The following is a 69,669-nucleotide window of genomic DNA, read 5'->3' on the forward strand; positions in this document are numbered from 1 at the left end:
CACCTAAGTTACCAAACAGAAACAAAGTCACTAAAACATAAATGTAACAATTATAAATCTTGGACAAAATATAAAAAAAAAAAAAAAAAAACCTGTGTGAAGGCGCTGGAGAGCAACCCAAAGTAGGGAGAAATGGAAGGCAAGCTCACTGGGGGGGACCCACGTTTAGTCAGCTCTTCCCCGAGGGCATCCCGTAGTTTACTGCAGGGCCCTGCGAGTAGAGCTCCAGCAGAAAGCAGCAGTTTACCCGCCTGATGAGACAGAAGTCAGAGCTTTGGAAACGATCCTGAAGCACCAGCAATCAAGGGCAGGTGGGGAACCCAGAAAGGGAAAAGCCACAGAAGAAAGAGATCCAAGTTTTTCGTATAAATTTCCCTGTAATCGTTGACTGATTCCTAAATTGTGTATGCACGGGACAGGACTCCAAGAAACCCAGCAAAACCTCCTGGGGAGTGATGGAAATGTCAGGTATCTCCATGGTGGCAGTGGTTTCATAGGTGTCTGCATCTATCAAAATTCATCAGATTGTACATCTGAAATATGTGTAGTTTACTGTACAGAAATTACACCACAATACTGGAATTTGACACAACATTGTAAAATGATTATAAATCAATAACCACAATAAAGTTGCTTTAAAAAAAAAAACAGCAAAAAAGAGGCTAAGGAACTGAGCTGAGATTTTAGCTTCCTAGGACTCAAGAGTTTAAGGTTGGCATTTAAGCCTAACCAAAAGAGAGGAGTTTGACAAATAGCTAGGGCTTTCCACTGACATTCCTGAAGAGCTACATCTTAGAAGGTAGACCGTATCTGAGCACCAGGGAAAAAACTGAATAGACCTTCCCTAATGAAGGCTAAAACTAAACCCCCGGGGATCAAGATAACCTGCAAGTAAGTTAAGCATTGCCACAACAAAATGCAATACTCTTTAGAGGAAGATAACTTAACCCAGATTTTCTAAGTATAAGCCATTCATAGGACAAATACTGCATGATTCCATTTAAATGAAGTATCTGAAATAGTCAAACTCATAGAAGCAGAAAGCTGAAAGCTGGTCACCAGGGACTGGGAGAAGGAAGAAATGGAGAGCTGTTATTCAACAGATAGAAAGTTTGTTGTGCAAGACAAGCCAGTCCTAGATATCTGCTGTACAATATCATGCCTATAATTAACAACACTATGTTACACACTTCAAATTCTGTTAAGAGGGTAGACTTCGTGTTAAATGTTCCTACCACAATAAAAACAAACAAAAAAATCATTACCATCAACAATGACAAAGTTAAGGCAAGAAGGTCATATTGAGAAGCACGGACTACCAAAAATAAATGAATCCAGGACTCTGGAAAAACTTTACTAGATGCAACATAAATAAGCCACAGAGATATAATATACAACATAAGGAATACGGTCAATAGTACTGTAATAACTTTGAATGGGGACAGGTGGCTGCTAGACTTACTGTGGTGATCATTCCATCATATATGCAAATGCCAAGCCACTATGTAGTACACCTGAATTAACATAATATTGCACACCAACTGTATTTCAATTAAAAAAATACCATGGTCACAATCCATTACTATCATTACATATTTTGATGCTCAAATTGTCCCTGACTTGACTAACGGGAATTCCTTCAAATTGCCATTTTTGACATAGTTCCCTCATTTCTGAGTGCCTCTTGGCTTTCCCTCAGAAGACATCCCAGGCTCACTTGTGCTCACTGCTACTGGGATGTTCCTTCTCCCAGGTCCTTTCAGCAGACAGAGCAAGAGAACACATATGCACACACACACACACATTTATTTCTATCTCTGGCTATATACACTGAAAACTATACGCTCACACCAATACCTTGAATTCCAGTCCAACATCACAGGGTTCATTTGGGTCATGTTCGTAACCCCTTTCTCTGACAGGGAGAAACGTGGCTCCATTCATCCTTAGTATGTTTAGTTATTTGCATCACTGCCACCAACCCCTCTCTTACGCAGAATTCCCTTTCAGGTTTTGACTTCTCACATCAGACCAGCCCACTGCATGAACACTCTCCTCTCCCTGTGTGGGCTCCCACACCCACTGCCAGGCAGGCCTTCTATGTGGACACCCTCCTTTCCCCTGCTAAGTCACTGAGACCCCAACTGGGCCTCCCCATCACCACTATGTGATCGTCTTCCCCACCCTGCTCAGGACCTGACACCTCCAGACAGCCCTTGCCCCTCTCCATTGGGGATATCCTCCTCACCGTGCTTGCGCTTGGAGTCCCCAGGATGGGACACTCCTACTTGTGAGTGCACTTCCTATGCCAGCTTGCTCCTCCCTCCCCCAGGGACACCCTCCTCACCTGCAGCAACAGCTCTGCTCTGCAATACCCTCTCCACAGTGTTCGGCTCTTGCACTGTGCCTTGAGCCACCTTCCACCATGGACGCCCTCCTCATCCTGACAGACAGAGAGATGAAGGCAGTTCACCTTGGTCAGGCTGAAGCTGGTCCATGTCCAGTTTGCCTTTAGCCCTAGAGCAGTGCCTGGGTGAACCAGTGAACCTTAAACCCCTATGTGTGTCTCCTCATTAAGTGTGGGCTGCCAATCTCTGCTTAGCTCTTGAGCCCCTTAGCAGCTTTCTGTGTCATTTTCTTGGAATCTCATGAGCTCAGTTTAGGTGTCAACAAATGTCGAGACGGGATTATAAACGGAATTTCAGGCTCACTTCTTCGTATTCCCCTCTCTTCTGGGGTCTCGACCCTCAAGCCCCGGCTACCTAGGTGACCCGACTCCCACTTTGGTCTCCCTAGACCAGGCCACCTGCTGCTGATTCTGTGCTGCTGCTTATATGCAGTCTGGACAGCTCCGTGTGAGTGAGCGAAATTAGAAAACCTCCTCACACCATATACAAAAATAAACTCAAAGTGGTTTAAAGACCTAAATATAAGACATGACACCATAAAACGCCAAGAAAAGAACATAGGCAAAATATTCTCAAACATAAATCATAGCAATACTTTCTTAGATCAGTTTCCCAAGGCAAATGAAATAAAAGCAAAAATAAACAAATGGGACATAATCAAACCTAAAAGCTTTTGCTTGGCAAAGGAAATAAAGGAGACGGTATATATCTTCCTTTTATCAAGCCTCTAATATAAAATACAGGTTTCAAACTAGGGTTACAAAACTTAGAACATATTTTAAGTGTTTATACATAACAAATGTGACCTTCATAAAAATAGAAAGCATACAGTTCCTTACGTTTTATTTACTAGCTACCTGTAAGAGTATTAATTCACAGTGCACTATCAGAACTGGTGTCCATGAAAGGGCTACAAGTTTAAAGCTGTATGGAAACTCCAGGATCAGATGGGTTTACAGGTGAATCCTACCAAACATTTAGAAAAGAGTTATACTTCTCAAACTATTCCAAAAAATTCCTGGAGAAGGAATGCTTCTGAACTCATTCTATGAGGCCAGCATCACCCTGATACCAAAATCAGACAGAGATATTACCAAAAAAGGAAAATTACAGGCCAGTACAACTAATGAACATAGATGCAGAAATCCTCAAAACAAACAATCCAACAATACAGAAAAATGATCATACACCATGACTAAGTGGAATTTACTCCAGGGATGCAAGGCTTTTCCAATATCTGTGAGTCAATCAGTGTGATACAGCACATTAACAAACTGAAGAATGAAAACCATATGATCATTTCAATAGATCAGTAAAAGCTTTTGATAAAATTTAATATCTATTTATGATTTAAAGAAAAACTCTCCAGAAAGTGGGCATAGAGGAAACATACCTCAACATAATAAAGGCCATATATGACAAGCCCACAACTAACATCATATTCAGTGGTGAAAAGCTGAAAGCATTTCCTCTAAGATCAAGAATAAGACAAGGATGCCCACTCTGGGTACTTTTATTCAACATAGTATGCAAAGTCCTAGCCACAGCAATCAGACAAGAAAAATAAATCAAAGGAACCCAAATTGGAAACAAAGAAGTAAAACTGTCACTGTTTGCAGATTACATGATACTACACATAGAAAATCCTAAAGACATCACGACAAAACTACTAGATTTAACAATGAATTCTGTAAAGTTGCAAGATAAAAAATAAATATGCAGAAATCTTTTACAGTTCTATACACTAACAACAAACTATCAGAAAAGAAAATTAAGGAAACAATCCCATTTATATTTATATCAAAAAGAATAAAATACCTAGGAATAAACCTACCTAAGGAGGTAAAACACCTATGCTTCAAAAACTATAAGACATTGATGAAAGAAATTGAAGGCAACACAACAGATGGAAAGATATACCATGTTCATGGATTTGAAAAATTATTATTGTTAAAATGAACATACTACCCAAAGCAATCTACAGATTCAATGCAATCCCTATCAAAATACCAAGGGCACTTTTCATAGAGCTAGAACAAATAACTTTAAAATTTGTACGGAAATACAAAAGAGCCCAAATAGCCAAAACAATCTTGAGAAGAACAGAGCTGGAGGAATCATGCTCCCCGACCTCACACTACACTACAAAGCTATAGTAATCAAAACAATATGGTACCGGCACAAAAACAGACACATAGATCAATGGAACAGAACAGAGAGCCCAGAAAGAAACCTACACACTTACGGTCAATTAATCTATGACAAAGGAGGCAAGAATATACAATGGAGAAAAGATAGAATAAGCAGTACTGGGAAAACTGGACAGCCATATGTAAAAAAATGAAATCAGAACATTCTCTAACACCATGTACAAAAGTAAACTCAAAATGGATTAAAGACATAAATGTAAGACTGGAAATAATAAAACTTTTAGGAAAAAAATACGTGGAACACTCTTTGACATAAATTGTAAAAAAAATTTTTTTGGATCTGTCTCCTAAAGTAAAGGAAATAAAAGCAAAAATTAACAAATGGGACATAATTACACTTTAGAGCTTTTTCACAGCAAAGGAAAGCATTGGCAAAATGAAAGGACAACCTACTGAATGGGAGAAAATATTTGCAAATGATATGACTGATAAGGGGTTAATATTCAACACATATAAACAACTCATACGACCATATATATATGTATGTGTGTGTGTGTATATATATATATATATAAAACCAAAAAACCCAGTTAAATAATGGACAGAAGATTAGAATAGACATTTTTCAAAGAAGACATACAGACAGCTAACAGGTACATGAAAAAAAAAATACTCAGCATCACTAATAATCAGGGAAATGAAAATGAAAGCCACAGTGAGATATCACCTCACACCCATCAGAAAAGCTATCTTCAAAAAAAAAAAAATGTTAGGAGGATGTTGAGGAAAAGTGAACCCTCATACAGTGTTGGTGGGGATGTAAATTGGTGCAGTCACTGTGGGAAAACAGTCTGGAGGTTTCTCAAAAAACTAAAATTAGAAATACCATAACCCAGCAATTCCACTCCTGAGTATAGATCCCCCCAAATGAAAACACTAACTCAAAAAGATGCGTGCACACTAATGTTCACAGCATTATTTAAAAGTGTCGAGATGTGGAAGTAACCTAAATGTCCACCAACAGATGAATTGATAAAGATGTGGTACACACACACGCACGCGCACACACACACACACAATGGAATACTACTCAGCCATAAAAAGGAATGAAATTTTATCATTTGCAACAACATGGATGGACTTGGAGGGTATTATGCTAAGTAAAATATGTCAGAGAGAGAAAGACAAATACTGTATAATATATTCATATGTAGAATCTAAAAAATAAGACTAAAACAAACCAGTGAATGTAATAACAAAGAAACAGACTTACAGATACAGATTCAGTTGTTACCAGTGGGGCGAGGGAAGGGGGGAGGAGCAAGATAGGAATAGGGATCGAGAGACACAAACTACTCTGTATAAAATAAGTAAGCTCCGAGGATGTACTGTACAGCGCAGGGAACATAGCCGATGTTTTATAGCAACTATAAATGCAGTATAACCTTTAAAAATTGCGAACCACCGTGTTCTACACCTGACAGATGTAATGCTGTACATCAACTATACCTCAGTTTTAAAAACGCTGCTACGAACATTGGTGCACAAGTTTTTCTGTGACCACGTACTTACATTTTTCTTGCGAACACGCCCGGGGTGGCACTGACGGGCTACACGGTAATTCTGTGTTTAACTTGGGGGGCGGCTGCGCCGTTGCACAGCCCTCCCGATGTAGGAAGGTTTCAGGCGAACAGTCTTGAATGTTGTCATTTTCTAAACTTTCTGAAATGGATGTATAACTGGGTTTAAATTACATAGTTTACGTTTTGCTTTGCAAATGTACCATAAAATAAGCGGGGAACGCCTCACATGTGAAAATACGAACGATCTTGATGAGGAGAAGACGTAACACTACGTCTGCAGACCGCGTTTCTGTTCGGCCTGCGGCCTCCCGCCCGGCCGGCAGGTGGAGGCGGCGCGGGGGGGACCCGCGGCGCCACCCCGCCCCTCCTCGTCCTGCGCAATGCGGGGCCCGCGCCGCCCAGACACCCCCCCCCGCCAGGCGGGGGCTGCAGGGAAGGGACTTGGGGGGCATCCGGAAGGCGGAAAGTAACGGGAGTCTGCTGTGCTCCAGGGGGGCGACGGCCGGACGCCGCCGGCGCGAGCGTGCCCGGCCCCCCGGGCGCCCCGTCCGCTGCCCGCCTCGCGGCTGCGCTGCGCCCCAGGCCGCCGACCGCCGTGCGAGCCCCCGCGCGCCCGGGCGCGGACGCGCCGGCTTCTCCCGAACCAGCCCCGAGCGACAGGCGCGCACACGGGGCGGAGGCCCCATTTCACGTGCAGCCCATTCACAGTACACCGACGGCGGGCAAGGGTGCTGCGTCTGGGGACGGGCTTCCCCACCGACGAGACGTCTGCTTCGGAGCCAAACGGGAGGCCAGGCTTGCTTTCCTGAATTTATCACGAGCATTTTAAAAATGTCATTAAAGACTCGCTGCAAATGGCAGAACAGGCATCAGATACCCCATGGCTTAACGAACTGTTCCATAACGCTGGCATTTGGGTTATTTTTGTTTATGTATGTTTTGGCTGTTAGGAATAATCCTGAAAAGAGTGACGTGTTCACTACTTCCTTTAGACGGATTCCAAAGAGACATTTCTGATTCAAACGGTGAAAGTGCAGTGAAGATTGTTGACGCACATCGCTAGCCCGGCTTCCAGAAGCGCAGCAGTGCGCACGCCGCACGTGGCGACCAGGAACCCGCCCGGCCGCTCACGCCCGCCCCCAGCGGCTGGGCTGCGGAGTGACGCGCGCTGCTGGGTGCGTGGCCGCTCAGGGTCACTTTTCACTGGCGCGCGCATCAGCCTGCCGCGCTCCCTCCCGCCGCCGCCCCCTTCCCGCGCTTCCTTCCTGACTTCCCTCCCCTCCCCTCCCCTCCCCTCCCCTCCCTTATCCTCCTCTTTCCCTCCTTCCTTTCCTCTATTCTTCCGTCCTTTATAGAATTCACATACTTTGCCTATAAATCTGTCAAATGTTATGTTTTTATAAATCCCCGAACTTCCTGTTGCATTTAATTTTGTTTATATTTTATTATATAGCAATATTTTTATGTAGCAGAAATCGATTCCTTTAGAGTTCCTAACATTGTGTTGAATAGTTTATTTGCCATTCAGAAATCAGATAAGTATCAACTTCTATCTGCTATTATTTATGGCTCGATTTTAAATTATGGCTTGGTTTTATGCTTTGACTTACCTGAACTTTTTTCGGGGGTATATTTTTAAAGGAGTAGATCTAACTTAATTCCCCCCTCCCCCCCCCCCCCAGACAACTAGTTGCTTGAGCACCCTATGGGCAAATGCTAGTTTCATGTAATTATATTTTTTAGATTCTAAATGTGGCTCTTTTAAATAAAGACATGGTTGTTGAAAAATCTTCAAACACTTCAGAAATACATAATGTGGGAAGAGAAAGAATCCTACTGCCTAGGCATAAGCACTGCTGATAAATCAGTGAATTTTTTAAATTAGCCTTTTAAGTTGAAGTTTACAAATAATATGCATAGATTTTAAGTATATAGTTTGATGAGTTTTGACAACTATATACACTCCCATAATCTCCATCCAGTCAAGATATAAAACATTTCTACACCCGCAAAGTTCCCTCTCGCCCCTTTCCAGTCCATCCCCATTTCCCCGAAGCTTTGACTCTTCTTCAACTTCATATAAATGCAATCATAAGTATAAACTTATTTATATCTGGCTTCTTTCACTCAACATAGTTCTTTTGAGATTCAACCATGCTGTTGCATCAACAGTTCCTATATATTGCTGAATAGTATTCCATTGTGTGGATAAACAGCAACTTATCCATTCATTTATTGATGGACATTTGGGTTCTTTCCAGTTTGGGACTGTGTCACATAAATCCAAGAACATTCTAGTACAAGCCCGTTTGTGGCCCTAGTAACTTCTCAGTGGAATAGGGTAGGTGTAACTTTAATTTGATAAGAAACTGACATATAGTTTTCCAAAGTGGTTGTGCCATTTACCCATCCACCAGTAGTGTGGGGCAGCTGCTCTACATCCTTACCAACACTTGGTATTATCTTTGTGTGTGTGTCATATAATTTTAATATTTTTTAAAAAGCACAATCACAAAAGTTACAAGTACAGTACAAAGAATAATTTGTTTTTGGGGGGGCGGGTAATTAGGTTTATTTTTTATTTAATGGAGGTACTGGGGATAGAACCCATGACCTCGTGCATGCTAAGCATGTGCTCTGCCACTGAGCTATACCCTCCTCCACCAAAGAGTATTTCTCTTTCAGCATTTTAGAAAAAGTGGCCAACCTGGTCCCCCAGATTCTTTAGTGTGTATTTAATACAAGCAGGGACATCTTCCTCCATGACCATCATGAGTAGTAAGGTAACACTGCTGCATCACAGCCCTCTAATTCTCAGGCGCTGTTCGAGGTTCAACAGTTGTCCCAGTAATGTACTTTCTAGTAAAAGGATCCAGTTCAACAAGAATCTGTTGCATTTAATTGTCCAATTTCTTTAGTCTTCATCAACCTGGAACTGTTCTCAGGTTTTTTTTTTTTTCACTTTTTAAGTTGATTTATAATCATTTTACAATGTTATGTCAAATTCCAGTGTAGAGCAAAATTTTTCAGTTATACATGAACATATATATACTCATTGTCACATTTTTTTTCTCTGTGAGCTACCATAAGATCTTGTGTATATCTCCCTGTGCTATACAGTATAATCTTGTTTATCTATTCTACAATTTTGAAATCCCATCTATCCCTTCCCACCCTCCGCCCCCTTGGCAACCACAAGTTTGTATTCTATGTCTATGAGTCTATTTCTGTTTTGTATTTATGCTTTGTTTTATTGTTTTTTATTTAATTTTTTAACATTTTTTGATTTATAATCATTTTACAATGTTGTGTCAAATTCCAGTGTTCAGCACAATTTTTCAGTCATTCATGGACATATACACACTCACTGTCACATTTTTTTCTGAGTTATCATAACATTTTCTGTATATTTCCCTGTGCTATACAGTATAATCTTGTTTATCTATTCTACAGTTTTGAAATCCCAGTCTATCCCTTCCCACCCTCCACCCCCCTGGCAACCACAAGTCTGTATTCTCTGTCTATGAGTCTATTTCTGTCCTGTATTTATGCTTTGTTTTTGTTTGTTTGTTTTTGTTTTTCTTTTTTAGATTCCACATATCAGCGATCTCATTTGGTATTTTTCTTTCTCTTTCTGGCTTACTTCACTTAGAATGACATTCTCCAGGAGCATCCATGTTGCTGCAAATGGCATTATGTTGTCAGTTTTTATGGTTGAATAGTATTCCATTGTATAAATATACCACATCTTCTTTATCTAGTCATCTGTTGATGGACATTTAGGCTGTCTCCGTGTCTTGGCTACTGTAAATAGTGCTGCTATGAACATTGGGGTGCAGGTGTCATCCTGAAGTAGGGTTCCTTCTGGATATATGCCCAGGAGCGGGATTCCTCAGTCATATGGTAAGTCTATTCCTAGCCTTTTGAGAAATCTCCACACTGTTCTCCACAGTGGCTGCACCAAACTGCATTCCCACCAGCAGTGTAGGAGGGTTCCCCTTTCTCCACAGCCTCTCCAGCATTTGTCATTTGTGGATTTTTGAATGATGGCCATTCTGACTGGTGTGAGGTGATACCTCGTTGTAGTTTTGATTTGCATTTCTCTGATAATTAGTGATATTGAGCATTTTTTCATGTGCCTTTTGATCATTTGTATGTCTTCCTTGGAGAATTGCTTGTTTAGGTCTTTTGCCCATTTTTGGATTGGGTTGTTTGGTTGTTTCTTATTAAGTCGTATGAGCTGCTTATATATTCTGGAGATCACAGGTTTTCTTTTTTAAAGTTTTGAAGTTTCCATGCCAATTATATTGTTGAATGATCTTTCTTCATAATTACATTCAGGTTATACATCTTTGGCAAGATTACCATAAAAGGCACACGACTTTAATTTATCCCCTAACTGATAATGTTCATTTTGATCATTTGAACAGTTTGCAAGTCTTCCTCACTATGAAGTTATTATTTTCCCTTGTAATTTATGCATTTGTGGGGAAGACTCGGATATTAAGTAACTATTCCACGGCTTCCCAAACTTTCGCTTTGCTCACATTCACTTATATCTGTGTGAACTTGTGGTTTCCCGTGTTCTTCAGTGGGTAATAATCTATCATTATTTTGATGCTCAAATTGTACCAGACTTGGCCCTGCAAGCTGGCTTCTGCGCCCTTTTGACATCTCCCTACCATTCTTGAAACAGTTTTCTGCTTTCTGGAATAAGAACGTTGAGGATCACCTTGAACCTTTCCTGCCTAGCCCTGGAATCAGCCATTTCTCCAAAAAGCCTTAGTTTCTTTTAATGGAGAATGGTGTTTAGAAACCAAGATTTAGGCACTTAGTGTGCTCACTGCCATTAGCACGTCACTGTTCCCACTGCCTTTCTCAGGAGAGAAACAGGGAATATGTGATGGGTAGAAACACACACACCGAACACATACACTTATGTCTTTGCTCACTTCCATGGCTCTCTGCGTGTGCTGGAAACCGTGAGTCCACACCAGTTCTTCCAATTCCAGTCCAACTCACAGGGCTCACTTCGGTCTCCTCCCTCTACGAAACCGCAGCTCCTCTCTCCGACGTGTGCTACCCTCATCCTGTGTACTTACTGGGTCGGTACGCTGAATGGAGCCAATGTCTCGTGTCCCCGATGTGACCACCCCCCCGCTCGCTGTGCTTACTCTCTGGGACTCCTCTCCCGATCACTCCTCCACCGAACACCCTGCTCTCCTCGCTCAGGCTCTACACTCCTGCTTTGGGCCTCCCATCCAAGTGGATGACCTCCTCAGTCCCCTTAGGCTCTGACTCTCCACGCTGGACCACACTGACACGGACCCTCTTCTCACTCCGCTCAGGCCCGAACTCCCGTGTTGAGTTGTCTCCCATATGGACCCTCTGCTCTCCTGTTCAAGCTCTGACATCTACCACTGGGTTTCCTTCTGTGTCAGCACCCGCCTCACCTTGCTTATGCTCTGGTATAACATGTGGGCCTGTCCCTGAACGTGGCTGCCTCCCTGCCCAGCTGGGGCACCGTTCTCACCCTTCGTGGCTGTCCCTCCACACAGAACTCCACGCAGCACCAGCCTGGCTTTGCTCCACGTGCTGGCCTCCGGCTGAAGCATCTGGAAAAGGAATGGAAGCGGGGAAGAAGGGGAAAGAGGCAGAGGTGTGGAACTACTGTCATTCCTTTAGATTTTAGTAATTCTAAAGGGCATCCTAGAGAATTGTTTTCAATTTGAATATCTCTGCTGTCTAATGAGCTTCTTTTATGTGCTAGTTGCCATTTGCATGCCCTCTTTTGTCCAGCGTCTGTTTGAGGTTTTTGCCCATTTATACGCTGCTTTTTCTTTGCCTTACTGCTTTGTAGGGATTGTTCAGTCTGGATCCAAGTCCTTTTTCAATGTATGTATTGAAAATGCATTCATCCACTCTCTGGCATTTCTTTTTATTTTCTTAATGATGTTGATGATCAGAAATGTTTACTTTTTATTAAATCTAATTTATTAGTTTTAAACCTTATGGCTACTATCTTTTGTGTCCCATCTGAAATATTTGCCCAGCTCAAATTCATGGAGATATTCCTGTATGTTTTCTTTTAAGAAAAATTTAGAGGCTTAGACTTTGTTTAGATCTCTGATCCATCTCAGTTTTGTGAATGCTGTGAGACAGAGGCCACGGTTACCTTCTCCATATCCAGTTATCCAGTTGTGCCAGCACATTTTGGTTGAAAAAGATCTTCATTTCCTGATGAATGACCTCATATATTTTGTCAAAGATCAGTTCTCATATATGCGTGAACTTTTTTCTGCACTCTATTCCATTCCATTAATCTGCAGTGCACTAGTAAACCAGCACGCCCGTCTCCTTGATTGCTGTCGCAGAATAATTAGGTGGTGTAAGTCCTCCACTCTTGTTCTTTTTCAAGATTGTGTTTGCTATGTCCTTTGGATTTCCATATAAATTTTATAATCAGCTTGCTGATTAGCTATAAAAATGTTGCTTGGGATTTTGATTAGGATTATGTTGAATCTATAGGTGAAACTGGGGAAAACCGCACCTTAATAATATCAAATTTTCTATTTCATGAACACTATATATCACCATTCATTTAGGGCTTTGTTAAATTTCCTCATAATGATTTACAGTTTGCAGAATAAATGTCTTGCAAATCTTTTATCAAATTTACTCCCAAATACTTTGTTTTTAAGTTGCATTTTTAAAGTTCATTTTTTCAATTGTTTTTTTGTAGCATATACAAATACGGTTGATTTTTGTATATTAACCTTGTATCATGCAATGTTCCTAAATTTACTTTTCAGGTTTAGGATTTTTCATAGATTTAAAGAATTTTCAATGTAAATAATCATATTGTCTGTAGTAAAGACAGTTTTACTTCAGCCTTTTCAACCTGTATACCCATTTCATTCTCGTGCTTTATAACATTGGCTAGGACTTCCAATTAAACGTCAAACAGAAGTGGGAACAGTGACAATCCTTGCCTTTTCCTGATTTTTGGGCCATATTTCTCCACATTGCACCACAGCCACCCAGTGCCAGCTGCGGGATCTCCTTTATTGGGCTGAAGAAGCTCCTGCCCCGCCAGGCCACGGTGCTCGAGTTGCGAACGAACGCCTGCTCTTGCTGAGCGACTTTCCTGAATCTACTGAGAGGAGGACGTGGGTCTCCACCTGCACCTTCCCGCTGCGGCAGATTTCCTGACTGACTGTCTCACGTTCACCCGCCCTGGCTGCCCTGGAACAGACCTCACTTGCTAAATTCTGTTTAGGGACATGTGCCCATGTTCGTGAATGGTACTGGTCTGCGATTTTCCTTTTTTGTAGCATCCTTATAAAGTTTTACATCCAGCTGATGCTTAGTTCATAAATGCATTAGGAAATATTCTCTTATCCTCTATTTACCGAAAGAATTGTGTAAATTAATACCCTTTCTTCAGTACGTGTGGCAGATTTCACCCGTGAGGCCGCCTGTGCTTGGCGTTCACTTTGCAGAGACGTTCGTCATTGGATAGGTTTGCTGCCCGCTTGTCTGACTGCTACGGGGCTGCTTGGACTTTCTGTTCTTGTTGCCTGTGTTTTGGTAGATCGTGCTTTTCCAGGAATTTGTCCATTCATCGAAATACTCACATTTGGCACAAAGTTATTCATAGTATCACCTCATTCTTGATACTAGGGTGTGTGTGTGTGTGTGGGTGTGTGTGCGTGTGTGTGCGTGCGTGCATTTTCTTTTTCTTATTCAGTCTCGCTAGGGCTTTTTACCCCCTACGTTTCTTTTGGCTGCATACATACACTGTTATAGGAGCATGTTCTGTTGTGTTGGTTTCCGCCCTTATTTTTATTATTTTCCTTCTTCTGCCTCCTTCGGATTTTTTAAAAGTTCTTTTTCTAACTCCTTGTATTGGGAACTTATCATTGATTTACAACCATTCTTTTCTCATGTAAGTATTTAGATCCATAAATTTATTTCTAAGTATTGCTTTAACTGCACCCACACATTTTGATAGGTTGCATTTCCTTTATAGTCAGCTCAGTTTACTTTATAATTTCCATTGTAATTACTGCTTTGATTACTGGATTATTCTTGAAGCTTTTTTCCTTAATCTCTAAATCCTTTGAAGTTACAGTTCTGTTAGTATGTGCTAAGTTACTTCTGTGGCGGTCAGCAGCAATACACTGCATGACTGTAAGCCTCTGGAATGTGTTGAAACTTGCTTTATGGGTTGTTATGTTTTATTTGATAAATGTTACTTGTACTTGAAGAGAATGTGTACTCTGTATACCTGGGTGTAGTAGTCTATAAACACTGATCAGGTAGGTAAGACAGGCTGAACAGTGTTGCTCGGATAGTCCGCATTTTAGTTTTTGATTGTTCTGTAAGTTACCAGGAAAGCTGTGCTGGGTTCTCCAGATACGACTGTGGATCTGTCTGTCCTTTTATTTGGTCAACTGCTTTATGCGTTTTCAAGCTGTATTCTTAGGTGCATTATTATTGCTTTCTGCTGAGGTAACTTATCAATATGGAATTTCTTTGTTTCAAGTAATAGCTTCTTGGCTTAAAGTTTACTTTCTCTGATTACTTGATTATATCTGATTATATTAATGTAATCATATGTGCTTTCTTTGGTTAGTTGTTTAAATGACATATTTAATTCATCCTGTCACATGATGTTCGTGTTACTTGTGTTTTCATACTTTGGTGTATTTTGCAATGTCTTGTGTAAGCAGCATATAACTGGGTCTTTTTTTTTAAATCTTCTACCATCCGTGTTTTTAATTGGGTGCTTTGTCCCCTTACACTTACACTCACTCTAATTATGAAATAATTAAGTTGGAGTTAAGTCTACTATCTTGCTATTTGTTTTCTATTTTCCCCATCTGTTCTTTTCTTCCTCCCTTCGTGCCTTCTTTTTAAAAAAAAATTCTTTTATTATTATTTTTTTAATGGAGGTACTAGGGATTGAACCTAGGACCTCCTGCATGCTAAGCACATGCTCCCCTGCTGAGCTGTACCCTCCCAGTCCATGCCTTCTTTTCATTAATCAAGTATTTTAATATTCCACTTTATCATTTTTGTTTTCGTTTTACTGTCAGGTTTTCAGCATCTAATCCTAGAATTCACAAAGTGTATTATTAACTTATTACAGTGAACCTGTCATTGTCACAAATAAAGCAGGAGTCTTATAACAATTTATCTCCGTTTAGCTCCACACACATATTTTTCACTGATTTTATGTATTTTGTTCCCTATGTCATAAACCCCACAAATATTTATTATTATTGTCAGCAGTCAGTAGTCTTGTATTTACTCAGCGTGATCATGCAGAATCATTTGCCTTTAACCTGAACAAACTCCTTTAGGACTTTTTTTTAATCCTGTAAGCCTGCTGGGATACAATTTTGCAGCTCTTTTTTATCTGAGAACCTTTTTTTTTTAACTCTCATATTTGAGCTGGTTTTTGTTGTTTTGTTTTGTTTGGTGTGGAATTCAAGGCTGACAGGATTTTTTGTTTGTTTTACCTTTTAGCAATTTAAAGATGCCATTTCATTGTCTTTCAGGTTCAATAGATTTTTGTTAAGATATCAACTATTATTTTTATGATAGTTTCCCCAGGAGATACTGGTTTTGGTTTTTCTGGCTACTTTAAAGATTTTCTTTACATCTCAAGTTTTCAGAAGTTTGACGATGGAGTCCTTCAGTGCGGTTTTCCTGTTTGGTGTTTGTGAAGCTTGCTGAATGTGTGAGCTTTATCGTGCACTAGGTTATGGGAATCCTCGGCCATCACTCTTCAAGTACTGCCATGTCCTGTCTCTCTCCGCTCCTCTTGGGGCTTAGGTCACGTGGATGTTAAACCTTTTGCCTGTGCCCCAAATCTCCCTCATATTTACTCTTTTTCAAGTACTTTTTTCCTTCTGTGTTCAGTCTAAGTATTTTCTGTGACTATCTTTGAGCCTAGACTCATGCTGAAACCATTCAACTAGTTCCTACTTTCAGATTTCAATCTGCATTCCTAAACGCCTATCTGATTCTTATTCATAGATTTAAGTTCACTACTGAAGTACTCTTTTATCCATGAAGTTCTTCTTTTCCTCCAATTTCTTTAACATACTAAGTGTAGTTAAAGGTTTTGTGCGATAACTAATACATGGGTCAACTCTGGGACTGCTTCTTTTACTACTCAATGATGACCTGGTTGCTTTTTCTCTGCGTGCGCAGCGGCTGGTTGCATGTGTGTGTCCGCTGGTTAGGACCGTGGCTCACAGACTGAAGGGACCCTGGGTTGCACTGTCTTCCTCTGTGTTTGAACCTTCTTCTGGCAGCAAGTGTCTGTTTACGTTTAGTCCTTAATCATATCGGTAACACTGCTAGTTCATGGTTCTCCAGCTAGGATGTGGCCTCTCTGGATCCCCATTAATGCCTAGGGGTTTGTGAGGGCTCACACTTTCTGCGTAGGCTGGGCCTAACCCCGCACGTCTCACCATAGTGTGAGACCTCTGGAATCTCTGTTCAGCCACCAGCCTCCCAGAAACTGTTCTCTGCTAGGTCTCTGGGAGTCTGCCGCTCACGCACGTCTCAGCAGCGGGCCAAGTGCCCAGGAGGGATTTTTACACACTTTTGCAGGGGTTCTTCTCTGCAGCCCCCTCCTCTACGGCGCCTGCCCTCTACATCCAGCTGGATCAGCAGGCCCGAACTCCGGTCCCCATTTCCTCTGCCCAGAGCCCCTGGTGTTCCTCGCTTGGGCCTTGCCTCTCTGCTGGGACCAGCATGAAGCTGGCCTCACGTGCTTCCCTCTTCTGCCTTGGCTGCTGTCCAGCGCCTGTAATCACTGGTTTACACAGTTAAGCTAGCTTTTCTTGTGCACAGCACGGAGGGGAGCCCAATGTCAGGTGCTCCATCATAACCAGAGCTGGAAATCAAGAGGGTCATTTTTTAAAAGGAATGAATTCAAGGAACCATGTTTCTCTTATCTCTAGCTGCAGTGCATGGCTAAGCAAAAGATCCTCTTTCCAGGGGGGAGGGTGTAGCTCAAGTGGCAGAGCACATGCTTAGCATGCACGAGGTCCTGGGTTCAACCCCCAGCACCTCCTCTAGTAGTAAATAAATAAGGAAACCTAATTACCTCCCCCCACCAAAAAATGAATGAGTGAATGAATAAAAAAAAATTCTTTTTAAAAAGACTCAATTGGAAAAAAAAAAATTAAAAAAAAAGATCCTCTTTCCAGATGCTCCCACTGAAATTCCAAACCGAAAGTCCTATATTTTTATAGAGTTCTGTCCTTTATTTTCATGCCTCCTGTAAACAGTTAATAGCTTAATAAAGTATATTAATTCTAATCTTTGCTGAATTTCCTGTTCATATAATTAGAGTGAAACTAAAACACGTGTGTGTTGATTTTCATATTTACAGAGCATTACAGACAAAGAGTTAGATCTTTTAGGTCAGAGTCAGAACACAGAGGTACAAGTGCTCAGCCTTCCTTCAGGTAAAACAGATGAGCTTCACTATCTCATCTTTTCTTTTTTAAAAAATTTAAAGATTTCCCCAGTTTTATTGAGATATAACTGACATATAACATTGTGTTGGTTTAAGGTGCAGAACATGATGATTTATGTGTATCCTGCAAAATGATTACAATACTCTTAGTTAACATCCATCACCACAAACAGTTACATTTGTCTTGTGATGAGAACTTTTAAGACCTACTCTCTTAGCAACTTTCTAATACACAATACAGTGTTACCAATTTTAGTCACCATGCTGTGCATTATGTCCCCACCCCCCACCTCTGGCAACATCAATCTGTTCTCTGTACCTATGAGTTCAGTTTTTTTAAGATTCCACCTGTATGTCAGAATCATACAGGATTCGTCTTTCTCTGACTTATTTCACTTAGGATAATGCCCTCAAGGTCAGTTCACGTTGTTATAAATTGCAGAATTTCCTTTTTTTTAGTATCTCACATTTTCTTTATTCATCATCCATCAATGCACACTTGGATTGTTTCCATACCTTAGCTTTGGGAAACAATGCTGCAATGAACATGCAGATATCATTTCGATAGTGATTTTTCACCTGCAGGTATATACCCAGGAGTGGAATTGCTGGATCACACAGTAACTCTATTTTTAATCTTTTGTGGAAGCTCCATACTGTTTTCCACAGTGGCTGCACCAATGTATATCCCCACCAGCAGTGCACGAAGGGTCCAGCTTCTCCAAATCCTTGCCAATACTTGTTAACTCTTGTCTTTTCAGTAACAGACATTCTAACAGGTGTGAGATGACAGCTCACTGGGTTTCGCTGTGCGTTTCCCAGGTGACTGGGGATGTTGAGTGCCTTTTCATGTACCTGTTGGCCCATCTGCATGTCTTCTTTAGAAAAAAATGTCCATTCAGTTCTTCTACTCATTCTTTTAATCAGATTCTTTTTGTTGCTGTTATTATTGAGTCACATGAATTGTTGGTTATAAATTTTGAATTTTAACCCCTTGTCAGATACGTGATTTGCAGATCTCTCACATTCTGTAGGTTGCTTTTTCCATTTTGTTGACAGTTTCCTTTGTTGTGCAGCTTTTTAATTTGACGTAGTCTCATTTGTTTATTTTTTATTTTGTTGCCTTTGCTTTTGGTGTCAAATCCAAAAAAAAAAAATCACTCCCGAGACCAATGTCAAGGAGTTTACCCCCTGTATTTTCTTACAGAAATTTTATGGCTTCAGGTCTTTGAGTGTTGCCATCTCATTCTTTCCTGCTTTTTGATGAATGTAAAACCCAAAGGAATAAATATTGTGGACCTTCACGAAAGCTGGCACAGACACGAGATTAGGGAGCTCTGTAACCCCATCTCCCTACAAACTGTCCTTTAAGATGATCCAATCCCAGAGTAGGAGCCTAAAGTAAAAGACGATTCCTGAGTGGGAGTCTAAAATGAAAACTTTATAGTTGAAAAGCTTCTGTGTGATGGTCACAGAAATAAGACTTTATTTTTGTTTCCCTCATGTTGGAGAGAATAGAGAAGTGCCTTACCAATCCCTGCTTCCCAAGCACCCTACTGCCGTTTACGCGACACTGAAGATGAAAGTCATGTGTTTCAAACGGACTTTAAAAATAGAGTGTCCACTGTGCTCAAAGCATTTACTTACACACATACATATACATAATCTCAGCTTGGAAATGCTCTGCAGATGTTCCTGTAGGAAAGCTGTTTAGAAATGTCCCTTGGACAACTGAAATGTCAGTCTGGAGCTTGGGAGGGAGGTTCACTTCTTGATGAGAAATCAAGTATTTATTTTATACCTACTGTGAGATGTACTTGCATGTCATTTATACAGACTCCCTTACAATGATCTTTTCTTCATTATGTACTTGAACCTAACACAGTCGTCCCTTGGTGTCCATGGGGGACTGGTTCAGGACCAGCCACAGATACCAACTCTGCAGATACTTAAGTCCCATGGTCGGCCCTCTGTCACTTCCATCTCAGTCAGCATGCCTTTGAGATTTCAGCCCTGGAAGTGGCAACACTGGCTGGAACTCAGTCACGTGACCCAACCTAACTGCAAGGGCAGCTGGGAAGCACAGTCAACCTTTGTGCCCAGGGAAGAAGAGGAAATGGATTTTGTTGAATAATTAGCAATCTGAAACAGCTTTCATTAAATCACCTGACAAAGAGTTAAATTCTACTAAAACACTTGATCTCGAAGAGCACTGTGATGTCAACACCAGACTCTGCACCTCAGGAGGGAAGTTACTGCATCTGTAACAATGAGACCACGCCTCAGTCGCTGTAGAAATAGAACTGGAAAACAGCTGAATTTCTGGAACACTACTTAGAGTCCTTGCAAGGTTATCACTCACTTTTTCCAGCTGAAAAGCAATTTAAACGAAGTGACCTGCAAGGAAAGGGGCAAGAGAAAGGACAGTGTCCCAAGACTGTTCTGTTTTCTACCAGCAGGTCCTCGACGACCTTCCTTTCTGCTCCCAGGAATACGGGCCTCTTTGATGTGTTTGCGTTTTCGGCATTTCTTACACCATCAGCGTTTTTTCTTCAAAATCGTCGGTCCGCAGAGTGACTGCATCCCTCTGTGAACCCTACTGGGCCTGTGACCACTGCCCACTTCCCTCTCACACCCTTGGCTTAGTTCTGCACTCGAGCCTGAACATGTGCTCCAGCAGGAGGCGGAAACCACCAGCAGTGACGCCTCACTCCTCAGGATCTGACATCACTTGATGTCCAGAGATCTCTGCATTTATTCGTGAAATACAAGGCGCAGATTACTCCTATCTTTAGCATAGCCCTTAGGACTAAATTCCCTGTAGTTTAAAACCAATTATCTCTGCTGGGGATCCTCCTTCTTCTCAAAGTCTTAAAGTTATTACCAGCTCTGCTTTGTTAAGTGTGGCATTGACACCAACAATAACACATTGCTTCTTCTGGCCCAGGGTCTGGAGAGGGAGGCAACGAGAGGAAGTTAAAGCTTTCAGATATTAGCTCTGTTTCAGGTGGGTTCTGGAGAAGTGACGCGGTCTTGTCTTAGTCTGTTTGGGTTGCTATGGCGAAGTACCACAGATCAGGTGGTTTATAATGAAAGAGATGTTTACTTCTCAGAGCTCTGGGGGCTGGGAGTCCGAGGCTGGGCGCTCACACGGTCGGGTGAGGGACGGCTTCCGGGCTGCATGCCTCTCCCTGTGTCCTCGCAGGCCCTGGGCCGAAAGGCTAGGGAGCTCTGCGGGGCCCCTTCAGCAAGGGCACAGATACCAGTCACGAGGGCTCACCTCACTTGGTCACCTCTGGAGGAGGGGCCCCACCTCCCAAGACCGACACTGTCGGGATTAGGGTTTCAACACGTGAACTGTCGAGGGGAGGCACACAAACACTCAGACCATGCAGATCTTCCAGGTAAGCAGCAGAGAGCGGGGAGGAGCCCGGACCGGGCTAGTTAGGAGTGCTAGGCACCCTTCACAGAGCTGTTTAGTCAGAGCACTCCCGTGGATCTTGCTTTTGGTCATTTAGCACCAGAATACTCTGCGTGGGCAGAATCCTGAAACAGATGGGGGGCAGGGTCGCACACCCCACTGTAGGAGCTGGAGGGGGCCGGTGATCTTTTCCCCTGACAGCTGGGGCATCTGCAAATGTTTCTGCCAAGGGCGCTGAACCTTGAGGAGGTGACACAAAAATGAAGGCTCCTGAAAGATCATTCGCAGCAACGGAGGGGCGCAGAGCCCACAGCCTAGGGATTACTTCCAAGGCATGGGACCCTCTGAAGACTACCTGGAGTACCATCTTGGCTGCTCCATGTCGCCCAGTGTCCCACTTCCTGCTCTTTTCCTGTACCTTGTCCTTTGGGTCTTTGATAGCCTTATAAGAAATTGCCTACTGGATGGACCGAGAGATAGTCATTCTCAAGTAAGCAAGAGAGAGAAAGAAAAATACCATATGATATCACTCATATGTGGAATCTAAAAAAAAGAATAAAAGAGGACACTAATGAACTCATCTGCAAAACAGAAACAGACTCACAGCCGCAGTAAAAAATCTTACGGTTACCAGGGGAAAGGGGGTGGGAAGGGATAAATTTGGGAGTTTGAGATTTGCAAATGTTAGCCACTATATGCAAAAATAGGTAAAAAACAAATTTCTTCTGTATAGCACAGGGAACTATATTCAATACCTTGTAATAATCTTTAATGAAAAAGAATATGGAAGTGAGTATGTGTATGTATATGCATGGCTGGGACATTGTGCTGTGCACCAGAAATTGACACGTTGTAACTGACTGTACTTCAATCTAAAAAAAAAAAGACAGAAAGAAAAGAAATTGCCTACTGCTTGTATCAGTCAGGGTAAGTTTCTTCTGTCTGCAACTAAGAATTCCTACTAGCACAAACACACCCACATCTGCTACACCTATATTTTCCATTAAAATAACTTTTTCTTATTGCAAAGATTATTTATTAACTGAAAAACTTAGAAAACATAGACAAAAACAAAAAACCCTGCCACCTCATCGCCCATAGAGAACATTTGTAAAAATAAATAAATAGATGATAGATAGACAGACGTCTTCTGGTGCGTGCTCGCCCAGACTTCCCTCCCGAGGACGCGAGTACACCCTTTGCTTCTTCCTTTAGCTGTTGCAAGTGCTACCACCCTGTGATCAACACGCTTGCTACTCACCTGCTGTCCCGCCTCTTCTGCAGCACTGCTTCTCCACATGCGCACGAACAGACCTGCTGAGTTGGTCCAGCCTAGTAAAAAGTATTTGTCACCCTTACTCAAGTTGCCTTTGAGTAAATAGATGTAGGAATGATACAATCCTCCTACAGAAGGCATGCAAAATGATTTCAGAGGACAGTGTTCCTCTGCTGCGTAAGGGTCCTCACATGGCTCTCACTTGCTTACGTTCAATGGATGTGTAATTTTATATACACGTTGCTAGGATTCAGAATTTTCAGAGGGAGTTTAAGGTACAGCTGTACTTTCCCGAGGACCTAATATTTCCACTAGAAATAATTTAAAAATTACCAATTTCTCAGAATGTATTAAACTGATCTCCAATTCAAGAATTGCAGAATATATATTTCACAATAATTACTTATAGATACAAATAATAACGGCCATTGCAAAGTAGGCCGTCAAGAGGACAATTTTACTATGTACGCTGAAACTTATAAACACTCTTTGCAGGTAGTAAATGTGTTAAAAGTTCTTAGAAAGTAAGATCTCTGCTTCTTGTACCTGAATAGGCAGCACTCTTCTCTCCTTAGAGGCGAACTTCAGCACCAGGTGGATGAAAATGAATTCGTAGATTCTAAATTAACTGCGTTCGTTTTTCTACTTAGGTTGTCCTCAGTTGTCTTGTTTTATGGCCCCTCATCCCATTATTTGCCTTTAAGGAATTTTTTTTAACTTTTTAGCTATATTTTAACACTAAAATTAAGAGCTTATAGCTATGGTTTTCTTCCTTGTGAATGGTAAACCAACTTTCCTCCTATTGCTACCCCCAAATTACCTTTAATAAACATATTTAATAAACAGACTCACAAAGTTCCGAGTGAGTTCCAAGCAAGTCTGTGGGTGGCAGGTTTTTTTCTTTTCAAAATAAACTATCTTTAAGCTGCTTTTATTATTTTTACTATTAATTTTTAAAATCACATATAATGGCTATTTTCATTTGACAGTACTTTTTCTCCATGACCAATCCACTGATAAAGTAACTGTTCAATAATTTGAAAAATGAAATCATCCAATGCCTTATCAAGCAAGAGAATTAAGAATAGTTAACTTTTAAATACTGGACCTCAACATGCCTTTGTTATTCAAATCAAAACGCAGTAGTAGTCTTCATGCTTGCTACAATGAATTTCAAAAAAAGAATAATCTACATTTCTAAAAGCTATTTATATAGAAAGACAAAAGAGAACATAATTAAGCTGGAGTCTTTCCATATCATTGTCTTTTGGGGTCCAGGCAGCAGAACCATGATGTAGGTGAAAAAGTACTATGGCCAGGTTCCAGGACATGTGATTTAAGCTGAAGAATAAAAAGCTGGACCATGAATACATTAACTCGACTCATAAGAAGGATGCTAACCAGAGGGTCTCCATCTCTGAGACCAAACATGGGCAAACGAGCTGTAATGGAAGCAGTGTAGTGGGGGTTATTCATAAAACAGTACTTTCCAAAATGTGTCAAGAAGCTAAGGACATCCATTGCATCTACCTCTTAGAGAACAGGGCAGGCTGCTCATTGGAATGCTTCTTGAAGGAAAACATTCTAGAAGGAAGGAAGGTATCTTTCTTTACTTGAAGGCCATCTTTCTCCCTAGGGGCTCAACCCTTTGAATTATATCTCATTCATTCTTCTCACTGTGAATCAAATCCTGTTCCAGAGGTTACAGACGCTGTATCTTCCATGACCTAACTCCACTGTAGAATCACTCAGGAGTTAGGAACTCATCCTTTTCCCACTCCACCCCAAAATTCAGCCAAGATTCCTTGATACGGGGCTTCTTTTCTTACTGTATCTCCAATATTCAGAGCCATTCAAGGGCATTTATTCATTATAACATACAATGAAGTGCAATTTAAAAAAAACACCTCTGTAATCAGGGAATGTAAGGGCAGTATTGTTGTTGTTCTGATGTCTAGCTAAACAGCCTGGGGCAAATGGCTCAGCTTTGGCTGAGCTATATTCCTATTTCCTTTTGATAATAAAAAAAAATCAAAATCACTAAAATGTTCTGAGAAATAAACTACAGACAAATCTACTTGGGAAAGTGAGAGAAAAATCTCTTCTTTCAAAGTCTGTTGGAAAGATGGGAAGTTTTCAATTGGCTATATACACTTTTTGGATATTTCAACTTCTGCAATGACTGGCATCTAGCGAAGCCTTCTTTCAAATTTTTAATACCAATATAAAAGCTGTTACCTGAAAACTGTTACATTTAATATTTCAACTAGTAATCAAGTCACAACTTTTTCAATTTCAATTTGTTCCTGTACATGCCTTTTAATAGGGATTTGGGCTTCCAAGTCACCCTCTCCAGTCTCTGTGCAACAGAGTGAGCCATCTGCCTCCGTTTAGCAGAGCTGGATGGGGAACATCTCCGCACCTGACTGGGTGGCTTTTAAGAGATTACTTCTCTGCAAAGGCACTGTCCCATATCACATTGCTAGCGGTGTGGACTCAGCTGTGGTTAAAATTCTAAATTGAAGATGAGCATTTATCACCAAAGAAAACATAAACAAACTTCAGGACTCCTGTGTTACACAAATTCTATACATCATGTTGGCTTAATGTGTTTGTGACGAAGAGCTCTGTTTTGAAACAACCTGAAATACCATATCCAGAAATAACAACTGACTCTGGCGAAGAGAGGTAATTTGGGGTCCCTGTGTGCTTTACAACGAAGCCAATACAATTTAAAAAAGAATGAATATCAACTACACAAATTGACTTCAATAAGATTAACAAAATCGAGGAAGACTGAAATGCCAGCTAAGTCAACCAGTCAAATAAATTACTCTCTGCTATTTATACAGATGAAATAAAACAATGACTTTACATTTCTACTTGTTTCCCAGCTACTCAAAGAGTAAACATGATCACTTATCAAATTCCACTTAATATTTTATCTGCAATAAGAATTTACTGAGTAAAATGTTTAGTTGCAGGATTTCACGTTTGCACCCCATCAGGTTACAATATTAAAGTTATTACAGTTTCTTCCCCAGTGTAAACATTCAATATGTGCCTTTTATTTACATTCTGTCACTTTTTATTTCCTAACTCTGTATGTTCAAGAATGAAATTGTACTGGTGTTATGTAACAATATTTCACATCTGCAACACACATATTGGTTTCTCTCTCCCCTGAACCTATGTCCTTGAAAAATAAACACAATGTATCCAAAAGAACTGCCTTGGAGTGTATGAGGAAGAGTATAGACGTGTAGAAATAAAGATCGAAAAACCGTTGTGTGGAGGTCTATCTGTCCCGTTGACAACAATCCCCATGATTTATTACCAAACATAGGCAGCCAACTAAGTACACAACTTAGGTCCTAGCACTGGCCATGAGAAATTGGTAACCAAGTGGGAATTAAGGCTTTAAGGTCTCTTACAACTAACGTGATTCAAGAAAACCCAAAGCAAGCAAACCGTAAAACTTGTACAAAGTGCTCCAAATTGAACCAAATGACTCGGGTGGACGATTAAAATAAACTGTGCGTTTATAAAGCCCACAAATGACGACTGGTCCAGAAAATGAGGAATTACCAGCATCTGCCCTTTCCGTCTTTTAATGTTCAAAATATCCAACTACGATTTTTAGTCCATGGTCCTCACTCATTAATTGACTAAACAAGATCCTGGGTGCCTCTCGGTGATCACTCCTTCCAAGCTGACCTTATACGACAGCAAACTGAAACGCCCCTCCACGGAGAGGGTCGAGCCCGGGAGGTAAGTCGTCCAAAGGTGGACGCGTCTGGCTGTCTGTTCACTTAAGCATCCGAGGGGCTACGCTGGCCAAGGCTGGACCACGCCGAGGCGGGAGGCGCAGCCCGGGGTGGGAACCCCGCAGGAGCCGCGCGGGCAGCAGGCGCGCCCCACCGCGGGACCCAGAAAATGACCAGCCCCTCCCCCGCCGCACCCTCGACCCCTCCCCCTCTTTCCAGGCCCTTCGTCCGCTGGCTGGGCAGCGCGCGGCCCCCAGGCCCAGGGCCGCCTGCCTCTGCCCACCACGCAGGGCTGCGGCGCGGGCAGCCGAGCGACCCCGCGAGGACCCGACCCCGACCCTCCGGCCGCGCCCTCCCCTTCGCAGAACGCACCTGCGGCCCCGCCCCCGGCCAAACGCTGAGGCGGCGGCAGGCTGGCGCGGCCGACGGCTCGGCCCTCCAGGCGCAGTCCCCCCTTCCCCCGCCATCCCGCCCACCCCCTCGCTCAGCCTCGAGCCGCCGCCGCGCTCCTCAGCCGCCCCGAAATCTAAAGGGGTCCGTCTCCGGCACCACAACCAAATGGCTGAGCCTCCCTGGCCGGCTGCGCAGCCCGCCCATTGGTCCCTTCCCCCGCCGCCTCCGCCGCCATTGGCTGGTGCCCGGAGACCCTCGGCGGTGATTGGCCAAAGCTGCTGCCACTCGTCCGCGGGCCGCCGGTCCCGCCTCCACGGCGATCATGTTAGTGTGCGCCGCGGGTGCTGGGGGCTCGAGCACCGAGCGGAGCTGGTTGAGCCTTCAAAGTCCTAAAACGCGCGGCCGTGGGTTCGGGGTTTATTGACTGAATTCCGCCGGCGCGGGAGCCTCTGCAGAGAGAGAGAGAGAGAGCGCGAGAGATGGAAATGGACAAACGGATTCATTTAGAGCTGCGGAACAGGACGCCCTCTGATGTGAGCATTTGCCAAAAATATCTCCGTCGGTCCATTCTCCTACTTTGTGTGTGTGCGCGCTGGGGGAGGCACTTTTTCTTGGGGGGAGCCTGGAGACGTGGGTTTGGGGGTCGGGCTGCAAATGAATTGCAGGGTTGGGGGCTGCAATGCCATCCGAGCGTGTTCCGGCTGCCGCCGCCGCTGCCCTTGGTGTGACTACCTGTGCGTGTGCTCCCGCGTGTGCGAGTGTGCGTGCGAGTGTGCACCCATCGGGGGCCGGCGGGCGCACGCGCTGGGTCGGAGAGAATGAGGCGAAATAGCCCTCTGAGCTCGCTGCTCCCGTGACTCCGTCTGGGGGAAAGATTAACGAGGGAGGAGGAGAAGAGGGGCTGCCTCCTGGATTTAACAACAAAAAAAGGGGGGTTTATATTTTATAAATGAATCCCCCTTCCGCCCCCCTCCCGCGCCTTCCCCCTCCCTTTCTCCCTGTCCCTCTCTCGCTCGCTCGCTCGCTCGCTCGCACACACACACAATAAGTTTTGGGCTTCGCGAGTCCGGTTTAGTTTCTGATAAATGTGGGCCGAGGCCCCTGGGGAGAGCGCGTGGGGAGGGGGCTGCAGCGGAGTTGGGAATGGCTCGAGTTTAAAGTGCGTCTTCATTTCTTTGCAGTGATGAGGCGAGAGACGGGGGAGCCATATTTGTAACTTTGTAGTGTTCGTGAACGCGCCCTTTCTCTCCCTCCCTCCCTTTCTCTGCCTCCCTTCCTCTCCTCCTCTTTCTCCCTCACTCTTTCCACCCCACCTTCGGGCCAGATGCTGATGTTCCTTCCTTTCCTTCTGAACAGAGGATAAATTGGAAGGAGGGGGGAGGGATTTTCGAACGTGCAAAGGCACAGATAATCCCCGCGCCTCCCCACCTAGCGCGATCGCTGCTGCAAGTTACCCAAAGGCTGCGTCCCGGTCCCCCCTCGCCCCTTCTCCTTCCAGCCTCCCTAAGACGCCAGCCTTGAGCCCTGGCGCCTCCCGACGCCGACCCCCGGCCCGTCTTTCTCTAGGGTGGGCTCCTTGGCAGCCGTTCGGCGCCCGGTTATTAGATCGGCCCGGGAAACTTTGTCCGGACGCGAGCTGCCCGGAGCTGGTGCCCGTGGTGGGTATCGGCTGGGTCCAGATTTATGCGGGCATAGCACTCACGCAGCTCCGGGATGGGAGTCTGCCTCCTCGTCGCCGTTATCGATTGGGCAGCGGCGGGAGTACGGCCGGAGGAAACTTACACGGATGGGAACTGCGAGTCTCCGGCGAAAGCCCACCCCCAAGGAGGGGAAAGGTGAGGGGGGGGGCTACTCGAACGCCCGTTTTTCTTTCTGTCTCCCTCTTGCTTTCAAACAGTGTTTTATGTGAGTTGGCGACTCAGCGGAGGAGCCCCCAGGTCTTGGGCGGAGATGCTGGCCGGTTCCCCTCGTGGCGCCTCCCGGGACCTGCGGAGCGCGGGCGGGAGGACCACCCCCCTCCGCCCAGTTGCGGTGGTCAGGGTTCCAGAGTTGGGAGTTTGGGTAGCACTGTGCGCCGACCTGTCGCCCCGCCAGCCCGTTAAAACCCGAATCCCCGGCGGAGGCAGGCCTTGCTTCCTCTTTTCTCTAGTTCCTCTCCCAAACCTGAGTGAGACTTTTGAAAACAAGATCCTTTTTGTGCCCCCCGCCCCCACCATAACGCAGCTGTGGACTGTAGACGTGCAGTGCCTTATGGCGCGCAGGGCGGGGAGGGGGTGCGCGCCGGAGGACGCAGGAGTTTCCGCGAACAATTTGCCGGCTGTTGGCCTTTCTCCGGCCGATTCCGTCCCAGCTTGGACCCCAGGCCGGAGGACCCGGGGGCTGGGTGTGGTGATGGGGGAGGGGGCCGGGGCCGCGGGCTTCCCGCGTACTTTCCGGAAGCCCCCTGTGCGGAGGGGGAAGGGCGCCAAGTAGGGGCCGGGGTCGCCGCAGGAGGGTGAGGAGGCGCGGTTCGCCGGGCCTGCCCTGGCCCCGCTGCTAGCCAACTGGGAGCGAGATCGAAAGCGGGTCGAACCGGCTCTTTAAACTTCCCGAGTGTGTGCTGGGGGAGGGGAGCGCGCCGCGCGAACTGGGAGCGATTTCTCACGCTTCGCCCCCTCGCCGCCGAGGCTCCCGGCCCACACGCCTGCCCCCTGCCTCGCGGCGGGGTGGGGCGCGGTGGGGGCGGCGGGGGCACTTTCTGCCCGTTTGGGGAGGGGGGAGAAAGCTAGCTAATGAGGGACAAAAGAGGTAGGGGAGGACGAACTGGGTTTTTTTTAAACGTTCTTAAGACAAATAGCTCCCGGAGAGCGCCCCCTGCGCCCCTCCCCGCCGCGCTTCCCCCGGGGCCCGCACACCCACCTTCGGAGCCTCTCCCAGCTCTGATCCGGGGGCTGGTGGCCACGCCGCGACGCCGAAATAGGACGAGCAGCCATGTTTCCCGGCCTCGCGCGCCCGCCCCTCCCCCACGCGGCCGGCGCGAGCGCGGGGCTCGGGTGCGGGCGCGGGCTCCCTGCGGCGCGGGGCGCGGGGCGGGCGGCGGGCCTCGTGCGCGCGGGCGGGCGCGGGCGCGCCGGGCTGGCCCCGGGCGGACCTGTCGGCTTCCGAGCGGGTCTGGAGCTCGAGGTGTTTTATTTATTATTGTTTTTCAACGGTCGGGCCCGTCCGAGGCCGAGCCCGAAGGACGCCGAGGCGTTATTGGGGGTAGGGGCGGCCCCCAGGGCCCTGCTGGCCTGTGGCACGACTGCCAGGCTCCGGGCTGCCATTTTGTCACCGCGGCTGTTGTCGCTGTGTGGGGGGGGGGGCGCAGACTCGCGCTATCGCCCTGACGGCGCCGGACGTGGAGGCAGCAGGGGGAGCCCTCTCCGGGGACCCCCCCATTGTCCCCTGGGCTCCGATGGGGTCCGCTCCCGGTGCCCGCGGCCTGAGGCGCCACCCCGGGCTGCGCGGCGACGTTGCACCGGGAGGGCGCCGTGCTCCCTGCGGGTGCCCCCCCCCCCCGTCGCGCTCCCTGCCTCCGCGCCCCTCTCCCCGCCAGGATTTCGCCCTTGCTCCTGCGGGCTCTTTAGACTTGGCGAAAGGTGGCCCTGAGGACGAGCGGATGGCCCGAGTGTTTGCTCTTTCGGCGGAATTGATAGGAGGGTCGGGGGGGAGAGGTTAAGTTTGAGGTTTCTTTAGGGGAGGGGGTCGCGCACACGACCGAAGCCCAGGACAGCAGCCGCTCGCCCGGAGGGCCGAGCCGATGCGCCGGGGAAACGCCCTCCGGGGCCGGGCGCTCCGGGAAGGTAGGTCGCGCTCGGGTTTCAGCTGGGTTTGCGGCGCCCTGCAGGCTGCTGGGGGGCCCCTCGCCCTTCCTCTGCCTCTCCCTCTTTTATTTTTGCCCAGGGAAAGGCAGCTACTGTAGTAAATGTAACCCTAAACCGAAAGGAGTAGAGAGTGAGGTTTGTTTTTAAAAAAGTAAATGTTGTCTTTTTCTAATCGCCTTTGTGCCTGTTAACTGCAGAGCCAGGCGAGGCATCGTGTCGCCAGCATCTCTGGGACTTTTTAAAAGCTGACATGGGTGCTGGTTAAGCAGCTCACTGGTTAAACTCTGGTGGACGTCTGCGTGCAGTCCGGCTTCCATGGCAGTGCCCGTCCAAAGCTGCCAGGAAGCCGGGTTTCACTTTGACCTTTGGAATACATCGCATGGTGTTTTCCAGACTGACTTACTGCCTAATTGGGTTCAAGAAGCCTGATGTTGACTCCAGTTTATGCAGGCCTGCCAGGGGTCCAGAGGCAGAAAATTGAGCATGAGTTCTACATAGTAATAGTCAGTTATGTTTTGTTACTGGATTGCTGCTGTGGGTGGTAGTTTGAGCCTGGGGGCTTCGCAGTGCAGCTGGGTGGTGAAGCCACACAGGCCTCAGTTTGAATTTCTCCTGCCACAAAAGAGGGAAGATCAGTTAACATGCCCTTGTGACCTCAGGCAGGTTAGGTTAACCTGCCTCCTTGATCCTTATTTCCTCACTTGTAAAACTGGAGTAATAATCCCATTTAATGGGTCAGTAGCAAAACTGGCCTGATCTGGCCCTCGGGTGCTCAGTCTGTGATAGTGTTACTTTCTGAGAGACACTGGGGCGCCATGAGGCGCAGCGTGGAGCTTCTTGGGCTCAGAGCAGCAGCAGCCGCCGCTGCTTGCACAGCACCCACGCTGTGCCTGGCGCAGTTCTAGGAGGACGACACCCAGCAGCTGGTTCAGTCCCCTCCGCAGCCCTGGGAGGCAGGCTGTTACTGTCCTTACGGTACGCACAAGGAGATCGAGGCTTGAAGCTGTCACTGCAGCCAGTCTGCTGCTCCCCTGAAGCACCCTTATTGGTAAGATACTGTGGGGAAGAGCTTTCTCTTCTTCAGCCTTGAGATGGTGCCACCTTGTGAGAGGGTGAGAAGGCAGGATAGCCTCCTAGTTGAAGACCGTGAGGTGGGTGGTCAGGATCAGACCTGGATTGTCATTTTAAGGAGGAAGGCATACACACACTTCCTGATCTTGGGTTAGCACCTCACATCTGGTTAGGATGAAGCAAATCTGGCCTTCAGGGTTTTGGGGGACACATTGAGTGAGAAGCCAAGCAGGGGCCGCTCAGGCAGCGTGCCTGGGATGGTGCCCAGAATGCGTCTTCCGCCTTTGTTAGTCTTCACCCACAGACAAAAAATGGGCTTGTCCTTGATTCTAGGACCTAGTTGACCAATAGCACTTAAAGGACCATCTCACTTCATGCTCCCAGCAACTCTGTAAGGGTAGGCCAAGCAGGTGACATCGTCTCTGCTGTGAGGGTGAGTCATCCAGGTTGGATGAGGAGGTCGAACAGCTGACAGGCAGCAGAGTGGGGTTCTCCTCCCACGTAGAACCGGAGCTCCTCTAGCTACTAGACAGTAGGGACTTCGAAAATTGTGTAGTCTGTTGTGTCCTGAACATGGCCCGTCACCAGGGTCACCTGGGGAGCACTTCCAGGGCAGATTGCTGGCTCCACCCCAGTCACTGGTTTAGCACAGGCATTGCCACATTTTGTGAGCTGCCTGTTTCTGTATCATGAGCTAAGAATAATTTGCACATGTACACACTGCAATCAATTTGGTGATGTGGAACACTTTGAATCTCCATTACGTGAGCTGTTATCCCCTCTTCCCCCCTCCAAGAATTCCACGTCTCCTTAGGCCTTTATTACCAAAAAAGTTGTGCTCGTTATATATTTTGAATTTTATCAATAAAAGAATTGTGGAAATTTGGTTTCTTTCATGATAAAAGTGTCTGTGTAATGTTGTCTGTTTTGCCCCTGTCTGGCCCTTTACAGAAAAAGTCTGATAATTGCAGGCTTAATAGATTATGGGAAGGGACCCTGGGATCTGTTTTTCTGTTTGTTTTTGGTTTATTAAGCATGTGGCAGGCCGTTCTTTTGGGTGGTGCTTTAGGAACCTTCCCAAGTTCTTTCATGTGTGCCCTCTAACTAGTTAACGTCTAGTGGAAATTGGCCTCACCTGTGAACATCCATAAGAAGAGAAATCATATGTGTTGCTGGTGTAAAATTGAACACCCCTTCTAGCCAGAAGTTATTTGTATAACCAACCGAAACCCTTTTTCTTGCATACTCGGAATATTTCAAAAGGTTTGTGGGTATCTTGCAGTTAAATGGTTACCCTTAAGTCTTAGATGTCTTCTCCGAGCTAGAGGGAAGGAGCTTGGAGGCCTGAAAGGTGCAGTAGCTGTGCACCTGCTGTGTGGCTGGTGCCAGACCCTCAGAGCGCAGTTCACTGAAGACTATGTGATAATGCTGGGCCCCCCAGCTGGGGCCTGCTGCTCTCGCACCTGCATGTCGCCTGGGGACTTAGCAGCTGTACAGTGGCCTTGAATTCTGGAGCCCTTCTTTCTGCCCTGGCCTCCGTGCTTGAGCTGGTTAGTGGAAGGAACGGATACAAGATTGGCCAGGCCAGGGCAAGAGGTGGTAAACCCAAGGGGGCGAGTCCTGGTCCCCATGACTGTGGCCTGTACTTTAAGGACAGCCACCCACAGGCCCCGTTCCCTCTCAGCCGCTGCACCGCCCGCTTCAAGGTGACTTAACTCTAGGCTTACACTAAGGTCCTTATTGTAACACATGCATCTGACAGCTTTGGGACTGGTCACCCGGGGCTTCATTGCTTATTAATTACAGCACACTGAAATGAAGAACCTCGGGGCTGTCGGTGGTCCTTCAAGGAGATTGTGCGGGGTACTCCCTGGTCTCCTTGCCGCTGTCCCCGCCCCTTGTCCCTCCGTGTGTCGCGGGGAAGGAGCACAGAGTGTGCTGCTTGCTGAGCCCTGGGCAGCCGAGCCCGGTTGCTTGTCCTGAATTCTGACTTAGGGAAGAGAAGGTGCGTTGTTATTCCAGTGTCCGGGGTGGGGGGGACACCCTTCCAGGTGTTCACTGCATGCCCTACCCCCTCCAGGAGACACATTTTGGCCTGTCCACCCCCTGCTCTAGCTAGTTCTTTAGAATCCTAAGAAGTACCCTCCACCAGTTCCTCCTCAGCACTGCCTGCCTCCCCCAAGCAAGGAGAGAAGGCGGACCCGACTCTGAGTCTGTGTTACGTTGGAATATGTGACATGTGATAAATACCCAACAGTAAAGAGATGGAGTCTGGCACGGACGGAGCCTTGTGAAGGCATCTGTTACTCAGAACTTCTCATTTAATGAAATGGGCTGAAGCTGGATGGGCCAGGCCCTGTGGCCCTGGGCCCCCTTCCCAGACCCAGTTGTCCCGATGAAGCCTGTGAAGCGAGATGAGGTGCCTGTTCCGCCGCGGCAGGCCCCGTCCGGCGCCCCCAGCCCCGCCACGCCCTGCAGCCCTGCTCTTCACTCAAATTTACTGTGTTTCAGTTCCACAGCTGCCCCAGTGCCCTCATCCACCTTTACCGCAAGCTGCTCCAGGCAGCGGGTCTGGAAGGGCAGGTGACTTACTCCACGGCCGCCCGCTCCGAGGCGGACTCACGTCTGGGCTGTCTTTCCCAGAGGACGTGGTGTTTGGAGATGCTGGTTGGCGAGGAGGTTGCCAGAGAACCGCTGGAGACGTGGGCGCTGTCCTCGGCTCTGCTGTCAGCTACTGTGGGCCAGTGCTTCCGGCCTCTCGGGGCCCTCTGTTTTCTCTAAAGTGGGGGTGCTGAGGAGATCAGGGACTTTGAAACTTTTCCTTCCTGTGGCAAGAAACGCCTCACACCGCTTGCCCAGTGTGCAGGCGCGACACAGGCTGCCCGAAAACTGGCGGTTCACTCCCGTAGTCTATTTAACAAAAAAGCTGGCTTTGACCCATAATTCATAATTGATTTCATTACTTGGTAATGTTTGAGAGACATTAAAAGATGACTATTAAGGTTCCTTCACTGAAATATTTTGTGATTTGCTTTGGGGGAATGAGGGGGTGCTGTTTGCAGCTTGTGAAATCTCTCCACCGAGGGTCAGGAGTGATTCCCCCTGCTTGTAAGCCCGCTCATCTCTGGGTCTCGTGCTCTCAAGCTGCTCTTCCTCACTTGAAGCTTTCTCCTGACCCAGACCTTCTCAAACTATGAAATCATTATCCTAAATTCTGACCCTGGATGGGATGCCTGCCAGGTTTCCTGGTTATGCCTGTGGCCCTCGGCGTGTTCCTCCCCCCATCACTCTCCCATCGTATCGTCACACGATGCCCTGTGTCCCTCAGTGTGCCTGGGGTCTCGCACGTTTTCCAGCCTGGAAGAGAGGGCTGTGGGGGAGTGCACTCGACCTCTGCTTCCCCCTAGACTGACCCCATGTGCAGCCTGTCTCCCCCACTTCAGCCGTGGCCCTGGGCAAGCCCTTTCCTCTTGTCTGTAAAATGACAATGCAGTGGTGCCTGGCACACAGTAAGCGCTCAATAAATGTTAGATGGTGTGGTTATTATGGTCTGTTCCGCTGGAGCAGTTGGCATTCACTTAAAAGGAAAAAAGTTTACATTGTCAACAGTCACACTTTATCAAAAAGTAACATTTGTTTCAATGGGGAAAGGGATCAGAAGGTAGAGATGCAGACTGACCGGAAGTTCTTCCCCACCAGCAAGGGTGCTGCGTCTCGGTCCAGCGTGGCTGTGGCATCACCGTGTCCTGGAGCAGGCCCGGAGTGGGTGCCAGGTAGTCTCTGCTGAGGGGGGAACGCAGCCCCCCCTTTCCTGGGCAGCCACTTTCAGCAGCTGCTTCAGACTCTACTCCTCAAACTGCCCACCACAGCCCTTCCCTCCCGCCGGCCACCTTCCCCCGTCCCAGAGGAGGTGGGAGCGCCTGCTTGCCTAGGCTCACTTCCCAGGCCAGAGCTGCCCCGGCCCAGTGGGCCTTTGGGCTTGCCTGCCCTGCCCCTCCCCCGGCACCTGGCTGCTGTCCTTTGGGCCCTTCCCGAGCTTGGGGTGTCTTTCCCAGCTTAAAGTAAATGGGAGACTCGCCTTGATTCTTCTGTCACTCGAGACACTGGCCTTCTCTCTTGTACTTCCTGAATTGTCTCTGACCACCTTCTCCCTCCCCTGCCGTCGCTCACGCCTCGGCCTCCTCAGTCTGGGAATGGCTCCGGATCCCGGCAGCCTCAGTCTTACACGACTCTTCACCTTAATGAGGTTCTTCCTCTCCCTTTCTCCAGGGTTTCTCCCACAGGCCTGGCCACACCGCCCTCTCTGGGGTCCTCTGCCCCTCCTCCCTGCAGCCATGGGGCAGGGGGCTCAGTCAGGCCAGGCCCTGAGCTCTGTCTTCTGGGCTCCTCCCTGCACCACCTTGCCCGTCCTCACCGACAGCTGCAGGTGTGATGTGCTGCCTGGGGTCTGACGTGTCCGTCCCCAGCCTGGCCCCTCGCACCCAGTGTCTCCACCTGAGTGTCCCCGACGTGCCCCACGTTCGGCATGTCCAAAGGGAACCCCTGGCCTCTGTGTCTTCCTCCAGCCCCCCCCCCGCCACACACACACGTGATCTTCTTTCTGCCCATCACAAACTCTGTCAATTCAAAACACCATCCCCACTGCATTCCGGCCCATCTCCCTGCCCACAGCCCCCCGTGGGGCCGTGCTTCAAGCTTCACCCAGAATGAACGTGCGGATATGCAGGTGTAATCCTGTTACCGGGACTTGAGACACACCATTGTCCTTAGGGTAAAGTCCACAGCCATAGTAGGACCACTGAGGCCCTGCGTGCACTGCCTTTCACTCTCCTCTTTCTCCTCACCTCCTTCCCGCCGCGCTGGCCTCGGCCACCAGCGGTCGTGCGCTCAGTCCGCTCTGCGCTGCTGCTGCCCCGTCCCCTCCTGAACGGCCATCGTCTGCACGGTCTCCTTCATCCACCACCCTCCTCAGCTCTAGGTCTGTTCTCCTGTTCTAAAACTCTCATAGAAGGTCCTTCGGAGCGCTTCAGTTTGTAACTAGACATTCCTGCAGGTGAGCGTTTGAGTTAGCATCTCTGTCCCAGGGTCTGGGAGGCTGGACGGTTGAAGGGGCCGGTGTGGGCCGTCGCTGTGTGCCCTCGGCGCTCAGCACTGCACCGGGCACGTGTCGGGCGTTGTAGACCGATGGGTTGCGGGAAGGAGCCCGCGGTCTGGTGAGCCAAGCACGAAGCCACGGTTTGGTGTCCTCAGCTTTCGCCTGGATCGGCACGCGCTCCTGCCTCTGGGTGGCTGACGCACGCTGTCCCGGCCCAGTGTTCTTCACACTCTTCTGGGTTTTATACCCCATGTCAGTGAAAAATTGTACCTGAACCCCAGTCCCAGTTTGTCTACTTTTTGGTTACAGATTATTCACATACACGCCATAAAATACACACGCTGTAGAACTTCACACAAAGAACTTTTAAAAGGGTAAGTTACAAAATATTAAAAGTCCAAGTATTTTGTTCCTGCACCCCGGTGGGTTGTCTGGGAATGATCCACGTAGGAGAGCACTCCTCCAGTGAACTGCTTATTTTTAATTTGGTTATGAAAGGTCATGCCATGCGAGAAGTGCCTGGGCCTTCTCAAGCTCTCCTCAGCCCTGGTGCTGATGGGTGGGAGTGGAGCGCGTTCGTAACCCTTCTCTGATGAGTAGCCAGGGGTCTGCCTGGGATTCCCAGCGAACCCCGCGCACTGCTGCGTGGCAGCTGGGTGATGCCTAGTGTGCAGACCCCCACCCCCACCCCCCAGGTCGTCCCTTAGGGTCCAGGAAGACCAACCCCCAGGCCGCTCCCGCAGACGCTTGGAAAGGCCAGAAGTGCCAGTGAGAGGGTTCCACCAGCCAGGTTCCAGTGGTCAGGGCAGGGGGAGGCGGCTTTTTCCTCCTTATCCCGCGGCTGGAAAGAAGTCGAAAGCTGGATCTGGGCAGGCTGCACGAGCAGGAGTGGAGGGCCAGAGGGAGACCTGGGGGACGGAGACCCACTGGTGTTTCTGTGTGGGGCACTTCAGCAAAGTTACGCTGGAACTCCGCAGGCAGAAGTGCCCAGAAGGTCTGCGGTGGTGGCTTCTGCTGCCTCCTGCAGAAGGGAAGGGGAGGTGAGTGTGTATGTGTGTGTGCACGCATGTGTGTGCGGGGGTGGCAGGGTGGAGACAAGATCCTGTAACAGTAAAGGGATTGTTTGTAGATTTCTTTGGGGGCCTGCATCCCGGGAGAAACTCATCCCACATAGTGTAACCAGCTTTCACCCGAGCTGTTGGCCTCACCAACGGACCCAAGTGGTGTGGCTGGGGAGGGAGGCTGAGAGGAGCCCACTGGCCTGCGTGCATAGCGTCCAGGTGGACGCAGGGAGTCTTAGGAACGCTCCTGAGTGTCCGCGTTGCCGGTGGACTTTAAGAAAGACGCCGTTGCCAGTTTCTGCAGTAGACGGGGAGGCACACATGACACAGCACACAGGCGGGAGGGAAGGCGTGCGGTCGGGAAGGCAGGTTTCAACCCAGCTGTGTATCAGAACCACCAGGGGAGCATTGTAAGAAATTCCCAGGTTCTTCCCAACTACCGAATCAGCCTCCCCAGGTGGTGCCCGGCCTGTGGGTTTTCAGAACGCTCTGAAGTGCGCGCCGCAGCACGGCGGGGAGCTGCCGCGTGGAGCCAGGGTGCAGGACTTCACGGCGGGCGGGAAGACGTGAGCCAAGTGGACGGGCCGGAGGGAAGGGGAGCAAGGGAAACGGGCGCAGGGCCGGGCCTTGGCCTGGCCTCCACAGCTACTCGCCGCCCTGGCCACACGGACTTCACACGTGCCACACTCCTACTCATCCTGTTCGGCACTTCCATTTACTCGTGTCTCGGGACGCTGCTGAAAGCTGGGTGGGATTCATTGAGCAAGACTGGACTTGGCCCATCCTCGATCTCAAAGGAACTGAGAGGCCAGTGGGCATTTGGTAAAAAGGAGGGGACTGTACAGGGCCCTGTGGTCAGGCGTGGTGGGCCGTGCGGGGGCCTTCTGTGTCCCACTGCGGGGGGACAGCCGGCAGGGCACCCTTTGCAGCCTCAGTTGCCCCGTCTGTAAAATGGTGACAGACACTGGTCCCTTCATCCCAGGGGCTGTGGCCAGGACTAGAGCAGTAAGGTTTGTGCCAGGTGTGTGCTGTGGACCGCCCCTGAAGGTTGCTGGACTCTGGCCAGCCCAGCTGGATCGAGCTGTTGGGACGAGGGGGGGATGCGGCCCCGCTGAGGAAGGGCTGTGCTCAGTGTCTGCGCCTGTGTGCAGGGGGAGGACACCTTGCAGGTGCTGTCTTTGCCTACCTCGGACGGGGGCTTCACTGGGAGCAGCTCAAGCAGGAGAAGGCAAGAGGGGCCCCAGGCAAGCAACAGAGCCTCTGGTTTCTCGTTGAGGTGAGGCTGGAGCGACAGCAGCCAAGCCGCCGACACCGCCTCCAGGCCCTTCCCGTCGTGGCTGGGGGCTGGGGCTCTCGGCCTGGCTTGCTCTGTGCCAGGAGGCCCTCCTGCCTCTCAGTGTCCCTCCTGGCTGCAGAACTCTTGGCCGGCGCCTCTCAGGCCATTATCGCTCATCCAGGCAGCTCCTGAGAGGTCTCCTCCAGGAAGTCTTCCTTGACTCACCAGAAGGAGAGCAAACTGCGCTCATCCCAGGGGATGTCAAGATGCGGAAGTCCCCAGGACTGAAGGTCATGCTGCAGTGTTCCCCTCTCTGCTGCTTCTGGGACCCCCTTTGTGGGGTGTGCACTGTGGCCCCTCTTTCCCTAGGCTCGGTCAGTGACTCTTCCTCTGCCAGAAGGCAGTGGTGAGGGTTTACTGAGCCCAGCCCAGCTCCCCTGCAGCTGGGTGCATCGGAAGGCGCTGTGAGGATGTCACGTGGCCTCCAGCCTCCTGCCTGGCTGTACTGGCGCAGGGAGGGCCAGGAACCGTCGGCACAGTCGCCGGGGCGTTCCTTCCACCGCCGCACGTCTCACCTTCCCCTTGGAGGCTCGTGGTACCCCGGTGCAGCCTGGCGGGGCAGGTGGGGACTCAAGTGAAGCTCCCAGCTCTCTGTCTGGGAGGCCTGGAGACGCCTCCGCAGAGGTTGGCGTGCTGCCTTAATGAGTGGTCCTCTGAGCCCCCATCTAGTCTGCATCTCCGTTGCAGACACGCCTTTGTGTGTCTTGGATAAGTGAGCAGGTGTGTCCGAGTCTGGGGAGGCTTCTCCTAGGGGAGGGCCCACGGCGGGGTTGCGGGGTGGGTAGCTAGAGCAGCAGGTCTGGGAGCAGAGATGGAATGCCCGCCTCTTAAATGCAAGGGGGACTTGGTTCACTTGGCCTCTGTAGACACTCAGGAACCCCCCTCGGTTCTAGCGGCCAGTGTGGTCACTGTTGGGAGTGGCCGCCTAGCACGGTCGGCTGTGGGAGTGGAAAAGCACCTGCGGCTCTGACCCGCGGCCAGAGACTCCAGCGAGGTCTGGATGCTGGTCAGGGGTGCCCGCGGGGCCCGAAGCCAGACGTGTTGACCGCATGCCTCGCTGGCCCCCGGAGGATTGTGACAGCCGCGTCTGTCCCCGATGGTGAGCGGCAGTGGCCAGTGAGTGCCTGATGTTAACCAGAGTTATGGGCGTGGTTTCTGCAGACTGAAAATACTGTGGAGGGTCATTCAGTTTCACAGGTTGATTGCCCGCCACGTGCTGGGTTCTGCTCTGCGCGTTCTAGTTACAGCAGTGAACAGGACAGGACCGCTATGCAGGCTGCCCACACGGGGCTTCCGTTTCATCGAGGGAGACGGTCAGTAAGCCAAGCAGAGGCATGACTGCTGGGGTGAAAGTCCTGTGAATAAAGCTGTGGTCAAGGGGACAGGCGGTCCAGGAGGGCTTCTCTGAGGAGGTGGCATTTGAGCACAGACTCGAGTGCCTGCACTGGACTTCCGGCCCCCATGAGCCAGAGCCTTAGAATGAATGTCTGATCAGGAAGTACCTCTGGATCCTCTTGCTGAGAAGCAAGATGAAGCCCTGAGAGGTTAAGACGTGAATTCATGAGCTGATTAATTGGAAAGGTGACATGATACGAAAGAGTGGCAGACTGTAACTGGCCAGGACTCTCTGCTCTCAACCTCAGGCGTTTCCCCAGGCCAGCTGACCCTCTGCCTCTTCATCCCAGGGTGCCTTTTATTATCCTCTTAAGACTTGCACTTTGAAAGACGTGCACTTCCAAACTGCGTTTATTGCCGACAGTGGGTTTTCTCCTTTCTGGCGAGGTGTGCGGGGAGCGGGGCGCAGGAACACACCTGTACCTGCCAGTCCGCCCGCCAGGCGTGGGCTCGGCACCTGGAGCTGAGGCAGAGACGCGGCCCCGGCTTGGTTCCTCAGCCCCTCACGGCCTATCCCAGTGGGAGCCCCGCTCCGTGCTGTTTCCTGAAATGGCAGGCTCTTGAAGGACGCTGTGGCTGCGTTTTGGGTTCCATGTGGACCTTTCCGGCCCTCCCACCTAGTCTGGGGGCCAGGTGCCTCTGGGTGAGCGAGGGAGACCCTGCCGGAGCCTCCGGTGAAGGGCACTGAGGCGGGACTCAGGCCCCGGGGATTATTTTAGGAGGAGAAGCCCACAGTTAGTCGGGTCACAAGGCCAGCCGTGCCCCGCCTCTCCCGAGGACCAGGATGAGCCTTAGCGGCTGATAGTTTTCATCTAGAACCAGGTGTCTTGCAGGAATGTGAAAGGAGCTTCTGGTGAAGGAAGACTTCATTAATCAGCCTGTGAGGAAACCGGCTTCCCACTGTCATGGGGGCTGGATAATTTGATGCCTCCCCTTCGGCTTTGAGCTTCTAAGTGGAAGGCCCTAGATTTTCACGTTTTTGCTAAATATTGAGAGAAAGGAGTATCTTTTCTGTGAATTTTGTTGGTTTTTAACTGTTGAGTGTCTGTGTGGCAGGCACCAGATCTGTTCTTACTTAACCTCTCCAGAAATGCTACAGAGTGAATGGGACTGTTCCCACTGCGACAGAGGAGGGAACTGAGGCCCAGAAGGCTGGTGGAGGGGCCGTTCAAGGTCACGTAGGACTGAGGAGCAGTGCCGGGTGCAAAGCCAGGGCTTCGGCTCCAGAGCAGCACGGGGAGCCTCCCGCCTTCACCGCAACCTTGTGCCTCCTCCCCGCTGCCTGGGGGCTGCTCAGCATGTGGAAACACGCTAGACCCCTGCCTTCCATTTCTTTCTCCTCTCGCTGTAAAATCTGCTGCATTCGTTCCCCCAGGAGAGTGAAACGGGCGATACCAGAATCTCTGATTTTCGAAAGCGCTCCGTTGCTGAACAGAGCACGCTCTAGAGTGAGCGTAGTCGCGCGGGGCTCGGTCTTCTCCTGCAGGTAATCACGTTGCAGCGCAGGGAGACCCCAGCAAAGCAGCTTTCCGTGGGCCTCTCCAGGCCTCTCTGTGCCGGGGTCTTAGTGAACATGCGTCTGGGTTTATTCTCCGTAATAAACACGTGTCTGTACTTCAAACGCGGAGGCTTCCCCACACAGATGAGAAACAAACGCAGGATACGTCGACGTACGAAAGGGCCTGGAAAGTGGGAGAAGGCCCAGTCGTCCGATACAGGTGGGCTGAGATGTGAGCAGGGGCTTGGGTGCTGCCTCCAGCACCAGCAGTTCATGCCATCTGTCCGTGAGGAGGGTGCTGTTGGCCGGGCGGGGCTGTGCCATGCGCGCTGCCTGCAACACCCTTGCCACCAGCAAGGCCTCGTCTGGGACAAGAGTTAGGCTCAGCCCTTGATGAGCGCCTGCTCCGAGCCTTGCTTCACGCCGGGTCCTTGGCAAGCATTAGGTTTTGACCCTTTAGAACACCCCAGAGGTGCAGGTGTGGCCACCCGTTACCAGACAGGGAGACAGGCCCCGGAGGTCAGATGGCCTTCAGGGCGCATTGAACTTGCCCCTGTGTGTTGCAGCGGTCCCTTCTGCCTTTCTGTCCCAGACTGGACACTCTGGGGGCAGAAGGCAAGGATGGTTTGTCCTGGAGCCTGGTGCAGGGCCTGGCACGTGGAAGGCGCTGAGTGGCAGTGCTGGCTGGGTGGAGGTGAGGCGGCTGTCCACGGGTGCGGTGGCGAGCCCGTTAGACCGTGGGAGTCCAGGTCTCTGCCGCCCTGCACGTCAGGAGTGCGGTCTGATGCCCACACCTTGGTTAGTTAGCAAGCTGGGTGAAGGCACAGTGACACGTGCGCCAGCCTCTCTACGTCATGACATTATTACAGCAGAAGATTGGAAGTAACCCAGGCACGCATCGCTGAGGGACTGGTTAAGAAAAACGGTGGCGCGTTCACACAAGGGAACACGATGCGAATGGGGAGTGAGGAAGGCTTTGTGCGCTACGTGTCACGCAGACTTCGCGCAGTAAAGGCGAGGCAAAGATCAGGATGCGACTTGCTAATTCGGGCTAAAAGAGAGAAATCAGATTCTGAATTTGCTTGTATATGTTTAAACAAACTCTGGGAGGAACTTTAATGGGCGAGATGGTTAACTGGACAGGAAGGGAGAGAGCATTACTGTGTATCTTACGGTTTTTTGGTTTTGAAACCATGAGATTGGATGTTACTTATTTAAAAAATTAAAAAGAAAAGAATAACAGAAGTGCTTTGACCTGGCTGTTCTGTGTCTCTGGGCTGCAGTGTCCCCATCTGTAGGGGGGCGTCGTCTGGAGCGGCATGTCGTGTAAGTTGTGTGTGTTGTGTGTGCTGTGTCTCTGCTTTCGCGGGCTTTTCCAGGGGCCACTGAACCTGTCCTGGGGTGGTCCGTCGGTGGCCTGGACCCGGATCAGCTCAGGCCGTTTGACAGAGCCTGGGGGACACAGAGCACCGGGGGCCTCTGCAGAGGCGTCAGCCACTCCTGTCCCCGTCCTGGGAGGCTGTCCTCTCAGCACCCCATCCCGGTGTGACTCGGGTGGTTCTGCCCCAGCGTGGAGGGTGGCAGTGAAGAGGGGTGTTCTGGAGCACCTGGCAAACTGCTGCGGTTTAACAGGAAGGAAAAACGGCAGAGTGCTTCCCAGGTTATTTTTAATGCCTTTCAGTTCAGCGAACATGTTCTGTGAGCTAAGTGCAGGGCGGTGTGGGGGCTCAGAGCGACGTGACCCTCCTCTCTGCTCCCCGGGGTGCCAAGCTTGGGGTAAGAAACTTGCTTGTGAAACTCCTCCCGGGCCCCTCCGGGACAGCGTGATGGATCGCACCTGGTCCCACGGAGATGCGTGGGGTTGGTAGGGGTTCTCCTCCTGTTTACAGACGAGGAGACTAAGTCTCCGTGAAGCCTTGCCCAAAGCCACGCAGCTCCTGAGCGGTAAAGCCTGGATCAGGCACCGACCAGCGAGACCTCTGCCCGGGGTCCTCCCCGGGGTGTGGCCAAGGCCCGTTTCTACCTGGAAGCACTGGGTGAGCACAGTCCTGATTGGAGCTCCTCTTTCCTCTGAGGAGGGCAAGTGAGACCCCCCCGCTTGCGGTGGAGTCCTGGGCCCTAACCCTCTTGCTGTGGTCCAGACAGCTCTGGCTTCCGCCGCTGCGAAACCCGCCATCCTGCCGCCACTCCGGCTGGTTGTGCCGTCGTGTGTCTGGGTGCGTGTGACCGACAGCGGCCTCCCCCCGTCCTTGTGCCAGTGCCCCTCTCCTCCCTTCTTCCACAAACCCTGTCACCGCCACCCAGCTGTCCCCAGGAGGACCAGGCAGGTCCCCCGTCCAGGGTCTTCACCCTCTTACATTTTACGCTGGGCCACCAACTGCCTGTCTGTAATTCCTGCACCCAGATCTTGGCTCCTGAGCCTCTGGAGAGCACAGAATAAGTGTACTTTTGTTTGCATACGGCTCCCCGCTCAGAGTTGGAGAAAGACAGCCCCCAGGAGTACCCCCCACCCCAGCCTCAACATCACCAGTTCCTCCCGCTGCTCTCCAGGGTCATGGTTTTCCGGCGCCTTCCTCAAGTTCTGCTTCAGGTGTCAGAATTTAATGTTTGGTCCCATCCTGAAGCCCTGACCGAGGACCCTCGATCCACCCCCGTCACTCCTGTCACCCAGCCTGGGATGGCCTTGTCTGTGCTGGCCACCCGGGCAGGGCCTGCTCCGCGAGCCTCCGCTGCAGAGCGAGGCCGCTGGGCCCCTTCCCTTGTGATCCCTGTGCTTCCAGCCCCTCCCTGACTCTTCAGGAATCAGAAAGGTCTTCATTTTTTGTTTTGTCTTTGTTTTTAGCATCTTGAGATTAAAGCAGCTGTAGATCTGCGAAGGGCAGTGAACTCAGCCTGTGCCGGGTTTTAAAACCCAGCAGATGCAGGTGAGGGTCTGTCCCAGGACCCAGGTGAAGCGGGTGGAGCTCGGGAAGGGGGCAGAGCCCACAGAGCCTCTCACTTTGTCTCTGCCTGGGACTGCCTGTGTCCGTCCCCCGGTGTCTGTCCCGTCCCTGTCCGTCCCCGCGGCGGCCCCTCGCTTCACCGTCCTCCCTTGTTCTCACTCCATTGCCCCCCCCCCAGCTAGGGGCACATGGCAGCAGCGTTGCTCCCCAGCATTTCTTCACCTCCGTCACCAGCACTCGTGCCACGAGCATTTAACTTTCAGACTGAGGCAAGCTGCACATCTCATTTCTCTAAGGGAGAAGGAGATTAAACTGCTCCTTATGTGTGACCCTTGGCTCATTTGTTTTGTGGTCTTGGACAGAAAAGACTTTCAGCCCCCAGCCTTAGGTTCTTTCGCAGGGTTAGTTCCCCCTCTGCCAGATCAGCGGTTTCCGGTCGGTGCTTGGATGCCCGGGCATCACCACTGGTGTGTCTGCTCTGCGGCTGTCACTGCAGAGCGGCTGTCAGTTGGGTAGAGGTGGCAGGGAGGGAGGCCAAGGTCGAGGGTTTCTTCCCCGAGGCCACTTAGCCTGTCCGCCCTCCTCTGCCTTCCAGCCCTGCTGGGCTGTGTGGGGAGGCTGGCGGGGGCGGGCGGGGCTCAGGCCTGGGGCTCTTTCTTTAGCAGCTGTGTTCTTTTTCCTCCTGTTTCCTCTTGCTTTGGGGAGCCCCCCAGGGGGACACCGGTGACTTTGGGGTGCCTAAGTTAGGAGATTGCGAGTGGCCCCAGGCTTGGTTCCACGGTGGGCTAGCCCTGCGACCTTGGGCGAATCACTGGGTCGGTTTCCACCCGGCTCCGTCAGTTGCCCTGGGAGCTGGGCTGGATGGAGCAGGTCCCCAGAGGCGGCGACGTTGCGGTCCTGTAGTTCTCTGAAGCACTCCTGTAAAGCCAACTGGAAATTCGGCAGGAGCCCCTCCTAGGGCTGTGGGAAGTGTCTGAGTCTGGACGGCGTGGTGTCCTCCGAGATGGGCTGGGCAGAGGCTGTGAACTGCCGGCTCGTGATCTCCGCATGGTGAAGCCGAGCAAATGAATTCACTTCTGCTTTGCGGACCATTCTTCCCCTTGGTCGACGGGGGTGGGGGGGGGGGTGGCTGTCGCCGTTCACACCCACTGCAGAGACCCTGGGCTGACTCGGGACTCCACTGGGATTTCCATAAGTGGTCCCAGCCCAGCTGGGTTTAAATCCCAGAAATTGATTTCAGGAGCCCAGATCAGCCATATCAGGCAGCTGGCCCGGGGGGCCCTGGAAGCCAGTTTTGTACCTTTTTGTTTATTTGTCCGAGAATGGAGTTAGTGGGGTGCTTTGCTTCCGAAAGCAAATAAGGGGTCAGAGCCATTGCCTTCCCCTGCTCCATCCTTTCCTCTAGCTTGAGTGACCTGGTCCAGCTTGACCACTTAGCCAGCCCCTCTGGGCAGGGCACGGAAGTGGAGAGAGGGCACTGAGACCTCAGACCTTAGCAAGGCTGTGTTTGGAGGAGAGACCACAGGAAGAAAGGCTGCCAGGGGTCCCGCGGCCAAGCCGGGGGACGGGGAGATTTCCCTGGGGCGGGGTAGGACGAGTGGGGTCCCAGTTGTCTGTGGATTCAAAAAGATGACGCCTGGGAAAGGGCTTCGTAAACCGTAAGAAGTGCAGATGGTGTCACGTGTTTGCTGCGAGTCAGGGAGGCTGGCAGAGGGGTGAGGCAGGGCAGACTTGACAAGAGAGCATAGGGTTTTAGTCAGAGAGCATTGATGGGTGGGGGGTGCTGGGAATCCCTTCTGGATTTGCATTTGATTTGTCTGGATTCGTCCACAGGGAGTGACCCGATCAAAGCAGCATTTTAGGAAGGTTGCCCAGGGGGAACGCCGTCTGCTCCCCAGGCCTTCCTCTTCAGTGTCCTCGGGGCTCTCCTCCTGTGTGAGGCCGGAGCTGTGGCTCCTGGATCACTGTGGATGGTGTGGGTTTTTATGGACCACAGGAAAGGAGAGTGGGCAGTAGGACCCCAGGAGCTGAGGCGCCTGCTCCCCACTGTCCAGTGAGGTGGCAGGCAGCCGACGGGGTGGTGTCAGGCTCCCACATTTGGACCCCAGCACCTTGAGCCCTGGGGGCTGTCACTGTGATCCTGTGTGTTTTGAGAGACATGATTGATTTTCGCTTTTCAGTAATTATCTGGGATAATTGCCCAGTGTCCCTGATCTCCTTCCTGGCGTCCCTCAACGGTGGATCCTGGGCTCCTCTGGCCTGTGGAATCTCCCACCTTCTTCTGGGGAACAGTGACTTGAGTTTGGAGGTGGAGTGGGACGAAAAGTGGGTGGGCCCACAGAACTTTGGAACTGGAAGGGATCTCAGGTCTGTGCTCAGGCTCCATTATCCAGATGAGGGGCCTGGAGAAGACTACAGTGACTCCCCCAGGGCACACAGCAAGTTGGTGGCAGCGTGGGCCCCACAGTCCGGGTCATCAGACAGCCTGGCAAGCGTCCTTTGCTCCACACCTCCGCGCTTCTTGTATCCTTTCCTTCTCCCGGTCACCACTCAACACGACCTGTTGGGACCCTGCTTCCACCTCCTGCTTCTTCAGTTTCTGGTACCCACTGAAGGTAGGAAGGGACAACCATTTAGAAGGTGTAGCCTGCTAGATTTTCTGTTGATCATGTCATTCACCAATTCCAGAACCCTCAGCTCTCCCTGACCTCAGTGCACCCCACTCCTCTACTTTCCCCCCAGCAGCCTTCTGGGAATCCTGCTTTTAAATCCTGCAGAGCTAGGGCAGGGCAATCAGGGAAGGCTTCCTGCAGGAGGTGGAACTGACAAGTCCTTGAACTGGAATGGAATCTAGACTGGCCAGGAGGGAGGAATGAAGTTTAAGGGAAAGAAAGCAAAGGCATAATGTTAGGGAAAGGCCCCAGCTCCACCAGGGTTCATAGCGAAACAGGCCCATCTGACAAGCCCAAAGCCCAGGTCTGTTTATCTGGCCGGAGGAGGCATCTGCAGTGGAACCAGCTCCTCTGTCTTGGCAAGGCAGAAACTGAGTCCTCCCTGTGCCTGTGGGGGGAGGTAGGAAGCAGGTTCCAGGCAGCCAGGGAGCCAGTCACAGGGTTATGTTAATGCGGGGCCTCCCCCAGCCGGCGCTTAGCCTATTACCCCGGCCCTGCCTACCGACAGCTTAATTACCGCTGCAGCGAGCCAGCCCGCCTTGCCTGGTTCCCTAAAATAATAAGGATGGCGTCACTGCCTTCCTGCGGCCATGTGCTCTCGCCTGCGCCTCCAGAGCTCTGTTGTGGGGTGCAGACAAAATCCAGGCACTCAGATGCTTTTTTCTTAAGAGAGATTTATTTTTTTTATTTTAAAGGAAGGTGGGACCCTGCCCCTGAGTTAAGATTTTAAAAGGTCTTTAAGAGATACAGAGACCTGAGTCTTAGCTACCATTGAGGCTGCAGAATAACTGCCTGTTAGCAGAAATGGGAAAGCTACGTGCTTGATTCCACGGCCTTCCCCCGGGGGCTGACGTCTGATCAGCGGTGCGGGGCGGGGCGGCAGAGGAGATCCCCCGGCTCAGGGTTCCTGCGCTCTAGGCAGGCTCCGGACCTTGCTCCTTCCTCTAGAAGAGGGCAGAACTAAACCAGCATTTTGCAAACTGTGGCTCACGTTGGAAAAACAGTGTTTTTAATACAATAGAAGAGTAGCTGTAAGAGGCAGAGTTTTGTCTTGGTGTGCGTGCCCCCCCTACACACACACGTGCGTGCCGAGCCTTGGTGGGGATGCCTTCTCACTGTGGGTTGTGGTCAGAAAGCCACTGACCTAGACGGTCCCAGGGCCTCTGTCGACTTTGAAACGTCCACCTTTTCCCCCAGAGCCTGACTGATTTTTGCAGGTTTTGCCACACTGACTTATAAGCAAAACTAGAGATTTTATGGTTAAAAGGACCAAATCGCAAGCCTCTGTCACTCCTGTCGAACGTCTCTGGGAAGGACCCATGTCCTCTCCGCCTGGGCATCTCAGACAGTGTGGCCTTCGAGCTAGAAATGGGATCTGCAACAGGGGATGGCCCATTTAAAAGCTGACCTATTTAAAATCCACGAGCACCAAAAACACACGGGTCGATCTGGTTTAAGTCTTCTGTTGCAAGGCTGGGGTCTGAAAACTAACTTGGTCAGGGACTGACAAGGTTGAAACCAAAACTACAAATATTTACTGCTTTCTTGTTCAGTGAAAGAAAGAAAATGAAGCTTCGAGGTTAGTGGGAAAAACTAAACCAAACAAGGTATAGGTATAAAATTCCACGGGCCGTGTTCTCGGCACACCGTCTCGCTGTCCAGAGTGTGGAGAGGCCTCCGTTCCATGAAGAAGCCTTGCGGACAGTGGAGGAGACCCAGCTGCTGGCCTGCCCGGGTTCCCGCTCCTGTGCCCCTTCTGTAGACCCCACAGTGAAGGTGGCTGTGGACCAAGGTGAAGGTGGGTCCAAGCAGGCGACGGGCACTGTTGTCGGAGGAAACAGAGAGAGTGGGGTGAGCTTTTGCCAAGCGGGGAACTGGCCTGGAGCCAGGTCCATCCGACTCCAGAGCCTCCCCTGTGCACTCTGCTCGCCCCTCAGAGAGTGGAAAGGTGGAGAGCAGTCCTCTCGAGCTCCCTTCTTCCTGGTTCTGGCCTTCCCGGGGCTCAGCTCCAGGCCCGGGCTGTCTTTTGACATCAGGACCAGCTTTGTGGGCGTGTGGCCTGTGCACGCACGCAGGCCCCACCCTTAGGGGGCCCTCCCAGCCCTTGGCCTTGAGGCGCTGCCGTCAGTGTCCTGAAATCGTGGGCAATTCTGAAGCGCGGGCTGTCACATTTTCATTGTGCAGTGGGCCCTGCAGACTCTCACCAGTTGTGGCTCTGCTTGGGTGCACCCCTTTGTTGGTCTCTCCGGGTCCCCCTCGTCTGCCTTGAGTGTGCTGTCCTCCTGGGTGGAGGCGTGTGAAGAACGCGCCCTGTCCCAGCCTCGGGCCTGCGACCTGGCACACTGACCGCAGCTGCTCACCAGCGTCTGTCTCCTCCGCCCACCACCGCATCTGCTACTGGCAGGCCCGACTGTGGCTCACCGTCGCCTCTGTGTCCCCTCAGCTGCTCAGATGGACAGTGTCACGGGAGCACCCTGTGTAGAGAGAGGTTTTCTTTTGGGCAAGAGACCTGTGTGCCAAGCACTGCGTCAGGTCAAGAGGAGGGTGCACAGCTGACCTGCCTCCTGGGGGCAGTGCTCGTGTGGGGGCACAGCACACTCCAGCAGGCATGGTTGTGACTGTTCATAAGAGCGAGGGCTCGTTCAGCCAGTATTGGACCAGCCACCCTGTAAGTTCCATGATGGTTTGTCTCCCTCTATGCCTGGCACCGAGCGTTGCGCTGGCACGGTAAACAGGTCATTTGTTAAGCACCCTGCTCCCCGCTAGGCTGATTACGGGGGACGAGGACAGTCCGTGACCTCTAGGAGGATCGCATGCTTAATACACGATTAAATGATTCGTGCAGCAGCTGCCCTCGACGCTCCGGGATGCTCAGAGCTGGGTGCGGAAGGCTTCCTGGGGAGGGGGCTTGAAGTAGGTCCCTAGGCAGGGGTGGGGGCGATGAGACTGGAGGGAGTGGGGGGAGGCTGAGAGTGGAGGGCCTCCTCAGGTCAGTTTTGGACCTTGAATTTTTTCCCAGAGGCGGAGGGGAGCCAGGAACGTTTTCTAGGCCAGAGCTTGCTTTATAGGTTAAACGGATGTGTCATCCCCTTTCTGCGAGGCAAGGCCTGCGACCTGGGATGGAGCGGGGTCACCCAGCCAGCTGGCCTTGGCCTTCCCAGGAGGCCAGCATCCCCGCTGCCACAGAAACCCCATTTGGAAGCAGAGGCGGACTTAGAGTGACTTGGATGACCGTGACCGGGACTGCAGTCTGGGAATAGAGAGGAATGGTCTAAGGTGAAGGATCTGTAAAGACAAGATTTCACAGTTTGGAAACAAGCACCGGGTTGTTCTTAGCGTAGTAATGTGTTTGTGTTTGTCACGACGGCTCAGCCCCCCTTGGTGAGAAGTGACGGCTGCGATCTTGCTTTGGGGACAAGGTTTCAGGAAGCGCAGGAGCCGGGCAGTCGAATTTCTTGGGAACCTTGAGCACCTCCCACCAACATCTCTTGGCGGCTGAGTGTGCGTGAGAGCGCAGACACCTCTCGGCTGTTAGCCCTTGCGGAGTGTGGCGTGGGGTCCTGTGCAGGCCTGTGCATGGCGTGTTTGAAAAGCTCTCAACACAAGCAGAGTGATGCCAGTCAGTGGACCGGAGGGTCACCGCAGTTGGATATTTTTAAACGGCCAGTGGGACTGGGGTGGAGTCTAAACCCAAAGTACAAATTTTCAGTTTAATTTTAACTTTGCACTTAGCTCACACCCAGGATTTGGCAAGGGGAAATGGGCCTTACTTTTTTTTTTTACTTTTTTAAGCAGAACACGCCCTGGATGTAAAAGGGAAGGGTTTGGAGCACAGGCCACCAAGTAGAGACGGGAGGAGGGAGCGTGTGGGAATCAGGCCACTTTAAGGGAGGTTGGGGCGAGTGGACGTTTTAAAACACAGGAGCCTGCCCTGTGGTAGGAGAGAGTGTGGCCACCCTGCGGGCAGGCAGGTGGTTGGGGTGGGCGGAATGCCTGCCACAGGTCAGCTCTTTGGCTGGAGGTCTTGTTTTCTCCTGTTGGTGCAGTTCAGACACTTCACACACTGCCCGCCTGCACCGCCAGTGACACAGCGCCCCACAGAGCCCCACAGAGCAGCGGTGGGTTCCCCCAGTGTGGTTTAGGCTTTCTGGTGGTATCACCTCAGGGTGTGAGCCTCGAGGACCCCCCACCTTTGATCTCTCCCCAGACTGTGCTGAAGCCCCGCCAGGAAGGAAATGCAGAAACCATGGGGATTCCGGAGGCCCCACAGACCTGGAACAGCCACCTGGCCTGCCAGACACCACAGGCTTTCCTGCCCAAGTGATGGGAAGTGGCCTCTTACCCCTTGGCGAGGAGTGGGGTCTCAGCCCCCCCGCCCCTGCCCGCTCCTTATCCTCACTCCCTGGCTGCAGCCTCATCTGAGTGAGCGCTGGGTTAGGTCTTGTGCTTTGGTTACAGAGGAAGTGTAACCAGGGTGGGGACTGCCGGGCATGGCCCCCACCTGGCCAGCGGGGCTGCAGGCGGGGAGCAGGTGCAGGCCAGGATCAAGCTGGGGAGTCTGCAGAGCCTGCGCCCTGCACTGGGAGCAGCAGGGAAACCCTCCTGTCTGGCAGCAACGCTGACCACCTGGGTCCGTTAGACCCCTTCCTGTGCCCATTCCTGGGACTTTGAGGCTCGACGGTTCTGATGTGCCTGTGAAGCGGGTGATTGTGAGAATGGAGTGAGACGGTGCCCTGGAAGAGCGTGCCTGCCAAGGGCTCAGGAAAGACGTCATGGTTATTATTCATAAAAGCACTCGCAGCGGTGCCTTGAGAGTTGTCCCCGCCAGGAATGGGCACGAGCGTGGGGTGGTGCTGGGATCTGGGGCTGGAACCTTGTGTCTGTCGGTAGAAGTCCCAGGCAGCGTTGTGTCTCTCCGGGAAAGAGGCCGACTTCTGGGAGGAATTCCCTTGACTCCGCAGCACCGTCTCCACTCTGTGTGCACACACACACGCACACCCGTCACTGAGGACTTCCCGGCTGATGGCCGGAAGAGAAGCCCTTGACCCGTGTAGAGACCACGTCTGAAATCTGAGGGTGGACTGGAAACCCTTCTCATGTTTGTCTGTCTTCGGTGGGGCTTAAAGAGTTCCCAGGGCCTTTCAAGGAAAGAGTAACCAGAGAGGCCTGCGCCCTGGACTCCAGCGTCAGCTGCACACGGAAGGCTGGTTCTCCTCCCCCAGCACAGCTGACCTCACTCCCCTTGCTCTGCTCCCCTAAGGCCGGGCTTCCTGGCTCTACACCGATTTCCTGCCCTAGGGCAGAAGGCCTCACGGGGTTTATTCCCAGGCAGTGTTGCCAGTGACCTTGAGAAGGTGGCTTGACCTGGGCATCTGGCGTTCCCTGGGGACTGAGAGTGGGAAAGGAATGGATTTACTCCGTCCCGGATCCAGGGGCAAGGTGGGCTGAGCGGGCTGCCTCTGTCCACTGGGGAGAAGGAAGCAGGGCAGCTAGGGGGTGCTGTGGCCCAGACGTGCCCCAGTGTCCCTGGTCTGTCCACTAGCAGGGGTGGACTGAGGGAGCTCGTGGCATGCCTGCTATGGCCCCTGTTCCCCGATGTTGGCGCTTGGACCAGCGACGCCCAAGTGGGAGGCCCACCATGGCGGGCGGTCATCCTGGGCCCCGCAGGAAGAAGTTCGGCAGATCAGCCGGCTCAGAGGTGGGGAGCATCCCTGGACAGTGACTGGCTGGCAAGCTCGCTTGCTTATCCAGAGGAGAAGAGGCTACGAGGGGCAAGAACGACCCATCAGACAGTGCGGACTGCAGCTGAGGACGGGCCTGTACCATGGGACCCCCAGGAGAGGAGTCCGAACCTGTGGGGAGCAGTCCCAGGGAGGCCTCATAGCCAGGGGACGTCAACGCGTGTTTCCTGGAGGCTGCAGGGAGTGGGCAGGTGGGGGTGCTGTGTCTAGTACCAGGTGCAGCCAGGAGAGGTCCCCTCCAAGGTGCCCGGTGGTCCCGGGAGGCCAGGGAGCAGCCCGTGGCAGCTCGGGGACAGGCGGGGGTGACACTGGGCATCTGCCCGCGGGGCCCGGCACCCTGGCCTCCTTCCCTGACCCTCCTAGGTTGTCTCAGGCCTGAGGCCTGACTGCTCCTCCTCGGCCTGTGTCCCTGCCGTCTGTGCCCAAGCGTGGACTCTCCCGTGGCCAGGTCTGCCTTCCAGCAGCCCAGTGAGGCGTAGCTCTTTATCAGTTCTTTCTACCTCATTAGAAATAACTTAGGGGCCAAAGTTTGGGTAAGAAGGGAAGAGCAGACAATCTGCTAACTCTTAACAGGGCCACCCCCTTCCGGGAGGTGGAGGGGGCAGTAGGCGGGGACACGGGTGTCTCCGAAGACCAGCTTCTGTTTTGTGCTCCCCTCGGCGTTTCTGGAGGGTCCACCCCAGGGTAGTGGCTGTCCTTCCCTAAGTCTAGAGCTGCGGTGTTCGATGTGGTAGCTTGTATGTGCGTCTGTACGCTTTTACTAATTAAAACTAAATAAGATTTAAAACTTATTTAAAACTTCTCACCTCACAGCCACACGTGGCCAGTGGCCCCTCTCTCGGACGTGCTGGGGGTTTCTGTCGTCCCAGGGAGGCTGGTGGACAGCGCTGGTCTGGGGAGGGGGAGGGGAGGGGGGAGGGGTCCCTGGTCCGCTGCCCTTGCTGTGGGGTGGGCCAGGCTGGGGACCAGGAGGTGGCTGCCAGGTCCCTGGGCCGGCCCCGACCGGTGGGGGAGCCAGTGAGAGCAGACATTCAGGTGTGTCCCCATCTGCATGCAGAGGGCCACAGGCACAGAGGGAGGAGGACCAGTAGCTGGCCTAGGGACGATGGTCAGGCTGGGGCCGGGGTGGGCACTGGGGTGACGGGCTCTGAGGGTCTGGCATGGGGGGCCCAGAGGCTGCCTGACCACACGTGGCTGCTGCCGGCGGGGAGCTGGGAGCTTAGATGCTTTGTTTCGTGATGGAGTTTGGAAAGCGGTGGCTGCGGGGTGGGAAGGAGACCCCAGCCTTGCCGACGGCAGCGGGGCTGGTCCGGCTTGTCTCCTCCAGTCCTGCCGAGGCTCTTGTCCCCAGTGGCGCCCTGGCGCCGCCAGCCCTGCCCTGGCCGCGGGCAGCCGGAGGACGCGCCCCTGGGTCCGCGCCCTGCCCTCCACCTGCCCCAGTTCACGCTGCCCTTCCCTCCAGGTGAAGGAGCTCGTCCTGGACAACTGTCGGTCGAACGACGGCAAAATCGAAGGCCTCACAGATGAGTTTGAAGAGCTGCAGTTCTTGAGCACAATCAACGTAGGCCTCACTTCAGTCGCAAACTTACCAAAGTTAAACAAACTTAAGAAGGTAAACAGCGGAGCGCGCGTGCGGGAGGCAGGGTGGGGGACGGGGGTCATTTCCTCGCGTCAAGGGAGCCGATTGGAGGCAAGGCCGCGTGAGCCCCGCGCTCCCTTCCTGGCCCGTCTGCTGGGAGCCGGGCGGCCGGGGCCCAGGAGAGCCTTCGTTTTAAGAGCCGCTCCTGCCTTTTCTCTCCCTGCCTTGTTAGCTTGAACTAAGCGATAACAGAATCTCAGGGGGCCTGGAAATATTGGCAGAAAAGTGTCCGAACCTCACGCATCTAAATTTAAGTGGCAACAAAATTAAAGACCTCAGCACAATAGAGCCACTGGTGAGTCACTGGGGTCCTCCCCTCTCCACGGGCGGGAGGGACTGGGACCGGGAACCCTGCTTCTACGTGTGGAGGACTTCTGGTTTTTAATCTTCCTTTCTTTGACTTTCTGCGCTGAGACACTTCTGCTTCGTCCGTAGAGAACCTGAGGCCTTGAGAACTAGAGCTTGGCCAGGGTCACACAGTCTGAGTGGGCAGCAGGTGGGGGGAGTGGTGGGACCTGAGGCTTGATTTCTGGCCTGTCCTTTTCCTGTTAGAATTTCTGCTCCACTTTGACAGCCTGAGCTGTCGTTTCTTTAGGCTGAGACCGTGGCTTGTGCCCTTCACGAGGGAGGGAGGAGCCGTCCAGGAATTAGGGGACCCTGGAGGTGACCGCCGGTTTTCTCCTCGGGTCCCTGGACAGAGGCGGGCACAGAGCTCTTGGCTCGCGCACCGGGAGCCCCGGCTTCCTTTCAAGCCCGTCTGTTAGGGCAGAAGCCAAAACTGTTGTGTGGACGTGTCGGCGCTGGGCGACGCTCTAACAGTCCTCAGGTCCAGCTGCCCGTCTTCGGGTGACGAGGCCGAGCAGAGCCAGAGCGGAGCCTGCTCGTCACCGGCACGCTGTCCCCCTGCCCGCCTCGTGCGCGCCGCTCACTGTCGGCTGCGTTGTGCTTGCAGAAGAAGTTAGAAAACCTCAAGAGCTTAGACCTGTTCAACTGCGAGGTGACCAACCTGAACGACTACCGAGAAAACGTGTTCAAGCTGCTCCCGCAGCTCTCGTACCTCGACGGCTACGACCGGGACGACAAGGAGGCCCCCGACTCGGACGCCGAGGGCTACGTGGAGGGCCTGGACGACGAGGACGAGGACGAGGACGGTGGGTGGCGCGGATCCGAGGGGGCTGGGCCCCAGAGACCGTCCTGCGATTCCCCAGCCACATTCTGACCCTGCGAAACCCTCCGAGTCCTCCCTTCAGTTTTTCCTCTTTTCCAAAGTCCCCCTGAAAATGAGATGTGCAGTGAGTGGCCCTGGACTGATGCTCTTCCAGGGAGGGGTGAGCGGGTGGAGGAAAGTGGGGTGGCTGAGGGTCCCCTTTCCCCGGCTGGGTGTCCAGGAGTGGAGATGAGGTGATGGCTGGACAGGTCACGGGGCCCCCTGGTGGCTGCGGCCCACAGGACTGGAGGCCGGGCCTTGCAGGGGGGTGGACTCAGGAGCCCCAAGGTCCCTGGAAGCGGAGGAGGCTGCAGGCAGCACTATGGGCTCCCTGGGGCCACAGGGAGCAGTCGGGGCCAGTGCTCCCCACCACACTGCCGGCACAGCGTGGCCTCCGTGCAGGTCTCCGTGGCCAGGGTACAGTTGGAGGGCCGAGATGTCACCCCAGCGGTTCTGTTTTCCCTTGTTAGGTGGGAGGACTCTGCAGGGTGTTCAGACACCTGTTTGCCCTAATTCCAGGCATCTGGTGATGTAGCACAAAGGCCCGAGGGCTGGCGTCCTGAGACCAGGCCTCTGGGGCCCAGCCCTGCAGCTGCCTGTGTGTGACTGAGCGGGCCCCTTCTCCCCCGGGACTCGGCTTCCTCACCGTGAAGGTGGGGTCCAGCTCGACGCCCTCTCACTGAGTTGCCTGCTCTGCTCTCCGGGCCTCGTCCCTTGGGCCTCGACTTGGCAGTTGCTCTGCAGCCTCACACCTCACAAGGGGTCCTTCCTTTCGTACAACTTGGAGGGAGGGCTCACTCTGGGATCACTTTAGGATGTGTCCGATGGCATCCGAGCGTCCTGGCTACGGGCCTGCGGGGGTGTGGGTGGGTCGTGGGCCCTGCACTGAGGACCACAGCCGCCGTGCCCGACCCCTCAGCCCGGGGTCTGTGCTGCGTGTGGGAGGGAGGGCCGCTCACTCCAGATGCTTCTCGCCCCCGTTCCGTGCACAGAGGAGGAGTACGATGAAGACGCTCCGGTAGTGGAGGACGAGGAGGACGAGGAGGAGGAGGAGGAAGGTGAAGAGGAGGACGTGAGTGGGGAGGAGGAGGTAAGAGGCCGGGCTGGGGGACCGTCTCCTGGGGTCCCCCTTCCTGGCTTTGCTGCCCGAGTCAGCTCTGCTCAGTGCCTCAGCAGTCGGCTTTGGCAGTCTGGGAAACGAGTCCGTTTCAGGGCCTGTTGTTGGGCTGGTTTGGGAGAAGCAAGATTGCAGCTGGCCCTGGCCGAGAAAGAGGAAGGGGATCCTGGAGGCAGGTGAGGAGGGGACTCACCTGCTGGGGCAGGCCTGGCACGCGTTTCCAGGTGAAAGCTAGTCCTGGCATGGTCCACGTCCCCACTTTGCACCTTTTGGCATTCAGGTGTGAAGTCAAGATATTCTGTGAGCACTCAGGTGCTAGGGAAAGTCAGAGACGGCCTTGAGCTGATGGGTGATGGGATGAGGCACTGCTGGGTCCCTGCACATGGAGCTGGAGTGCTGTTACCCTCACACACAGACGGACACCCTCACACACTTAACGAGGTCTGTTGTGTGTCTGAGGGGCAGACCCCAGCTCCACCGTGAGCGGCTCCTGGACAAGTTCCTTGACCTTCTGAGCCTGTTTCTGCGTCTGCACAACAGGTGTCACTTTACAGCTGGCTGGTAAATAGGGATCAACTCACTGGGTCGTTAAGAGGATAAACTAATTTGTAAGTAAAATGCTTAAGGACAGTGTCTGACAAGAGAGTGTCTGACCACTTCTTAGACTGTCCCACCTCCTCCAGGTCCCGGCTCTGCGCTGGCCTTCGTGCTCGGATGCTCTGAGTCTCTCTGTACAAGAGTCATTTTCCCCGACTTCTCAGATTTCTAAACCAACTCTGTTAATCACAAAAGTTAGACCTGGAGAGGCTTAAAATGACAGCAGCGTGGACAAGGTCCTGCCCTCCTCTCATTTCCCTTTTCCCTCCCCCAGGGGTGTAGACACGCCCCAGCCACACAGCCCGCCAGGCCCCCACACGCTGGGCAGAGGCAGGGCAGGGCCCGCGGAAGAGCCTGAGCCAGGCGCGGTTCCCTCCAGGTTCTGCGGCTGGGGTCTCTTCTCCCAGGTGTCGGCTGCCAGGCTCACCTCTGAGGAGTGTTGTGTACTTTAAAAATCCAGACTTGGCAAAACAGGTCCCCCCAGGATGGGGCAGAAGGTCACGCTGGCTCGTGGATTTTTCACCTTGCTCTTCCTGTCACCAGAGCCTCAGTGTGCAGGGTTTCTTTGTGTGTGTGTGGGGGGGGGTAATCTCATTGACCGTCTGCAGATTTTCAGCTTCCAGAAAAGGAGAGCTTACGCACACGCACACGCACACACACTCTCACACACGCACACACACACTTGTCAAACAGGCTGATTAAGGAGCTGTTTGGTGATATTATAAAGGGATATTTCCCTTGACAAAAAGAAGTCCATGGCCGAGTTCTTTTTAAACGATGGACTGCCTGGTGCTTTAGGAACAGTTCAGCATGCAGAGACCCAGTGAGCCAGGACGTCGGGAGCAGCACGGTCCCATGTTAAGGGGGACTCACACCCCTGCTGAGCCTCGGGGAGCTGGGGTTGGTGTCCTCAGGGGGCCTTGATTTATCCTCCCCTCCAAGGAATCCAGGTTGGCAGGACGGCGAGGGGGCAGGGTGGGGTGAGGCTGGACTCACCCACAGAATCTGGATTTCTAAAACTGGGGTCTTCCCTCGAAGCCAGAACTAGACTGAGGACGGGTGACAGGACAGCCTGCTCCCTGTGACGGGGACTCGGTTGGGGCGCTTGGCCCCCCGAGAGCCCGCACTGGGGAACTGCCTGAGTTACAGGGACTTCGAGTCAGGATCCTTAGCCTGGGGGTGGAATGTGTCCCCCCCCACCTGTGTCCCCACCACCACCACCTGTGTCCCCCTCCACATCCCCCCTCCACCACCACCATGTGGTCTGCAAAGGTGGTGTGTGACACGGTATTCTCCAGGGGAGGGGTTTCAAGCTCTCCGCCAACTCATAAAGGGGGCCCCTGATGAAGAAGCAAGCAGGTCCTGGGGGCTACCCCGTTTTGAGCTCAGCATCGGGGAAAGTGTCCTGACATGTCCCTCTTAATGTCTGGGGCATTGATGTCCCATCTTCTCTCCTAGGAGGACGAGGAGGGTTACAACGACGGGGAGGTAGACGACGAGGAGGATGAAGAGGAGCCTGGCGGTACGGCATCCTCTTTACTCCCCACGGTAGCGGGCTGGCCCCGCCAGTGACAGCAGATGGTGTGGGCCCTGAGGACCCGCCAGTGGGCAGAACACGCCCTCCTGAGGCCACAGGGGCCTCCCTGGCTTTGCAGAGCCCCTGCCTCAGTTCCCAGGGACGGCAAAGCGGCCTCAGTGTCCGGCCCCTGCTCTCCCAGCGGGTGGGGGGAGTCGGAGGCGACATTGTGTTAACCTAAACGTCTTCTCCTTTCTCTTCCAGAGGAAGAAAGGGGTCAGAAGCGAAAACGAGAAGCTGAGGATGAGGGAGAAGACGAGGACGAAGCGGAATAACCTATTTTGAAAAATTCCTATTGTGATTTGACTGTTTTTACCCAAACCCCCCCAAATCCTGCCCCCCGAAACTTATTTTTTTCTGATTGTAACGTTGCTGTGGGAACGAGGGGGAAACGTGTACTGGGGGTGGTGGGGGTGGGAGGGCGGGAGGGGGTGGAATAAAATACTATTTTTACTGCCACTCTTTACTTTCCCCTACTCTTCTTTGTGTCTGGTTCTGTCCCTGTGAAGGCGATGCTGAGGGCACACGCATGGCCGTCTGCCCCTTGCTCCCCAGGAGGACGGTTCGGAGCACCCTTTCATTTCCTGGTCTTTCCTGAGCCTCCTGAGTTGGGGGCAAGGCTGTGGCTGCCCTCAGTTTGGCTTCTCAAAGCCCAGGCAGGGCTGAGCACCAGCCTGGTCTCACCTCCTGTCCTGGTTCCCGTGGTTCTGCGATGCTCGAGGCACCTGGCGCCCTGGTTTGTAAATAGCGACCTAAAGGCGGGCTTTGGCCCTGGTCAGGGGCCCTTCCCCGTCTCCCACCCTCTTGCCCTCTTCGCGGATGGTGGTGGGCTTCGTTTGCCGGAGAAGACTGATGTCACTCTTGGGTGGTGAGCCGAGAGCTGGGAGCAGCAGGCTTCTGAGTTAGGAGTAAAATGAACCTGGCAGTTGTGATGCAAGGAGACGCTAACCCTCCAACTCCAGCGTCTGTCAAACAGCTTACAAAACACAACAAACAGAACTGTCCTATCTTGTTCTGTAAGATGCTAGACCGCTTTGTTTTGCAAAATGACCAGAGAATTCTTCCATGGGTCCTTCTGGGCTTAGACCCTTTTACGAACCTGAGCACAGGAGACGCTGCTGCCTGTCGGCTGGGTTTTTTTCCATACACCCGAGCACGGAAAACTAATGCAGAATTGTGATTTCTTACCTAGTGGAAATCCGAAGTGACTGCAAATTCCTAGTCAGTGTACAGGTTTGCCTTCCTGTCTCTTCCGGATTGCCTCTGAAGTGACGTGTGTTTCCCTCGCCCGTGTTCTCGTCTGCACCGGTTTCCTCCCCCTCAGAAGAGCCAAACTTTGAGTTTTATGTCTGTTTGTCATTGATAAATTTCAATAAATCTTTTTATACAATTTTTTGGGGATGGCTTCTTTGAGTCCAGAAGGCCAGAGGTCGTGGTAAGAGGCGGTCCAGGTGACCTGCCGGCCGCCGGTGGGGGGCGGCCGGGAGCTCCGCTCTGGTTGCCTGACATCGTTGTCTTACAGGCTGTGTAGCCTGGAGCTCAGGTCAGATACTCGGGGTCTCAGCGTGAGACTTGGTGGCGTGCCGTCTCCGTTAAAAGCTGCTTTTGAGCGGTGGGCAGGGGTGAGGGGTGTGAAGAGATAAAGACACAAGAAGTATTTAAAAATCAGCCAGAGGGCCACCCACGATAAAACTGGGATCTTATTTTGAATATCTTTCATTGTTTTGTTGTTCAGACTGTCGAAAGAATATATGCTTGAAAACCTTAGGAATGTACAAGACGAATTTGTTCCTTTTTTCTTAATGTTAAGGATGATAATCTCTAACTAGAGTCTTCAAAAGCATGTGTCTGAAATGGCTCTGCAGTGGTCTGTTAACTATTCTGATTTGCTTGATTCTCACCAAACAGTAAGGTGTTTGGGCTGTTCCTAACTTACCACTGAAGCAGACACTCTGTTACACTTTCTGTGGATTTCTTAAAACAGATGCTTAGAAGCAGGGTCATTGCACTGAGAGTTGACATTGATGAGGTTCATGTGCAAGGCTCCCTGTTTCCCAGGAGAGTTATGCCAATGTCCTGTGGTCACTTATACATACACACCTATATTCATTCTCAGCCACATGGCCTTGAACCCACAGCAAGCCCTGGTCCCCGTGCAGTTCCACCAGAACAAAGTGCTCAGGGGACTGTCTCCCCCACCCTCTGGGCGGTTCCTTGATACCTACTACCTTCTCTGGAGCAGACAGACCTCTGGCTCCAGGGGTGGTTTGTGGAGGTGGCCTTTTCCGGAGGCCAGGCGCCATGCTCGGCGTCGGGACTGAGGATGAACTAGGCAGGCGTGCTCCGTGCCTCCCAGAGCTGGTGAAAGAACATGGAAGTGGGGTGAAGTCGAGAGACTCAAGCCTAGTCTCGGGTTTTCTGGTCCTGACTCCCTCCATGGGGGCTTTATGGATCAGTTGACTCGTGTAGATCAGGAAATACATGCTATACAATGTTAGGTAAAACGGATGACAATTGGGTTAATGTTGACGAGACTAAGGGAGGGAAACCCTGTATCAGTCCTACCGAGCGTTCGCACCACCTCTTGTGAGAAGGTCTCACTGCGCCCATTTTACTGATGAGGGAAACTGAGGCCTGGTGACTTGGAGGCAAGGTGAAACACAGGTCGGTCTGGGCTATTCCCGTTTCATCGAACTTGGTCATGCGTGGCAGGGAGGCAGAGGAAGCTCGTCAGAGGGGAGGCAGCAAGAGGGGACCTTGCTGTGTGCCGGGCACACGTTTCACACGCAGCATCTCATTCCTCTGACGAGTCCTCACAGCCACCTCAGGCAACGTCACTGCCCTTGCTGTACAGGTGCCTCAGAACTGATGTGCCCAAGGTCTCGCAGCCAGAAAAGAGCGTCAGAGTAGCCAGGGGTGTGCTGTTCCAGCGCCGGCCCTCCTCCAGCCTCCTCCCCCGAGCTGCAGCTGCCGTGTGAGCCCGCTGAGCTGAAGCCGGCCCTCAGCCCTGTCTGTGCGGCCCCGAAGACGGGTCTCCCCACCAGGACTAGCAAATGCCACAGGACGACCCTTTGAGACGGAAAAGCCCTTAGAAATCACCCAGTCATCATGATGAAGGAAGAAGCCAAAACCCCGAGCGGCTGAGTGGAGTGCCCAGGGCCACCCTGCAGGGCAGCGGCCGAGCCCAGGCAGAGCCCAGAGCCCCCCCCCCCCCCCCCCCCCGCGCTGGCGCTTCTGCACCAGATCTGGCGGCTGCATGGCGCGGGTGCAGGGAGCCAGCTGCTGGGAGAGGCAGGCGCTGTGTGGTGTCATCCAGAACGCAGCCAAGCCTCGGGTGCACACGACGCAGTGAGGGCCGTGGGTCACCTCTGTTTTCCGTGCCTCGAGTGCGTGCTGTTTAGAAATGTCACAGTGGGCTTGCCTTCCCGGTGGTGTCCGAGGCGGCCCACCCCTGGGAAGGGAGAGAGCTCTGTGATGATCCTTGACTAGGAGCTTGCTCTCCTCTGGGCCATGCGCTGCCCTGTGACCTCCCTCCATCCTCATCCAGACGCCAGAGATGAAACCAGGCCTCGGCGAGGTGAGACGACGCGCCCAGCTTGTGGCTGTGAAGCCTCAAGCCTTGGCCTTCTGATGCTGGAGACCTTGTTCTCATCCACTGTGTTAAAAGAGTCGCAGATGCAGGGAGGAGGGGCGAGCAGTTCAGCTTGTCTCATTTGCTGACTTGCAAAGGCTGTTTTTATCCTGATTCAGAAACTCATTGTTCTTGGTTGGAAGGATTCCCACGTGGGTCCCTAATAAGCAGCTTTGGACAATGGCTGCCCTCAGTCCCTGGACCAGCCCTGGGACAGGCCCCTGTGGCCAGCTGGGCCCAGGGGTGAACGGGGCCAAGGAGAGGGCTGGAGATGGTGGGACAGACGGGGGCAGGTCTGAGGCTGAATCGGCCTGACCAAGGCCCCCAAGACAGGCCAGGAATGTGTCAGCAGAGGAAGAGACTGGAGAAGGATTCAACCTGCTGGGGCGTCCATAGACAGCTTAGCTGACTGACTCAGGGAGCTGAGGCCGGGGACATCAGTGAGGTTGCCCACCAAGCACCAGTTCCTCTTGGTCTGGCCACCACACTACGGGGGACCATCGGAAGGCCTCTCGTGGGTGTGGACCACTCCTGCCCCGCAGTTCGGATGGGGCTGACCCCCACCTCTGCTTCCTGGAGTGAGCAACTGACCCAGTCCTGGTCGACCAGCATATTCCCAACTTTGACCAGGAAGACTGGTGCGAGGAGGAGCCTGGAACCCAAACTGGTTGCGTGAGGCTTGGTCCTTGGGGTTTGTAAGATGAGAAACCTCCTGTTGAGGGTACTAGGCTGGGAGGATGGAGGCACAGCCTTGACGAGAGCCTCTGGGGGGTTCCACCAGCCCGAGGGAGTCCTGGCTCGTGCAGTGAAGCGCAGGCACCAACATACATTTAGGGCGTACTGTTTGCGGGTGGCGCACATGGTTTTGCTTGTTTGTCGTGACGGGCCTGTCTGGTAGCCATTGTCATCCCCACTTCAAAGACTGGACACAGCTAAGTGCTTGATGAATACTAGCTGCTCAGTGCCAGACACACAACAAATGCTCTATAAAAATCAGCCTAGCGTTTCCCAAATTTCCCCAATAAGACTCCCTGGGGCTTGCCAGACGGCCAGGTATCACCCCTGGGAGCCCTGGGTTGGGACCCAGGAATCCGAGTTTTAACAAGTACCCAGAGAATTCTCACCATCGAGGACATTTGGGAAACGCATTCAGCTCAACACCCACCCCAGCCCACCTGGGAAGGTCCCGTGGCCGTGCTCACTTCAGGTTGAGGAGAGTGAGGTCATGGGAAGCTAAGTGACCGGCCCACGCTGACAGAGGAGGCAAGTTGACAGAGCTGAGGTTTGAACCTGGGTCTCCCCGACCTTCACACGTCTCGTGGAAAGTGGTTGATAATAACTGCCTGTGTGCCTCCCAGATTGCGAGATGACACAAAAGATGGAAAGGACGTGGCAAGGTGGAAAGTGAAAACCACAACTGGGGGGCAGTTTTATGAAGAAGCTAAGCAGCCAAGCATCTTCTCTAACAAGAGGAAACTGAACCCTAAAAGCCACTTGGTGATCAGGATAATCTACATGAAAGTCTTTTTCTTTCCTCCCTTTTGAAATTTACCCGATAGTAAAATTCACTCTTGGTGTCAGCCACCACTCTCACGCTGGATCTTAGTTCCCGGGAGGTCTCAGCTGTAAAACAAATGGATCTGCACCTAGGAGTGCCCTAAGTCCTGCGGCGGCCTTCTGAAGGCGTGACGGCTTTCGACCAGCGCCCGGGAGTTCTCGCCAGGAGCCCTGGATTCTCACGCTAGCTCTGAGTCTAACCAGCTGGGTGACCGTGGACGAGCCACCTTCACATCCGGTAAGGAGGGCGACGCAGATCGTGTGTCTCCTGACCGCCCGGGGGGTGGTTCCTCACGCTCTTCCCCGTGTTGCCCTGAGGCTCTAGTTAGGACTATGCTGACCGTGAACTTTAAGAAAGACATTTCCTGCCAAAACTCCGAGGTGACAGTAGGAAGGGTTCATGGGGGAGAAGGCAGGAGCTCTCTGACGAGGAATTGGCAAATGGCGTTCTGAGGTCTCGACTGACATGTAGACAGATGGTGCAGTCTACACACACCCCCGCTGCCTGGGTAGCCCAGCTGGGCCAGTAAGGAAGCAGAGAGAAACCCAGTCTGCACTGAGTGCTCACTGAGTACCCAGAGCTTACACATGTCATCTCCTGGCAGAATCCTCTTCCTCCCCACTTTCCAGATGAAGACACTGAGGTTCAGAGACAGTGTGTCACTTGCTCGAGATCACACAGCCCCAGAAGGCATGAGCTGGTATTCGAACCCACAGCTTCCTGGCCTGAAGTGTGGAAGTGCTTCCTCCCTTTTCAGGTCCTGTGCAGCCTACAGCAAACTGCAGCGAGATTCATCCCCTCCCGATCTTGGTTTGACTAATTTCACACCCTTTCTCAAGAATCTAGCTCTCCGGCCCAGCTCGCTCCTCCCCCTCATCTCTGCGGCTCTCCCGACTTGTAAATCTGTGACTAAATCAGTTTCCAGCGTCCCTGGGAACAGAAGTCGCATGACAAGAGTGATTTGAACCTCAGGAACAAGGAGAATGGATCGCTACGCCTGGGGAGAGGGACCCTGGATGTTTCTCAGGATCAACAGCAGCTCCTCCCAAACCTTGAAATAGCAGGAAGAGACAGCACCCACCTGGGCTGGAGCCAGAGGCCTGCGTGGCCGGCCAGCTGCCCCTCTGCAGCGTCTGCCCCCCAGAAGTGTCGGGAGGTCCGGAGCACATCCCTGTGCCGACAGGAACAGCCCGATAGGGAGGGAGGCATCAATGGCGGGGAGGACTACACAGCAGGCATCTCGAAGAACCGCCGCCGAGGCTCCGGGGTCACTCAGCTCCGACAGGACCCCGGACCTCAGGCATCCAGAGGACTCTGCTGCTGTCTGCCCAGGCAAAAGTGAGCTTCCAGAGCTGGTTAGGCACCCTGTTGGTCAGGCTCTGGTTTAGACACCAACCCCTGCTTCAGTCGTCTGGCCGGGGGGCTCCAACTGTGATTTATCAGCCCTGTGCCCTTCCCAGGAGGGGCTGTGGGCACGCTGAGCACTTGAAGCGCCAAGGATTGTCTGAGGAATCAGAGTTTCTGAGTTTTGTTGCCCATACCTCATGTATTCTAGATCTGTCTTGGGCCTGCAGCCAGATTCTAGGAACCAGCTCTACCTGCCAGTAGTCTGGCACTAACACCAGGATCTGGCTTCACCTGCCAGCAGGTGGACAATAGCCCCAGAGTCTTCAGGACCCTGACTCTGCCCAGCAGCAAGCCAGCACTAGCTCCAGGGCCCCCTAGGATTCCATAACCAGCCACCGCCTGTGACCAGTCCCCTCTAAACGCAGCACCACACAAGACAGAGCCGGGCAGCCAGCCAGACTCGGGGCCAACAAAGCCTACACAGTCGGCCCACCCCAACAGAAGGACACATGAGCACTCAGAGGAGCCCCTAGAATGTAGGCCTTGGGTGACGAGAGGGGAGTGCACTGTTGGGACATACAGGGCACCTCCTACAGAGGCCACTTCTCCAAGGTCGAGAAATGTAACTAACTCATCACACACATAAAAGTACAAATGGCAACTAAGACACAATGAGGTGGCAGAGGAATATGTTCCTGATGAAGGAACAAGGTAAAACCCCAGAAGAACTAAGTGAAGTGGAGACAGGCAATCCACTCGGGCAAGAGTTCAGAGTAATCGTCATAAAGATGATCAAATAACTTGGGAGGAGGATGGATGAACAGGGTGAGAAGTTAGAAGTTTGCACAAAGAGTTAGAAGATATAAAGAACAACCAGACAGAGTTGAAGAATACAATAACTGAAATGAAAAATACACTAGAAGGCATCAACAGTAGACTAAAAGATTCAGAAGAACGGGTCAGTGAGCTGGAGACAGAGCAGTGGAAGTCACTGCTTCTGAACAGAAGAGAAGAAAAAAGAATGAAAAGAAATGAAGACAGTGCAAGAAATGTTGGAGACAACACCAAGTGTGCCAACAGTCACATTGCACGGGTCCCAGAAGGAGCAGAGGGAGAGAAAGGGCCCGAGAAGACATTTAAAGAGATAACAGCTGAAAACTTCCCCAGCCTGGGAAAGGAAACAGTCCCCACGTCCAGGAAGCACAGAGAGTGCCACACAGGAGGAACCCACGGAGGGGCACCAAGACACACCGTGATCAAAATGACAAAAATTAAAGAGACAAAACTAACAGCAGCAGGAAGGGAAAAGCAGCAAACAACACACCAGGGGCCCCCACCAGCCCATCAGCTGACTTTCCAGCAGAAGCTCCGCAGACCAGAAGGGAGTGACGTGAGGTACTTAAAGTGACGAACGGGAAGACCTACAACCCAGAATACTCTACCCAGCCAGACCCTCATTCAGATTTGATGGCGAAATCAAAAGCTTTACAGACAAGCGAAAGCTAAAAGAACTCAGCACCACCAAACCAGCTTTCAAACAAATGTTGAAAGAACTTCTCTAAGCTAAAAAGAAAAACCCACAACTGCAAACAAGAAAATTACGGAAGTAAAGAGCTCACGGGTGAAGGCAAGCGCACAGTGAAGGCAGGAGATCATCACACACAAAGCTAAAGGCTAAAAGACAAAGTAGGAGAGTCACCAGTGTCCACAATGAGCTGCTAAGGGACACACGAAACAACCAGAAGTAAAATACGATCAAGAACAGTCATCACGAGAGAAAGAGAGTACATACGCAGGGGATTTAAAATGCACTTGACATTGGGAGATCAGCGACTTAAAATGATCTGCTGTACGAGAGACCTCACGGTAACCACAAGCCAAACACCTATAATAGATATTTACACAAAAAAAGAAAAAACAACCCAAACACAACACCAAAGATGTTCAACAAATCACAGGAGAGGAGAATGAAAGAAGAAAGAGGAAAAAAAAAAAAGATCCACAAAAACAAACCCAAAACAATTAACAAAATGGCAACAGGAACATACAAAAAGACAATAACCTTAAATGTAAATGGACTAAACTCTCCAACCAAAGGACACAGACTGGCTGAACGAAGACAGAACAGGACCCCTATATACGCTGCCTACAGAGACTCACTTCAGATCTAGAGACAAACAGTCTGAAAGAGAGGGGATGGAAAAAGGTATTCACACGAGCGGAAATCAGAAGAAAGCTGGAGTAGCAATACTTACATCAGACAAAATAGACTTAAAGACTGTTCCAAGGGACAAGAAGGGACACTACATAATGATCAAGGGATCAATCTAAGAAGAAGATAAACCAATTGTAAATATATATGCACCCAATACAGGAGCCCTCAAAATATAAGGCAAATATTAACAGCCATAAAAGGAGAAACTGACAGTAACACAATAATTGTAGGGGACTTCAACACCCCCCTTACATCGACGGACAGGTCACCCAGACAGAAAGCCAGTAAGGAAACACAGGCCTTAAACATCATACTAGACCAAGAGGAATCCACATTGGAAAGGAAGAAGTGAAACTGTCACTGTTTGCAGATGACATGGGGCTATACATAGAAAATCTTAAAACACTGATTAAGGAAATCAAAGAAGACTTAAAAAAATGGAAAGATATCCCATGCTCTTGGATTGGAAGAATCAGTATTGTTAAAATGGTCACACTGCCCAAGGCAATCTACAGATTTAATGCAATCCCTATCCAATTACCCAGGACATATTTCACAGAACTAGAAAAAATCATAATAAAATTCATATGGAACCATCAAAGACCTAGAATTGCCAAAGCATTACTGAAGAGAAAGAAAGAGGCTGGAGGAATAACTCTCCCAGACTTCAGACAATACTGTAGAGCTACAGTAACCAAGACAGCATGGTACTGGTACAAAAACAGACATATGGACCAATGGAACAGAATAGAGAGCCCAGAAATGAACCCACAAACTTTTGGTCAACTCATTTTCGACAAAGGAGGCAAGAATATACAATGGAATAAAGACAGTCTCTTTGGCAAATGGTGTTGGAAAAACTGGACAGCAGCATGTAAAGCAATGAAGCTAGAACACTCCCTTACACCATACACAAAAATCAACTCAAAATGGATCAAAGTCTTAAACGTAAGACAATATACAATAAACCTCCTAGAAGAAGATATAGGCAAAACATTCTCTGACCTATATCTCAAAAATGTTCTCTTGGACAGTCTACCCAAGCAATAGAAATAAAAGCAAGAATGAACAAATGGGACCTAATTAAACTTACAAGCTTCTGCACAGCAAAGGAAACCATAAGTAAAACAAAACAGCAACCTGCAGAATGGGAGAAAATTTTTGCAAATGAAACTGACAAAGGCTTGATCTCCAGAATATATAAGCAGCTCATATGACTTAATAAGAAAGAAACAAACAACGTCGTCCAAAAATGGGCAGAAGACCTAAACAAGCAATTCTCCAAGGAAGACATACAAATGATCAATAGGCACATGAAAAAATGTTCACTATCACTAATTATCAGAGAAATGCAAATCAAAACTACAATGAGGCATCACCTCACACCAGTCAGAATGGCCATCATTCAAAGGTCCACAAATGACAAATGCTGGAGAAGCTGTGGAGAAAGGGGAACCCTCCTACACTGCTGGTGGGAATGCAGTTTGGTGCAGTCACTGTGGAAAACAGTGTGGAGATTCTTCAAAAAACGAGGAATAGACTTACCATATGACCCAGGAATCCCACTCCTGGGCTTATATCCAGAAGGAACCCTACTTCAGGATGACACCCGCACCCCAATGTTCATA

At 51.3% G+C, this 69,669-nt stretch overlaps 1 protein-coding gene and 1 non-coding gene across 2 annotated transcripts; one reads left to right on the forward strand and one right to left on the reverse strand.

The window, feature by feature from the left end:
- Positions 1-17,630: 17,630 nt before the first annotated feature.
- Positions 17,631-26,463, reverse strand: LOC116149407 (uncharacterized). Its single transcript, XR_010378370.1, has 2 exons — positions 22,327-26,463; positions 17,631-21,608 (listed from the first exon to the last, which is right to left on the reverse strand). It is a non-coding gene; the product is annotated as an uncharacterized LOC116149407 (transcript).
- A 433-nt stretch (positions 26,464-26,896) lies between these two features.
- On the forward strand, positions 26,897-60,680 carry ANP32A (acidic nuclear phosphoprotein 32 family member A). The gene is made up of 7 exons (XM_010977951.3): positions 26,897-27,034; positions 54,617-54,766; positions 54,966-55,088; positions 55,746-55,944; positions 56,993-57,090; positions 59,173-59,236; positions 59,495-60,680. Exons 1-7 carry the CDS (start codon positions 26,981-26,983, stop codon positions 59,563-59,565), a joined length of 759 nt encoding a protein of 252 aa, XP_010976253.1. The 5' UTR covers positions 26,897-26,980; the 3' UTR covers positions 59,566-60,680.
- The last annotated feature ends 8,989 nt before the right edge of the window (positions 60,681-69,669 follow it).

This window comes from Camelus dromedarius, chromosome 29, assembly GCF_036321535.1.
Source record: "Camelus dromedarius isolate mCamDro1 chromosome 29, mCamDro1.pat, whole genome shotgun sequence".
NCBI classification, from domain to species: domain Eukaryota; kingdom Metazoa; phylum Chordata; class Mammalia; order Artiodactyla; family Camelidae; genus Camelus; species Camelus dromedarius.

Bases quoted from the DNA above. Each gene is read 5' to 3' on its own strand.
- ANP32A (XM_010977951.3), top strand. From the start codon at position 26,981: ATGGAAATGGACAAACGGATTCATTTAGAGCTGCGGAACAGGACGCCC. The intron at 55,089-55,745 runs GTGAGTCACTGG...TTGTGCTTGCAG, and splicing joins TCAGCACAATAGAGCCACTG to AAGAAGTTAGAAAACCTCAA. The intron at 57,091-59,172 runs GTAAGAGGCCGG...CTTCTCTCCTAG, and splicing joins ACGTGAGTGGGGAGGAGGAG to GAGGACGAGGAGGGTTACAA.